The sequence below is a fragment of the Lycorma delicatula genome, chromosome 8 (assembly GCF_047948215.1).
Source record: "Lycorma delicatula isolate Av1 chromosome 8, ASM4794821v1, whole genome shotgun sequence".
NCBI classification, from domain to species: Eukaryota; Metazoa; Arthropoda; class Insecta; order Hemiptera; family Fulgoridae; genus Lycorma; species Lycorma delicatula.
The window spans coordinates 81,034,509-81,106,597 of NC_134462.1; the positions used below are offsets into that span (position 1 = coordinate 81,034,509).

The window sequence follows — 72,089 nt, forward strand, 5'->3', positions numbered from 1 at the left end:
TATCTGTATGCCAATCATTTATTTTTAAGTGTATATTTCGTTTTATTTTATCAATTGTGTTGAGGGTTCAAACACAATAGAGTAATAATTTTCTTAAACTTAACTTCAGTAAGACTATGTTAAAAATTATTTTACACACATATATATATATATATTATTAGTAGTAACACAAAAGCAGCATGAAATGTTAAATACCATCGAAACATGTAAATGCAACGTTTCATCATTAGTTATGATGAAGTTAAATATGATCTAAATTAAAGTAATAATTAATTTTAAGTGTAAATGTTTTTTAAGCATTTTATGCAATTATTTTTTAAGCAATTATGTATAATTATAGTTACGTCTTCTTTCTTTATTTTAAACAAAGTTTAATATAAAATAAAAATTATGATAAACCTTTTCTATAATGTGATAACGGAATATTTACCATTAATATTTTGATGTGATTTATTATCAGAGGACCCGACCGAAGACCGCAGGACGAAGAGGACCCGACCGAAGACCGCAGGACGAAGAGGACCCGACCGAAGACCGCAGGACGAAGAGGACCCGACCGAAGACCGCAGGACGAAGAGGACCCGACCGAAGACCGCAGGACGAAAAGGACCCGACAGAAGACAGCAGGACGAAGAGGACCCATCCTGCACCCACCGAAGCCCGCTGGACGACGAGGACCGGACCGAAGACTGCAGGACGAAGAGGACCCGCCCCGCACCCGACCGAAGACCGCAGGACGAAGAGGACCCGCCCTCACCCACCGAAGACCGAAGATCGCAGGACGAAGAGGACCCGACCGAAGACCGCAGGAAGAAGAGGACCCGTCCCGTACCCGACTAAAGACCGGAGGACGAAAAGGACCCGCCCCGCATCCGACCGAAGACCACTGGACGAAGAGGACCCGACCGAAGATCGCAGGACGAAGAGGACCCGTCCCGCACCCGACCGAAGACCGCAGAACGAAGAGGACCCGACCGAAGACCGCAGAACGAAGAGGACCCGACCGAAGACCGCAAGACGAAGAGGACCCGACCGAAGACCGCAAGACGAAGAGGACCCGACCGAAGACCGCAAGACGAAGAGGACCCGCCCCGCATCCGACCGAAGACCGCAGGAGGAAGAGGACCCCGACCGGAGGACGAAGAGGACGCGACCGAAGACCGCAGGAGGAAGAGGACCCGACCCGCACCCAAAAGGTATAGATAATTAAATTTAAAAAATAGTGTTAATTTACTGGCTATATATATATACGTGAAACGTTGTAGTTATGTTTCGATGGTAGTTTTACAATTGTATATATTCTTTTTTAAATATTGAATTCTTATATTTAATTGTTTTAATATTATAATTTTTATTATGAAATCAAATGAGAAAAGGTGTTTCTTAAACAGGTTTACGAAAATTATTAGTTTACTGTGTAAGAACCTCAACACATTTAATAGAACAAAAAACAAAGGACATACGAAAAAATTATTATTGTTAATCCAAATGTAACAAAATTACGCTTATTCGATCAAATAAAAAATTTCAATTAATGAAAAGTATTTTATTATTTTATTGTAAATTATTCTTCTTTTAGTTTTGCTGAATATCTCAATACAAAAATATTCAAATACGTAGTTTGCATTTTCACTCGTCCTTCGTACGGGTAAAAATGTATTTTGTCCGGTTTTCAACGTTATCCGAAAAACACAAAAATTTTATTAAAATTTTTAATGTAAGTAACCCGAGGCAGTTTCTGCCAGTGACGTCGCCATACAGTAACAGTGGTAGTGGCTGTGGCTAAGTTGGTTGATCCGCCACGCCGTACATCATCGCATTCCTTATTAAATTGAAATACAAAAAAAACCGAAAATGGTTTTTAATTATCTGAAGAGTATTTTCACTTCCAAATAGAGTTAATATCTCGTTTAGTATATTTGGAAATGGGAGAAATTTTCAGCCATTGAACAAAATGTTTTACTTTTCTTCACTCCTCAAGGTTGAATTTTGAAAAATCTATAAAGACTTCACACACAAAAAATCAAGTTGGTATCGACATTTGTTTCCCAGAAATTAAAAAAAAAGAAAAGAAAATAGTATATTTCATTGTTACTTCATTTTAACCCTTTAAACTCGGAATTTAAAAAATCCTTTCAGCACTTACACCATATGAACATGTATACAAGTTTTCATCAATTTATCTTCAGTCATTTTTACTGCGCCTGGCTCACACCCGAGCAAAGATTCCAAGTAAAAGTGAACCAGGCTCACCTCTGAGCGAAGACTCCAGGATGGAGAGGACCCGACCCACACTGAGCTGCATCAAATTTGAGAGGGATCTCAAAATAAACAAGGTTTGTAACTTATATAAAGTACGATTTATATTCCATTAACAATTTCTGATTATCTATTAACATTATATATATCTTTAAATTTCATTTTTTAAAAAGAATTTTAACTTAATATCCGTACTCTGTAACATTATAGATTATATTTTTAAGCTTTTTTAATTTTTACAGACATTTTAATACAAAAAATATCTTATCTCTAAAACATTTCATAGGACGTGATTTTGCGGGTGATGGACAGAAGAAATTAAGAAAATATCGATTTTTCGATTTAAATGTCAGAATAACCAATGCCATGAAAGTATAAAAAGTGTTGTCAACTTTTTTTATTTTCTTTATTTATTTTTTACAATGCTAATTATTTAAGTCCAAATATACAGAGAATTAGATATAAAATTAGATATTGTATTTGCAGTCTTTGGGACGGAAGGTAGCAGTGGCGGCTCGCGTATAGGCACTGTGAAACCGCAGCACCTCCTATTTCCACTTGATATTATCGATAACATTTAATATAATACGTCCTTTTTTCTTTAATTCTTTCTTTATACTTGTACAATATATAATCCTTAAACTTAATATCAATAGTCATCCCCCAGTTTATGAAAAAGATACAAACATCTTTTCACGGAACTGTGAGCTTAATAGTTCCAGCAGCGTGGTATTTGGCTGTTTTGCGCATGCGCACATAGGAAGCTGTACGCAAGGCTGCGACGGAGAGAGAGCAGTGTCGCTCCCGCAGTGACGACCTTGGAGTGCTGGTGAAAGGTAGTTTTTTTTACTCCGCGTGTGTATGGAACGTTTCTTGATCGTTCTCTTTTCCAGTTCAGTCGGTGGAAGGAATATGAAAGCAGTTTAGTTGTTTTTTCAGTAGCGATCAGAAGATGGCGGAAAGCAAGTGCTCTTTGATCGCTAAATCAGCCCAAAAACATCCTGGAAGGATAAAAGAGAAGGTAATTAGTAAAAACTAATTATGTATTTGTTGCTGTGTACATAGAAATTTAAATCAAGCACCGTTTTAAGCGGTCATTCTATTATGTTATTGTCTAATAGTACAAAAAAATGTTACCTGTTTTGATATTTTAACGGTTTTTTATGCCTAAGCGCTTAAAAACCGTGTACCATATTCTTGAATGTGATAGTGTCGAATTAGGTTCGACAATTAGAATAGCTTTTTTTCAGTTCTTTTATTTTACATCAAATTTAACCGTGGCCTCGAAAAGGCCCAGAAAAATATTTTCTGTAGCAGCACCCTCAGTAATTTTAGCTACGAACTGCCACTGGAAGGTAGTTCGTATTAAAATACAGAATCCGACTGAAATAATTCCCCGATTTCCCACCGCTGCTGGTGGAGCGCTAATAGTACAGGGTATAGTGTCAGCACGTCATTTTGTAGCGGATGTCTTGTCATTTCAATTACAATCACGGCACGGAGCGGTTACCATCGCAAATGATGATTCTTTTGTCAACATGCAGCGATTATTTCGTTCACACTTTCGGCTAGGTCGACACGCCACAGTACCCGATAAGAAGAAAATTCAGTACTGGTGTCCAATTTTCGAGCTACCGGCTCAGCTTTGAAGAAGAAATCACCAGGTAGACCACCAAGCGTTCGAATATATGAAAATATTGAAACGGTGAGACGCAGTTACACAATCTCCAGTCGCTCAGTTCTTAAACACGCTGCTGCGTTACAAATATCTGTTCGAACTGTAAGGAGAATTTTACACGTCTTTCATCCTTATAAAATGATGGTCGTACAGCAGGTAAACGAACGCGACTGGATTAACCGTATTGCTTTTTGCCAGGCCATTCGAAAATTTTTTCGGTGAACTCGATTTCAGATGAGGCACCTTGACGAGGTTGTTAATGAACAAAATGTGCGTTTTGGGCTTGGCTCCATCCTTTATGTACTACTCGTTTTATAATGGAAACCCTTTTGCAACCGAGAAACAAAATTATAACGCAGCATGTTTAGATAACGTGTTCACTGTCCAAAAAAGAATGGTCCTATTACCCCACGACTTGAAATTCTTGGAGTATGACGCAACTTTCACGAAACGCATGTGGATTTTCGAAAGCCCCATCCACACGTGCTTCATGAAAAGTCGCATCAGACTCCAAGATCTTACAAAATCTTATTCTCAGATAATCTCAGATAATTCTCAGATAATCTTATCTTATTCCTCAGATTCTTACAAAAGGGTTTCGATTAGAAAACGAGTGGTACATACAGGATGGAGCCAGACCGCATACAGCAGCTAATGTTGTTCTCTCTGCATGAAACGTTTAACGTAAATATCATTTCAAACCGATTTTCTGATCGTTTTGCGCGTGGAAAGAACTGGTCCTTTGAATCCGTATGATTTTCATTGGGAATTTCTGAAGGAAAAGATTTTCCCTAAACATCCTCGTGCAGTGCTGGAACTGCGGAAGAGCCTCTATCTCCAGGACGTTTTCTCATTTGGTCTCCGTTTACTTCCTTGCCTGAGCCCAAATATTAGAAAATTGAAGTCGATCGTTTAGGACGCTGGTAACTAATTCAAAAACTTATTCGGTCTATTTGGAAGCGTTGGTCTAAAGACTATCTGCAATATTTACAGCGACGAAATAAATGACATTTTCCATTGTTATTGGGGATTTAGTTTTAATCACCGACAAAGATTTCACTCCCGTGCGATGGAAGCACTGCATTGTGACCCGGTTTATCCTGGTTCTGACGATCTACTGAGGGTGGCTGATGTAAATACTGCTAAAGGTCTACCAAAAAGACCTATACGTAAACTATATCTACTACCGATCGAAAAGGATTGAATTAAAATAATATATGTTAATAAGTAATAACATATTTTTCAAGGTCGTAATAATGTCTGTAACAATATTTTATTTGATTTATTATTTATGGTTCGTTATTATCGTGTAATTTCATTTGTTTTGTACTCTCATCGTATGTTTGTCGATTGATATTTTCTTAAATATTGTATTAATGTATATTTTAAGATGCGTACTTATATTAATGTAATTGTATTTTCTTTCACTTTCATATCGCTCCCGTACTATTATAAAATATACAGACTGTTATTCGACATACGTACAAGCATACAACATAAACATACATATACACAGAAGATATACAAACAAACATTATCGGCTACATAGGCATTAGGCTATTTAAGTTCCTTTTCGTTGCATTGAGGCACTAAAAAGGTTTGTTAATCGTTTGCTTGAGGGTTATATTCCCGTGCTTTATTTATATTAGTAACGATATAAAGGTTATACATCTTAACGCCTAGGCTTCACGAATATTATCAAATAAATCCTAGATCTATGCGATGCTAGGTGCAATTTCCCATTGTCATCGCTATTGCTCTGGCCAGTGGACGCATCTTGACGCATAATGCTTCACAACATTATCAAAGAAATCCTTGATGTATGCAACGCTAGGTACAATTAATCTAGAGGTTTAGCCTACTCTAGATAATGTACACGTAATCCCCCATCGGCATCATGATTGTCCTGGCCGATGGATACATCTTAACTCATACGGCTCCACAAACAACATTATAAAAGAAATCGTAGATCTATGCGATGCTACGTACATAATAATTAAGATTAAGTTATGTAATAACTTTATCATTAAGTTATGTAATTACAAGTAAATAAGGGTTGTAAACCGATTTATATATTATGAAATTTATGATTCGGTCTAAACATGGATTTAGGCATTTATTCCTATTATGATATTGTGGCAGTATGCATATTGTTATTTTTTGTTATCTTGTTATACAACATTATGATTATACAGAATGAGCAGCATAAAACCGAACCCGTAACGTAACTGTTGCAGAATCGGTAGGTTATGTTGGAATTGAATTTTATGAATGATAACGGATAAATTAAATAAAAAGGACATAAAATGGTCATAATTTAAATGTTGCATTTATTTAACTCATTCTTACAAAAGATGTTAAAAATGACCAACCTGGTCATCGATGCACTTTTGTGCTCGACTGATCATATTTTTTTTTTTTTTTTTTTTTTTTTTTTTATTTGTGGGCGAAAAACGCTTGGGCGTTATCATCGCCCGGTAGTTATTATTAAAAGGGTAATGTAACTCCAAAATAATAAGCTATACAAGGTGTAAACGTAACATTAATCATATAATAAAAATTTACTAAAACAAGCCAAAAAGACAAAATAAAACCCAAAACTAATATCACAGACAAAGTGATAAAAACATGGTGGGAATTGAAGTCTTCCAACTCTCTCTATTAATGATGGAGATGGTATTTGTGCGAGGAGGTCTGAGATATGTGTCAACACATGAAAATCGGATCATGCAGCTGCGCCAGTACTCCAATATCTGCAATGCGGGACCGTACACCCGAACATTCCACTGAATAATGTTCATAAAATTAAAACAAAGTAAAAAATAAAAATATAATAATAATAAATATAATAAATAATATATATACTCAGGAAACCATATAGAATTCAGTTGTAAGTGATTCTATTTTTCTTTTTTGTGTTCACCTTAGATAACTCCGACGCCTTTGGGTCGGGAGGTTCCTCAACCATATCCTCCAGTATATGGGGTGACGGCGGAAGAGATTTATGAGAACGAGATGTCGCTACTGACATCCCAGAGGGGGTGGCCATGCGGGTCACTTTCGTGGGGACCTTGTTATTCGGCTTACCGCCGTCTGTGGTAGCCTCTGCCCATACCGGCAGCACGTTAGGAGCAGGAACTTTTTTATGAACCACACTGTTGGATTCAGTTACTGTGACACAGGACTTTTCACTCACCCTTGTCAGCCCGGAAATAGTGGTTGTCGGCAGCACTTTGGGAGTAGGAACGTTTGTACGGACCACACTGCTGGATTCCGTTATTGAGACGCAGGACTTTTCACTCATCCTCGTCAGCCCGGAAATAGTGGCCGTAAGCGAAGTAAACTGATCATAAAGCATCTGAACGAGCTTCTTAAGTTCCGTGCAGGATTCGCACTGTGGAGCATGAACAGGTGTAGCAGTCTGTTTTGACGCAGCAGCGGCGAAGGACATATCAGGTTGAACGAGATTACGTAAGTTAGTCTATCTTCCTATACTCCCTGCGTGCAGCCGGGAAAGATAGTTTCTGCTCAGTACAGATCTTGAGAATCGCCTTCTCTTCCTTAAAGGTTGGGCAATCCCGGGAGCGAGCCGTATGCGAACCATTGCAGTTCGCACATCTTTCTCTTTCCTCGCAGTTAGTGTCACTGTGGCCTTCGGTAGCACATCGAGCACAGATCTCCGATCTCGAGCAAGATGTTGTAGTGTGACCGTACCTTTGGCACCTGAAACACCACCGTGGGTTGGGAATTAACTGGCGTACCCGAACGGAGAGGTAACCTACTCTAATCCTCTCTGGAGGAACAGGAAGACCGAACGTCAGTATAAGGGACGGCGTCGGTTCTTCTGTTCCGTTCTGCCCTTTCATCATACGTTTCACCTCTACAACACTCTGAGTACTAAGTTCATCAGCAATTTCCCTCAAATTCATTTCTAGAAGGTCACGACAAAAAATCACTCCTCGGCTGGTATTTAGGGTCCTGTGGCATGCCGTACTTACGATTATGCCGCCCATATTGGTCAGACGCAACAAAGACCGACTCTGCTCGTTATATGTCTCCACCAGAATTGTCCCATCACGTAATTTTTTAATGTTCTTCGGAGAACCAATACATCCTGTGATGCATTTACTAATCAAGAAAGGTGAGACCTTTTGAAGGGAGCCACCCTCCTGATTATTCTTAACAACAACAAAGCGGACATTCTTGCACCGAACACCATCTTCATTGGCTGCAGCAAAATTATCCTCATCAGACGAAGCTGACCGAGGCCTTTTCACCAGACTTAAAGTGGTGGTTTTTTCAGATGGACCACCAACCACCATAGAATTGGCTGTAGGAACTGAAATTTTGGTCCCACGAGAACCGGCGATACAATAAACCACTCCAGCAGAGCGCACGCGTACTGGAGCTAGAGCTAAATACAACTGGGTTTGCTCTGGTGCCCAGAGGACATCGTTCGAGACTCACTACGTAGAGCCATTCACCCATCGGCACGATAGTTCCCACCTTGGGTTACGGTTGCATTTCGTACGATGTCGCAACACCATCAAGTGTAAGTGAAAGAGAAAACTGTGTTGGATGTTGTTGTGTAGTCGAGTAAATGTATATGTTGTAATTCATGTAGTGTACCTGGTGTAGCATACGTGTATAGTGAAAAGTATTCTGCAGCTAAGTGTGTAGTGGGAAGAAAAGCTGCAGAGGCTAGGCCCGTGGGGACGCCAACCCCCAAAGTCTTAAAGAATAAGACTCCCCTTCGGGGGACTGATCATATTGAGAGTCGTCAGACGCAAAACGTTGTTGTCAATTACGTTGATTTTTGTTGAATGTTCACCTTCAGTTCATCAATATTGTGGGGATTAGATGCACAAACTCTCTCCTTTAAGTATTATTAAAAGAAAAAATCGCAAGCAGACAACTCTATCTGTCCACCAAGAATGTTTTCGAGAAGTCAGTTCAATAATTAAGTCGTTTCGCTTTGTCTGTCTCCTTCACCTGCTGCACAGTTGTAACGGGGTATGGTTTCAATTTTAATTCGTGAAGAATTTACAAGATGTGTATTTACCACCAGATTGTTGGGAAAACTTGCGTTGTGATTTTTTTTGGACCGGCAATAGTCCTCCTTTCAATATCGTCAATGGACTATAGAGTCCTAACAGAAGGTTGCCTATTTCGTTTTGCATTTGAAACCGAACCTGTTGTACGCAATTTTTTAACTAAATCGCTGGGATACAGGCATTCGGGAATTTTTCTACGACTACTTGACGTGATTCTTCAAACGATCCAGAACGAATATAGGCCTCAACTATAGATAGCTATAGTTATAGGAGAGGATAGCCTATAGTTATAGGATCCTATAGCTATAGGAGAGGATAGCCTCTCCTAGATTGAATAAGGCATTTTACACGATTGCACTTCAACAAAACGTATACTGTACTGACACGTAACCGCCTGACAAACTGCAGTAATAATCAGTAGTAACATATACACCCGCTAATCGCTCTAGTTGTGTGAGTCTTTCATAAATAGTGTTGGGTTTCATTACGGGTTCGGTTTTATTTTGCTCACTCTGTATAAGTTATGTACCGTTAAATGATTTTACTACATTATATTTCTATTGTTAATTTATATACATAATTAATTTTAACTTGTTTGTTATTAAGATACGGTACTGTGTATATTATTTATGTATTACGTCTAACTGTATTATTGTAGTTTTTTAAGTTATTCTTTATTCATTCATTAACACACAGACATGAACAGGACACATTAACCGTCACTAACAGATGAACTATGTATTCAACATTACAGTGTAATAAAGGATAAATTAAACGATTAGTGTTACTAATTGTAAATCGGCGACATATTGTTGAACTGATGTAACAAAATGTTATGTGAATCAACCCAGGTATTAACACCTTTTCAGTTTTTAGGCGTACAGTTTTCATTGATCTCCTATTCAAGTTTGTTGATATTTTCAAAAAGATGACACATTCATTTAATTACAACTATATATATGATACAATCTCAATGTTTACTGACCATTACCGGTAAAGTAACGGTATGCGGTAGGCGTTATACTGAACTGATCGATGTAGATAAATGGATAACAAGATTATAATAGCTACAGTGCATTTACTAAGCTAAGTTCTGTGCTAAGTCCATATGTTCATATTTAACAGCCAATTGAAAGTCAGTTATGGAAAATCTTTGCATTTTATAAGGTAGGTTTGCACATTTAACGAATTAGCAACGATTAATTTTTATAAATGTTTAATAATGCTAATTAATGTTTTTATAGTCATTAAGAAGATTGTTTAAAAAATAATAATAGAATAAAAATAATAAAAATTAAAATTAAAGGAAGAAAATATAATATGAACAGAATTAATTTTTATGTTCTTTGTAAATCTGAGGAATTGGTACACTATATATATATATATATATATATATATATGTTTGTCATACTGATAAATATTATTAAAAAGTCATAATAAAAAAGTACAAATTTCGTTTACGTGATCTTCAATAATTAACATGATTTGAATCTTAATGTCTTTTGAATCTTTCATAAGATCATTCATGGATCTTTATTTGACTGGATTCATCACCATTTTATCTGAAAATATTATTAATTCCTTAGTTTGTAAAGTCTTAAATAATTTTTATCGATTAATTTAATAAAATGTGACGAAAATTCTTCCTCTTAATTAATTGTTTCTGTTAATTATTTCTCAAATTCATATATTCCGGCTGGAGCCTTCAAAAAAATATCTTTAATTTTCTCTGAAGATTCGGCCACCTACAGATTCGAACCGATCAAGACTCCCGTTTGGGAGCGAGTTAATCTCTGCAAAAAAATAAGAGTGAAAAAACACACAAGAAAACAAACATAAAAACTATTTTCTTGCGTAAATAAAAAAATATCAAAAAGAGGAAATGTGGCGAATCCTATCGAATGTGGTGGTTTATAAAGAGATAGAATCGATAATTGACACGATTAAAAAGAAAAGGAGTCCCTTTTTTGGAAGTTTGATGAGAATGCCAGAAGATAGATTGACTAGACAGATAATAGAAAAAAAAACTATGGAAACAGCAAATACCACTCGCTTGGATCGGGAAAGTGAAAGAAGACGTGAAAGAATTGAATGTGACACTAGAGAATTAAGAGAAAAAAGAAACTGAAAAAATGAAGGATAAAAACGTAAAATTTCAGCCAAAGATAAACAAATCAAGATCTAATAGGATGAAAAAGGATTTCGAATCAAGAAAACTTAAAAATCCAAAAGGTTAAGAATGACTAAAGTGGTCCAACCAGGCTGTTAAAGAAAAAAGCTATTCTTACTATTAAATATTCATTAACCGACATGTTTTTAATATTTCTCATCCCGCAAAATGAATACGCCATTTTTATTAATCTCCACAACAAGCCAAGTTACGTTGACTTTATAAAAAAGTAAACTGCCGGCCTTCGTGGAGCGAGTGGTAGCGTCTCGGCCTTTCGTCCGGAGGTCTCAGGTTCGAATTCCGGTCAGACATGACATTTTCATACACGCTAAAAATCATTCATCTCATCCTATGAAACCATACCTAACGGTGGTCTCGGAGGTTAAAAAAAAAAGTAAAATTAGGTTCTGTCTACGTTCTGTCTATATTTAGTCAGATGGCACAGGTTACAGTAAAATGTTTTAATCTTTCCTCAACAAGAAAAATGAAACCTTCATTTTTCCGTGTGTATTCCGTCGGATGGCGCAAGCTATTAGAGTTCAGAAAATACTAGGAAAAGTTATTAGAAAAAAGCTTTTCAGTAAATTATAAATAAAATGTTACATATATATATATATATACATGAATAATTAATACATATATGAATAATTAATGATTAATTAATTATTAACTAAAATAATAATATTGAAAGTGTTTTAATTTTTTGTGTATTATTATGTTGAAGGTAATCACAGTAAAATTACAGGTGAATTATAATCGGCTGGTTTACGATTATGTACTCGTATTTTCTAAATAAAATTCTATATGCGTAATTTTTTATTACTAAAAACAACGTTGCCACTTTTCTTCTGATTGGAAAAAATCTTTGGATCCGAGGTAAAATTTTAATTTACCGTTAACATTTTTTTTTTTATAATTCCAATGAGAAATTTTTTAATTTACAAGCTGGATTTACCGTAAAATACATAGTAAAACACGGGTTTGAGATGCCCCCCAAAATTACAACAAATAATCAACAATCAAATGAAGTTTGAACCTGAGGGTCTCTTTTCACGGGTTTATTCGATACATTAAAGAACGGCTACTCACAATGATGAATGTGTGTTCACGTTAAATTTACATGTTAAAACAGTTGATTTATTGAAAAATTCATAGTAAATATATGTTTAAGGTGTTTTATTCATTGAATAGTTTGATGCTGTCATGAGGATCCCCCCCCGACACAATTAATAATGATTTTTCAACTACAAAGGGAACCGCTGTTTTACTATTATATTCTCGTCGAATCCGATCTTACATCGTGAAATTTAACTGCAATCACCATCATTAAGTGTAAATTTTATTATGATGTTTGGTCATCATTACTTTCAGCGATAGTATAATATATCATTGATTATTTTTTAATGTAAACAATAATCATTATTAAATGACTATAATGTCAGTTTAAACTTAAAAATCATTGTTAGTTCTTTATTAATTATTCATCACCTCGTAAATAAAACAAAGGGCGTATCTCGAAAACGGTGCATCCTAGGCCAATTATAACGCAATTTTGAAAGGGAACTTTGCAATTCCCTGGAACAATAGCCGGTAGTTTCATGCATCTAGGTCCATTATTAGAATCATTACTTTCATAGAAAGCAAAGTGAAGTTTGAACCCGAGGTTTTTGTATTACTTGAAAATTACTAAAAGATTATCGTTAAAATAAATGTAATAATTTTTTATTATAGAAACCACCAAAGTAGAATAAATTACAGTATAATAAATTAAAATGCGCCTCGAATCTATCGGATGCTAAAAATTGATTATTTCTTAAAATATTAAAATAAATATATTCCTACACATACACAACTTTCTTAAAATAAATTACGTATTAAGGACCGGATAATCGAGTGTAACGTAGACATTAATCTCAAAGATACTGCTCCTATTTCGATGTAAATATTGAACTGTTATTTTGGTTAAAATAAGTAAAGTATATTCTTTAACCGAGTTTTTTAATTATAGAGCCTAGAATCGCTGAAGATATTCTGAAAATATTCAATGCAATACAATACAAGGTGCCACGACTCTATCGAATAATCGGATATTATAAATGAAATATGTGAAATAAAAATATTAATATGTACGTAATCGCTTTAAAAAATAAATTAAGTAACAATTACCGGATAATCGACTCTTACGTAGATATTAATTTCAAAATATATACATTTTGATTGAAATATTTAATCGTTATTTTCGTTGATGTAAATTAAACATCTTTTCAGCAAGTAAATTATTGCAACATACACTTTTAATAAAAAGCTTGGAATCACTGAAGAGGAGCTTACTTCAGTGTAATGTACTACAAGATATTACAACTATATCGGATGAAATACGATAAAAATAAATTATTTTCGTTAAATTTGTAATATATATATATATATATATATATATATACAACAATCCTAAATCCAAAATTTAAACGTGCTACGGCTAATCGTTTTTTTAGTTATGCGAGATACGTACGTACAGACGTCAAGCCGAAACTAGCCAATTTTAAATCGTGTGATCTGTCAGGAAATTTGATTAAAATTCTATAAGATAAAAAGTTCATTAAAGTTAAAATAATAATATTGAACAACTTTTTGGAATTAAAAAAAAAATGGTTATTGTCATTTTGTAGACATCCCAACACCGTAGGGGAAGACACCCGCCACACACCACCACCCATTCTTAGCCTTGATGGGCTTTAACGGGAGCATTTTTTGGATAGTATAGTTGTGACGATTTATACAATGAGAATGTCATTTTTAACCCAACCTGATTTACGTGTGGGAAAAAGGGGAAAAAGAAGAAAGGGAAATAGGGAAAAAGTGAAAAGTTACATTTTGTGAAGTTCTGTAACATTCATTTTGTTAATGTTTTATCAAACTTTCAATTGTGTATTTCCTTGAGATGTAACTGTTTTTTCTTTTACAGAATGGATGAGGGTGCGCGCGCAACGCACACGCAGTCATCGCGCACTCTGATTGGTTGACAGAATGGTGGGAATCTTAAAAAAAAATCACAATCGTCGCCTTCCGGTGCAAACGCCACGACGACCACGGTCATCCTCGAGGTACGTCCGCGACGGTCGGTCGATTCTTCAGTCGAACGCTAAACATATCCGTGCCACTCCGTCAACGCACGCACGCGAACACATGCGCACACGCCACCTCCTGGTGCACGAGCCCCGTCGGAGTCCTGGAGTGGCGGGTGGCACCTCCCGTTGCAAACGCCACGACGACCAGAAACATCCTCGAGGTACGTCTAAATTTTTATTCACACACACACACAATGACATTCAAATATATATATAAATATTGTATTGTAGGTGTGCCGTCACATACTAACAGTGGGACTATAATAATTAGAGAAAAAAAAATTTAATTCACACATACACAATCACATATATGTAATTGTAAAACGTCACAAGATGGTCGAAGTATACTAATATATATTTCATTTTTCTCCCGCGCATCTTTATACATTTTTTACGCAATATACCGGAGAGCTGCTGTAGCCGATTGGCCTAAGGCCTTAATCAGTTGCTTTAATCAAATTCGTCATGGCACATAAAGTACATAAAATTTAATAATATTTATTGTAATTTTTTTTACAATCGGAGGTTATTAATTATTAATAAACAATATATTTAAATTAAAATAAAATTCTATGTACTTTTCATTTAAAAAAATGTGTATATGTAATTTAATAGGCGTACAAGGAAGTCATGTGGTGTCCACATCAGATTTTTTAATTAAGTATTTCCAGCCGATTTGTTTCATTTTACAAATATCAGCTGATATTAGCAGAGGAAGTTAATTTTTAATTTGAAAATAATTTCAGTCGATATAATTTGTCGTTTCGTTGTTAATTATTAGTTATTTTATTGTTACCAATAATACAGCTTTGCTATTGTCTGCATTATGAATGGAAAATGCAATAAAATTATTTGTGCATCGCGTTTTATTATTAACACGATTTTTCCGTCGTTCCAAATTTGAATGCTTAAAACTAGATAACGAAGGCGTTAACAGAAAAACGGCGTTCACCACTGTTTTTCTTGTAAAATTTTAAACCGAAATCATGCATCATACGTCAACCTTCCTATTTAAAAGTTAAGTTTGATTCAATATGGCGGAAAAAATTAAAAACCCAACATAATGCAGATTTTTTAACCGGGGGTGAACCTCATTTCTTTCTCCCTCCAAAGATCTTTCAGGTATGCAGTATAAAGCAGTTTCCGTTCTTAAATATTACTCTGTATATAACACTTATAACCGCATTTCAAATGCTTTATCAATCTTGTACAGAAACTGTAATATTGATTTAAAAATGTGTGCGTGCGCGCGAACACGCTTTTTTCGAAGTACACTTTTTTTTAAGAAGGATTCGGTGATTATATATCTTCTTCGCTTCCGTCGCCCCAATTTAGCGAATACACTAGCTGCAGAGGCATGCCTATGGCACACTCTCCGCATCTAGCCCTTTCAAACGGGTTGACCTGGCGGGTGGCGCCTCGAAATTGGATTATTTGGTGTCCAAAACTGATTACCTCTTGTGTAAAAATATTTTTTTGAATGATAAATATTGATATAATGAAAGTTAAATAAGAAATTTAATTCTAGAAATTGATACTAACGAATCGGGATTTTCCCCCAGTGATCGGTACATTCAAGCGCCTTCTTTTTGGTTATAATTATTACTTTATCATTACTTTATGAACAAAAACAATCGCATAAATAAATAAAAAATATCTAAAAAAATGTTTAAAACACCACTCTTAAATTAAACGCACTAATATTAAAAAATAATTTTAGGACGGTATCTCAGAATGGATTTGACAAGCTTTGACGGTTATATGTACCATTATGTGAAAGTCATAGCTTCAAATTAAATATTTGATGTTTTTGCCGATTTTTTCTTATGCGTATTTGAACCCCCACTCTTTAGGCCTTCATCACGCATAAGAAAAAATTGTCAAAAACATCAAATTTTGATTAGGAAGCTATGACTTTCACATAATGGTACATATGACCGTTAAAGCTTGTCAAATCCATTCTGAGATACCGTCCTAAAATTATTTTTTAATGTTAGTTCGTTTAATTTAATTAAACGGTGTTTTAAAATAATTTTATTTTCCACTTTTCAGTCTTGATAAGTATATAGTTTACAGCTTCGCTAGCGCACAGGTTTGAGCGTATTCAGCGAAAGATCGGATCGGTACGTTTTACGTCGGGCGAGTGCAATCAAAACATAGGGCTAAACGAATTAATTTCCGGATAACCAAGATCCGGTCGATCAAGTGTGTACCAGATTCGTTAAACATTTAGCGCTCGACCTACCGATACTTGCGCCGTTTGAATCGTAAAAATCAGACGAACGGTTGCCGAGATATTACGGAGGCACCCCATCGCACCCCCTCCCCAATTTCCGAACGGCGCCACGGGGGCGCTTGCAAATATTAACATCTGATGGGAACCACTGGGAGCGGATGGGGTTATCGTCCAGGGGGGTTGAGAAAATTTTTCAGAGCGCTAGGACCGACCGTTTTCGAGATATTTGAAATTTTCTTCCAAAATTCGGATCCTGTTAAAAAGTACTGAATTTTTCCAAAACTTCGATATATATATATATATATATATATATATATAATATAATTAATATAACAAGTATACACCTGACCACAAAGAGACATGTACTGACGAATCGGGATTTTTCATGAAAAATGAAGTATATATTAGTATACTTTGACCATCTTGTGACGTTTTACAAATATATATATGTGTTTGTGTGTGTGTGAATAAAAATTTAGACGTATCTCGAGGATGTTTCTGGTTGTCGTGGCGTTTGCACCGGGAGGCGACGATAGCGAATTTTTTTTTTAAGATTCCCACCATTCTGTCAACCAATCAGAGTGCGCGATGACTCCGTGTGCATTGCGCGCGCACCCTCATCCATTCTGTAAAATAAAAAAAACCGTTACATTTTACGGGCAAAAACTACCACACCCAAATAAATGCATTTATGTGTTAAACACTCTCCTCACCGTTTGCGAATGTAATTCGACAACAGATGGTGAATCTGACGTCGGATTAGAAATAATGAAGATGGACAACTGAATATAAAAATAGGAAAAGATTATGGAGGTAGAAGAATTCTGTTATTTGGGAAGTAAAATTACTGAAGATGGACGAAGCAGGAGCGATATAAAATGCCGAATAGCACAGGCGAAACGAGCTTTTAGTCAGAAATGACAGTTGAGTCATTTTAGAATCTGTTGTTGTCAGGTCAAAGTGCATCAGAAATGTAAAAGGTCTCAAGTCATTGTCTATGATAGGCAGTGACCTCACTGCCGAATACGGATCAGAGCAGAGAGAAGGGTATGTTTTTATTAGAGGCTTACTAACTTTGTAAATGTGCTTCTTGATTTTTAAGTAAATCAAGACTTTAAGTAAATTGAACTGTAGGACAAAACTGTCGTTGTTGCAGTCAACACTTGTTTTGTTAGCAGGAGGATAGTATTTTTGGCGTTTAGAGACACGATCAAAAATGATTTGAGTACATCGTCTAATTGAAGTTAGATATAGGGAGAATTTTTGTGTGAAACCTTCGGTGTTAGCAAAGACCGGACCTAATATATACCATTTAATAAAAAACATCATGTCTCGAAATTAATTTATAACAAAATTCATTTTATATTTAGCAATTGTCATTGATATTAATTAACAAATTAATACCTTATTCTGTCTTAGAGAACATAATACTACCAAATTTTTTTTCTCAACTGAAAAAGTTAAGAAAAAGTTCAGAAGAAGAAAAAGTTAAGAAAAACAAAAGTTCAGTTCTGTTAATTATTATTGCAAAAAAAATTCTGTTAATTTTCGACTACATCGGCAATTCTGAAGACGTAATTTTTTTTATAAAATAATATTTTAATATGAGTAAAGGCAAAAAAAAAAAAATTGTTTTTAAATTAGTTCCTTCTTTTTATTTTAAATTTATTATATTTTAAAGTGACTATTTATTGAAAATTACTGAGAAGTTATGTCAGGAGGGATTCATTAGAAAGATTAAACAACTGTAATAACATTGACCAATCAGAAACACAGAAATGTAATTAACTTGTTTTTCAATTCTTATGTCTATTGTCTATAGTTGTTTGTTTTAACTGTGTACGGATAAGATACGTCATGAGGGAGCGCTTGAGTAGCGACTACACAACTCCGATATGATTGACCAATCAGAGACACAGAACGGGAATTCAGTTGTTTCTGAACGTCATACGCAGTAAAAGACCGTCGTATACTTTCAGTTGCGTCGTATACGTTGCTGTATGCATGTCGTTCGTGTGGAATGGAACTTTGAACAATCTACTAGAAAAGAAAACCACACAATTTAGGACATTATTTTAAGTGAGGGACATTTATTTTATTGTATGCAACATAGATTTATTATTTTTTTTAATATATCGGTTTTAAATTAAACATTTCTTTCTTAATTTACAGTTTAATGAAAAGGAAAATTTAACGTGGTTGTTTAAAGCACGTTGTTACAGTTTATTTATTGAACTACCATAATTTTGTTTTTTAATGATTTTTTTTAAAATTTAATATCTATTATATATAAATAATAATCGTACATTTTACAAAATTTGTTTATTAAAAAAAAAACAGGGTTGATGTAATCTTTTTTTTTGAAATGGATACATCAACATGGAAAAACTTTTATAAAATTAATTACTGATGAATTGTATGTAGGAACTAAAATTAATTTTATTGAACAAAATGCTATAAAATGTATTAATATTTTCAATAATTTTATAGGAATTGCCTATTTTTATATTGCATCTGGATAGACATGTTTTATCTTGCGCTTCACTACCTTTGTCTACTGAAAATAAGTACAAATACGTTAGTACAATGAATATCTCCCATGAAATATCAAATTTTAAAGTTTGATGTGTCGAATACTTTAATTATAATTGCTGAAACAGGAAATATTTTTTTGAAACTGTATTAAGAGAATAGAAAAAACAATGTGCAGTTATATCATATTTAAAATATAGTTATTCCTTTTTATTTTTTTCAGATCATAATTGTGTTATCCTCCCCACTAGAACAATCAGAATCTTCTTTCATACAAAATCATTGAACTAACTCTTATTGGACATCCACACATTTTCACATCTATGTTGTTTAATTTCTTTTTTCTGTAATTCTCTAGAAAATTCTAGAAATAAAAGCCAATTATCACTTCTACAAATATTTTCCATTATTGAAGATATATTCTTCATTTATTTCTCAAAAGTTTATAATAATAAGAAATTATCTTTTATTTATTAAAGTTAATTTAAAATTTATTTTTGTTTCCTATGTTTCAAAATTTTTCCTGGACGTCAGTTGTAGTTAACTGCATTCATTTCTGGTTCTCTCAATTGTAACCTGATAAAGAAATCTTTTGTAAAGCTGTTGTATTGTGTAATCAACCAATCCTGTTTCAAATTTTTTGCCTAAATTTATTTTAATGTTGTTCAGTTCACTGATAAATACCAACAGAATATTCTAATTCAAATAAAACTTGTTCTAATCCATTTTATATTTTCATTTGATCCATTACCATGTTTAGTGAATTGCCAACCAGCACACAAATTTCTGAATACTGTAATACAATCAAAAAAGTTTAATCATATTTTTTAATTATTTTCAAGCAGGTGCAAAATTTTTTTTCTGATTTTATAGGAGACTAGGTAGAAATAAAAATAAGGGCATAATTTTTTTAATTACTCATTTTTCTTCTAAATGAATTATAGTCTACGCTTTAATATATTTTTTATGTAATTCTTAACTTTGTTAGGTTAGGTACTTTGGTGGTTAGGGTACTGATGTCATATACCTCCCTTGTCGCTACATTCATATAAAAAAGTTAGCCAATTATTTCAAATAATTTCTTCATTGAAATCGTTTACAATTTTTTACTCTGCTTTTACTTTTCAGTTACGATTATTTTACTGAATTTATTTAATTATGTATAGCCGTTTGTAAAACTTCATACAGGAAGAAAAATACAATCCCATTTTATATTCATGCCTTTAAGCAAGTAGTCAAATGACCATATACTGTGAAGGTTCCATATATTTTCATAATAACAAGTAGTACACTGTAATTTTGTTCTTTATATGAATTTTTAATGGTTTTTTAATGTAATTTAAATAATACAATTTTTAATAAAATATTAATAAGCATTATTTTCCTAACCTTTTAATTAAATATTTAACTTTAACCTCTTTGGAGAGAGATAAATGTTTTTACTATGCATATTTCATATACAAATTATGTTAACGTGGTTTTGTTGGCTCATACACAGTTATTTTATGATATACATAAAATAATTAGGTAGTTTGTAATCGCATGTACTTGTTATGTGGCTAGTAATTTCATGCATTTTTATGTAGCTTGTAATTGCATGTTTTTTTTATGTAGCTTAGATACACAACTAACTGTTTTATAATAAAAAATTGTTTTACTAACATTAACTTACTAACATTAATTATACTAATTTAAGATTTGTTGATGGGTATTTTATGTATATCATTCATTCTGCTATATTTGAGTTGAATATCTAAATTTAAATATAATATAAATCGATTTTCAAGTATTAAATTAGAACTGTGTCTTCAAAGAGGTTAAACTATAATTGATTTTAAGAAACCACTTAACAGGCTGTTTATACAATTTCTGCTGTTTTCATTAAATTTATTATTTTTACTACAATTTTTTTTTAAATAAGCAGAATTTTTTGATTTGCTAATTCATAGTAATGGCTTTTTTCAATTGTATTTGATCTGTTTATGTAAAACAGTCTTGCATCTTATTTTCTTTGTGAATTCACTTTTATTTTATAATTACACTAAGTAAATAACCATATTTAACAACAAAATTAATTCTAAAATGTCCCTTTGATTATCTACATATAAACAAATTTATGAATATAACACATCAGATTTTTTAGCTTTCATTTGAAAAGATCTTCTATCTAACCATAACCATCTAATGATACATAAATCTGTTTTTGACACCATCAAACAGTATTTGAAAGTATACTGGTCTTCTGTAGAGAACAATCAAGGAACTATTACAGTATATCCGTCAGGAATCATTTCAGTTGTATTTAAAAGGCCCATCACTATTACCGTTGATAATTTTTACAGGAATGTTAAACCTAAAAATACTCTAAATTAAACCTTTCGTATGAGCAAACTATATATATAAACCCCCTGGTTTTAGTCTTCTACAGTATATGCCATATCTTGCCTGGTGGTTATCCACTGAAATTATTAGTTTATTTCTATAAATGTATATTTTTTATAAACCATTTTCCAAAACCATGTAAAACTGAAATCGAGCACATTCTCTTTTCTTATAAGAGATTAGAATTTGTGATTTAATTGGTACCCGTCACCTGTTATTAATCATTTTGCACCTCCCACTGTTCACGTATAAAATTTGATTGTAATTATATTTCATATAGTTGATGAAAAAAGACTTCCCTATGGATTACTGAATAATAAGATTTAGTTTTTTTCTGTAATTCTACAGATAAAGGGAACTTCAATATTACATTTAGTATATGCATTATTTAATACCGCCTTTTCACTTGGATTGTCATCAATCACAACTTCGATCCATTTGCTATTCATTAGTAACTTTACCTTTTTTTCTGTAATATAAATTATAGACTTTTGTTTTTCTTAATTCCAACTGGGATTGGCCATATTATGCTGTGAAAATGCCTTCTTAAGAGAATCTTAAAAGGGGTAATTAAGAGGTCTGGATGGTAATGCATACATCTGCACAAGTGCAAAGGGAAAAAAAGAAATATGGAAAATAAAGTAAATTCATTATGATTAAAAACTCTCAGAGTAATTTATTTCTTTGAAAAATCTTCTATTTTAATATTGAAAATAATAGAAAAATCCCATAAGTTATATTTCTTCAAATCAATAACATTTTTCTGTTTCGTTTTTAGAAATACAGTTTCAAATTAAGTAATTGTAAAAATACACATATTAGAGTATTATTATACAGATAGCAAATTTGCAGATATACTTTGGCACAGTTCAGGGTATATTATTTTAGATTGTTACTCAACAGCTAGCAAATCTGATATACTCTGACAGTTCAGGGTGTATTATTTTAGTTCTTGCTTCACACTAAGCAAATCTTATATGCTGTGACAGTTCTGGGTATATTATTTCAACTTTTTCCTTAACTGGTAGGAGATTCGATTTGCTCTTGCACAGTTCAGGGTGTTTTATTCACATCATAGCTTATTAGGTACCAAATATGAAACAATTATTTTTAATTATAATTCTTGATTACATATTGACAATGTAAATATCTATGTTGTATGCAATGAATAGTTCTCGTGATTTTTGGGTACATAAAGCATTCGTACCGCGTCGCGACTGTATTTCATCATCCCGATATCGTTCATCGGGTTTCGGTTTGGGGGGTGCTGTGTATATAAATGTGTCTACATATTGGGGGGTGATATATAAATATGCTAATGTTAGAAATAGTTTATTCATATAATATTTATAGTTATTCTATGTTTGTTATGTTTCTTTGTCTTTTCAGCTCATCACTTCACTTCACTACCAGTGGCTGAAGTCCTCCCTATAAATCAATTTACATTTTTTTTTTTTTTAGTATTACATCATGTAAAAATTCCTTTTGTAGTTTAAATTGCTTTATATAATTTTATTTGAAATATTAATGAGTAGGTTTTTAAAATGATCTTTTTTACAAATTTTTTAAATTTTATTCATTTCATTGACAAAATTAATCATTTAAATAAGTATTACTTATTTTTTTAAATTTTTGAACTTAAGTAAAGATGTAGAGGCAATTTCTTAATTAACTGTAGCTTTTAAATCTGGTTCACGTAGGATATAATATATATTTATTTATATATATATATATATATATATATATATATATATATATATATATATATATATATATATTTTATATTTATTATATTACATAAGCTTTTTCTTAAATTTTTTTGGTAGGTGTTAATCAAATTAAGGTTAGAGCATATTTATACCTAATTACAATTTTAAGAATTTTTTATTTTATTTGAAGTATTTTAAATTTTGAATACCCCTTTGCTTTCCCCAATCAGCATTCAGCCAGCCACCTGCTTCAAAGAAGATGCATGCTTGCATGTTAGTTTAATTTTTTCAAACCAGGGTCAGTTGATTTTAGAGGTGCCATAATAAATTATTTCATTTTATTTGCTAATTTTTTTATTAAAAAAATTAACTTGCTTGCAAAATTTACCAATTTTTTGTGGTAAATACTAAGTAGAATGATTATTTGAAAAAAAATCCATCTAGCATAACACAGTAATTCAAATTACTTCAAAATTTAATTATTTTTATATGTAATATATTTGCCTTGCATATTAAAAAGGCATGAACTGATTCTGGTTTTTAGTGTGTAATTATTTTATATTTTAGATATTTTTAAATTGTTGGGGAAATAAGTGATTGGTGTAAATAAAGTGTGAAATTGAAGTGCAATCAAGATCAAAGTGTGAAATTAACGTTATCTTCCTCACTACAAAAATTTACAAACTATAAATAAAAATGAGACTTGAAATAATGCAGATTACCAGGTTATATTCAACATCTCGTCAACTTTTCACTTCCTCCTGCATCCTATATCTTCAGAGTACCAGATCAATCGATTCTTTCAGCTGCTCGATGGATTTGATCCTTGGATTAGCCGTGGTGCTGAATGTAAAGCTGTGTAGCCAAATGGTAAAATATTAAGGTACCACTAATTCTTTACTACATCATATATATTTCACAATAATACTAGTATTTATTAAAAGACTCCATCCATTTATATAATGTTTAGCTTCAGTTAGAGCAACCAAGTAATGGAGCTACTCACTCTGTGGCTTCAACCAGCCACTATCACTTATCTTGTACCATGGGCCAGGGCCAGGGTCAGAGCTTTACCCCACTCGGTCTAGTCTAGTGGTTAACTCATCATTGCAAATCAAATGATATCAAAGTCGAAAGTTCTAAGGTTTATATCCTAGTAAAGACTTTTAAATGGATTTGAATACTAGATTGTGGATATCAGTGTTCTTTCATGGTAGGGTTTCAATTAACCACACATTTCAGGAATGGTCGACCTGAGACTGAACAAAACTACACTTAATTTGCATTCATACATATCATCATCCTCAGAAGTAATACCTTATGCTGGTTCGAGGCTAAACAGAAAAAGAGAGGATCAGGGCAATGTTTTAGACCCCAGTTTATATCATAGATAGGTAACTTTCTCTTTTGATACTGCAGTTACTTTTATTTCAAACTTTTTTAATAATTTTATGTAGATCTGGCATTAAATGTTGTACGAAACACAGAAATTTTGTGTGACAAATTACAATATAAATGCAATAAAGGAAACATAAGTATAATAAAGAGCAGAAACTTTGTATACATATCAACAAATGCCAGTATCTGGTCAATGGCTAATTTGTTTCTGATTTCTGATATATATATTTAATTTGAAATATAAACCACCAAAACACACATTTAGATAAGTTAAACTTGCCATATTAATTTACACTGATTGTTTTTCACAGTACCTTGCATCTTCAGTTTGTATTAAATTCTATTTTTATTACATTAGAACTTATTCTTTTTAATGAGTTCTCTTTTTTAACATAAATTATAATGTTATCTATTGTGACATTTTAAATGATATTATGAACATAAATGTAGTTGTGAAAATATTTGTAATTAAAAAAAAATACAAATCAATTAAAAAGAATAAGTTATAATTTAATACAAACTGAAGGTGCAAGGTACTGACTGCACAAACCGGTTATTGGAAATAAATAAGGTAAGTATAACTAATCTAATTACTGTGTTTAGGTGGTTTATATTTCATATAATGTTAAATTTTATAATATATATATATATATATATATATATATACATACAAATTTTATGAATTTTGTTAGTTACTGCAATGAAACTTCATAAGATTATCTTAATTTGTTGTCTTATATTTCAAGAAGACTGTTATTCATATTTTAAACCTTTCTTATAATATTTTGAGTATTTATCAGTTAACAGTATACAGTAACAGATTTTGAGAGATTTCATCGTGTAAAATGAATGAAATAAGAATCAAACTATTGTCGTGACAGTCATCTTCACTTAGATATCCCCAAACTTTTAATTATATTTGAATTTTATCTACAGTTACAGATCGAGAACGGGTTTTGATAGATGAAACAAAGCGATATCTTCATTTAACATATTATTTTAATAGAAGATATATTGAAAATTTAGAAGTGGTTTCACGAGTTTTTTCTTTTTTGACATGGAAATTCTGTTTAGTCCTTTATTGTTTTGCTTGCTTTGGCAATGAATGACCTGACAGCGGTTTGAAAATTTAATGAAACCATGCTCGCACCTCTTTGTCAAAACTTGTTGTAGAATATACTTACAAAGTAGATGGTATATAAATAAATATTTCATGAATTTTAAATACCAGAGCAATCAAAGCAAGTGGAAACCTATATAAAATTGTAAAAATAATAAGAAAATAAATGATGCAGTTCATTCTACAAAAAAATTAAGTATGATCTAAAAAAAAATATAAAAATTAGTAAAAGGATCAGGTGGTATACCGAACCGACATCCTGTATCGATTTTTGTTACCATTCAACATTATTCCTAGGTGAAAATTTTAGCTCGGCCAAATAGGTCCATATAACACACATTCCTGGATGCGATATAGATCTGTTACCATCTATATCAGTGAACCTTAATTCAGAATAATATTTTGCTTCTATTCTTGGTAAAAGCGCTCTGATCTTGTACGACAGGAATCCCTGCTCCCTTAAAAGAGGCTTAGAATTTCTTTGAGCGAGTTGTCTTGTTTAGCTATCCTTTTGTGGATTACTCCTTTCTAACCTCCACTTTTTCCTTTATTTTCTTCTACTTTGATCTATTAAAATTGTGCTTTTCAATGATTTCTCACTGGATATCTAACGATGTTGGGGATGTAAAAAATTCAGTGTTCTAGGTATCAATCTAGTCTGGAGGAGGGTACAGCTTTTCTTATGTACCTAGCTGGCTAGCGATTCTATTTCTGTAAAAAATCTCTATATAAATAGTTCTACCTCAGGCTAAATATTTATGGAGTAAAAATGGACCTCCTAATCATTGCTAATAAATATTTTTGTTAGAAAAAGGTCAATGCTATCATAAATGAAATGAATTTTAATAACTAAAATAAAACTAATTTCACAACCGCTAATTGAATTTGTCTTATTTTCTTTTGTTTCAGGTAACTCAACGGTTCATTTAATATTCTAAGGGAGAGCTGCCATGTAAGTGGCCCTCCTTACATTGTTGTACTCCCTTTTACTGTAGAATAATTTTCTATTAAAGGTACTTACTTTTGTTATTATTGTTTAATATTATAAATTTGCATGTTAAAAATAAGTTGTTTAGCTTTTAAGTTGATGGTATAATATTCTGATAAAATCGAGGTAGGTCCCAAGTCCCGGTAGGGTCCCCTGATAGGAACTTTCCTGTAGGAATTTTTTATATGTACTTTTGTGTGTTTTTGTTTCAGGTTCAACATAAATTTTACATTTTGTTATTATTGTTTATATTATAAATTTGGATGTTAAAAATAAGTTGTTTAGCTTTTAAGTTGATGGTATAATATTCTGATAAAATCGAGGTAGGTCCCAAGTCCCGGTAGGGTCCCCTGATAGGAACTTTCCTGTAGGAATTTTTTATATGTACTTTTGTGTGTTTTTGTTTCAGGTTCAACATAAATTTTACATTTTGTTATTATTGTTTATATTATAAATTTGCATGTTAAAAATAAGTTGTTTAGCTTTTAAGTTGATGGTATAATATTCTGATAAAATCGAGGTAGGTCCCAAGTCCCGGTAGGGTCCCCTGATAGGAACTTTCCTGTAGGAATTTTTTATATGTACTTTTGTGTGTTTTTGTTTCAGGTTCAACATAAATTTTACATTTTGTTATTATTGTTTATATTATAAATTTGCATTTTAAAAATAAGTTGTTTAGCTTTTAAGTTGATAGTATAATATTCTGATAAAATCGAGGTAGGTCCCAAGTCCCGGTAGGGTCCCCTGATAGGAACTTTCCTGTAGGAATTTTTTATATGTACTTTTGTGTGTTTTTGTTTCAGGTTCAACATAAATTTTACATTTTGTTATTATTGTTTATATTATAAATTTGCATTTTAAAAATAAGTTGTTTAGCTTTTAAGTTGATAGTATAATATTCTGATAAAATCGAGGTAGGTCCCAAGTCCCGGTAGGGTCCCCTGATAGGAACTTTCCTGTAGGCATTTTTTATGTGTACTTTTGTGATGTTTCTGTTTCAGGTTCAACATAAATATTATATTAGAATTACTTGGACAAGTAGTGTAAATTAAGTTTTATGAAAATAGATATAAAATTTTGTATATGCTGTGTATGTTTTTTCAGGTTCAACGTAGATATTACTTTATTATTACTAGGTTAAGTTGTGTCTGCGATCCCAATCCCTAATAGGGTCCCAGTAGGTTTCCCCATTGATAGGATATGATTTTTTCAATGTTTTTGTGTTGCATGGGAACCATGTTCATGCCTTGTGGTTAGGTCCAGTTCCTATGTCATAAAGGGGGAGGTTTTTTAGTCGGTGAGAGCCCGACACTACCTCTGTTGCGGACGCAGAGGGTGGCTGGTAGAGCTTTTTCCTCCTCCTACGCAAAAAAAAAAAAAAAAAAAAAAAAAATTAACAGATCATATTATGTACATTACTAATCTTTTTGCCAAGTGATTTTGAGTTTTAGGTGCTGTACAATGGGAGTATTTTAATTCACGAAAGCTGTGGCAAAAAAAAAAATGGTTACCGATTCTCAAATGTAATATTGAAAGTGGAAATTGATTTTGGAAGATAAAGAAAATTTTAATTAAAGTGACTATCAACCGTAGTTTCAAATATGGATTGAATAAAAAGTAAGTACCGTAAATGTCTAATAGAATTTTTAAAACTCAGCAAAATCTCATTAAAAAAAAATTATGTATATCTAGAATTGTACATGATGATTTTAACAAATTTTAGGTGCTGAATTCAAAACTTATAAAATTTTGTGTAATACATCGAATTTTTAGATACATACGATTTATTTACCAATAAATGCATAATCAGTGTGATAATATTTCAAAAAAGTATTGTCAAATATTAATATTTCAAATATTAATTGCAATAAATCATATCCTCATTTTCCTGTTTAGCCTCTGGGAATCATCTTCAGGTATTACTTCAGCGGATGATGAGAAGTATTAGTGTAAATGAAGTGTAGTCTTGTACAGTCTCAGGTCAACCGTTACTGAGATGTGAGGTTAATTGAAACCCAACCATCAAAGAGCACCGGTATCCACGATCTAGTATTGAAATCCGTGTAAAAATAACTGAAACTCTGGCTTGAACCTCTCAAATTCTAAATCAAAGCTTGCCAAATCCATTCTGATATCGTCAAACATTTCTTTTACATATTTTTTATTTATTTAAGCAATTGTTTTTTTTTCATATAGTAATGAACTATGGATACTACCAGGACTAAGGCGATTAGTCCAGCATATGGTCTTTTCAGAATGTTTTTTCGTAATTGCTTGCTCTTGGGTACACTATTCAGCAGCCGCTAAGAGGTGCGAAATGTGACATGAGGACAATCGGGCTTCCGGCTGCTCGTATCTCACTGCGTACCGTTATCACATTTAAGGCTTGTCTGACAAGGAATTAGATGTCAGAGCTAAGTAGATAGATTGGTTTAGCTTATTCTAATTAGTTAGGGATGCACTGGCGAAGAGGTCGGTTTTATAATCTGAAGAGTCTTATGGGAAAACTCAGGTGAGTTAGAAATGAAGAGGATGTCGGGAGGGGAGTAGAGGATGTAGCATAATTTCAGTAACAATGTGAACAGTTGTAGGAATTCTTGAAGGCAGTCAAAGCGCCTCTCCAGCGGTTCGCAGACGAGTGATATCAAGGCTTAATGAGTTTAGGAAAATGTTCTCTGCTTTGTCGAACGGATTTAAGAAGCTTGCCTCTAAACCAACTGAAGTCAAAGCAAAAACTCAACGCTGCCTGTAAGGCAGCGAGAGGTCAGCTTTGAAGAAATTCAACAAATTTCTTCATAACAAAAAGCATAATGATAAATTTTATAATTTATTTGTGGATTGAATTATGTGTGAACTGTATATCATTAAACAAAAAATTATGCTAATATAACTTGTAGACTTGTTTGTTACTTATTTTTAATAATTTATTACTAACTAAACTGGTTTTCTTTTTCAGCAATGTCAGATGGAGGACTTTTATCCCAGAATTTAATCGTGAATAGAATCTTCATTTTCATCAAATTAGATTGGAAAGGAAACTGTAACCTGTGAGTTTTCAATTTAATTATTACAATATATAAAATGTGCAATACAATAAGTAAAAAATTAATGCAGAAAAGTGGTAACATCAACATACATTTAAAAGTGTCCAGCAGCTCTTAGGAATGGGAAGACATTTGTAACAAAAGATTAGAAGGGATCTAAGTAAAAAAAATTCCATAGATATTTTAAGTTCAGAGAAAACATTTAAAAGGATTAGGAAAACTTGCGACTTTGTTTATAATATTTAAAGGCTTAGCTCTATATTATAGCTTATGAGAAATTAAATTATTCACTAAAAATTTCTTTACCTGCATCTGCATGTAGTTCCGCCTTAATTTAGTTTAAAATTATATTTTAATAAATGATGTAATTTTGTCATAATAAAATTCTTAACAGTTAAGCCAAAAAATGTAATTTTAATAGAACATATGAGATGAAGAGGTAATAATGATTTGAAAATTAACATAATCATCACAGTTTACTTATTAACTAGTAAAGAAAAATTCTATTTTAAACCAAACTTTTGGCATTTTACAATGTTGTTCAGGAGAGGTACAGTGGTGGAAAAGTATCAAACCATAGTTTCTAATAAAAATGAACTCACCTTCCAGCTGCTGTTGATGTAGCCTATCATTGATAAATGTGTCACTTCCAATCAATTCTCGGCAATATCTTATAAAATACACTTTCATGATTTATTATGCCTTCAAATCTAACACTTGTCTCAAAGATCATTCTGTTATTATGTAGCATTAATTTGTTCTTAGTATATTAAATTCTTAATTTTACAAATTTATTATTTTTCATTTTACCTTCAAATAACTTTTGTGAACAAAAAAAAAAACAAAAACACAAAAAAAATGGGGATGTGGTGGTTGTAACTTTTAAAATATTGTTACCATAAGTTTATATGTAAATTACAGTATAATACTATTGCAAACAATAATTCCATTTTAGAATTTAATTTAATCTTCACTGTAGTTATTCTCTCTTTTTAGAGCTTAATTTATTACAAAATTAAGTTTTATTTGTCACACAACTACTAGTATATCAGAAAATGTAATAACTATATCAAATATTATCAAGATACCTCAAAACTTACTGAGAATTAGATTTAAAAAAAAACAAAAATGGGATAGGTAATATAGATAAATACATAGAACTTTTGATGGTAATAAATGAACTTTTATTCTGTTTTTCATATACTGAATCGCTTCTTAAAGTATGTTCTGCATTACCTATCCAAATGCTACTTGATCAGAGTAAGATGTGTATTATTACGTACTTAAAATATCATACTCAAATGCGTGATAACTAAAAGAAAGTTGCCAGCTTAACAGTAAGTGCACCATTATATTGATAAGGTAATCTAATTTTTATATTTCCATTAGCAAACACTTCTAACAAGACGTAGCCATTTCTCAATTAAGGAAAATATTTTAAATTCTTTAAGATAAAGCTAAATTTGTTTTTCAGTTTTCTGCAATATTTATAAAACATTTATTTATACCGATAAAATAATTTAGTAGCTGTGGTATCAGTATCAGAGGAGAAACTTGCTTTTTTAAGTTATACCACACAAATTGTGAAATAATAGAAATTTCATTATTATTTATTAAATACACAAGTAAATTTAGGTCCTCGCTTCAAGATGTGGAATGCGGAATGCCTCAAGGAAAAATTTTTTGTTTCCTTTAAAATCTAGAGCCGTTCATTACAACTCTTTTCACAGATGATACAACTGTATCTATTCCTAAGGATAGTTTTTAAAATGGAATTAAAAATTGCACAATTGCAGCTTTAAAAAATTATTCACTGGGTGGATTGTAACTTAGAATATGTATAAAACAGTCACATTGTGATTCTCGGGTAGACATAGTGTTGCATGGCCAGAATTCCATTACTGATATTGATCGTATTTTTGTTGTCCGCAAAGCAAAACCTCTGGGTTTTTTATTTTATAAATTCTTGTGGGATGATCAAACTGATTTTGTTTGTAACAAAACTGACTGAACCGTTTTACTCTGAACAAGCATCTTTATAAAACACTAACTGTGTAATCGTTATTGAATATTTATTATGCCTAAATATTTTCTCGTATAATGTGTAATGTCCAATTTTTGGGCTTTTTAAAAACATTAGCTTTTAACAGAGAAAAAATGGGCTATCAGATCATTACTGATGGATACTTTATGAAAAGGTAACTGTATAATCAGTTACTCATCAATTTATTTTACAATTAACAGATTTAGTTTTACAGAAACAATATTGTTCTATTGATGAATTAAAAAAAAAGACAATTATATGATTTATCTGCGACCACTTCTACACGTATAGATATTTGTATATGCTCAAAATTTTTTTCAATAGCGATTTATTTACTGTTTTTATTTTGTAGTAATATTTCATAATTAATTTATTTACCTTAATGTCATTAGATGTGTTTGATACACATCTACTTAGTTTTTCAAATTTTATAATTTTTTCCGATCAGAAAAACAAATTATAAAAATAAAGTAGCAAGTTAGGTTAAATAATTTGTTATAAAAATCTACCTTACCAACAGTTTATATTATATCCCAAACGCTTTGGGTCATTTGACCATCCACAGTAGAGAGATTTTTTGTAATTTAAAACATTAAAATTAAAAACGTAAGTAAAAAATGATATATTAACTAAACAGGTCTTCTTGGCAGTACAGAGATAATCAAGTTAGACAACTTGATAATGATTAATTTGAATAGGAAATCATTTTCAAATTTGATATCTTCCTTTATTAATTTATTGTTAAAACAATATATATATAATTTTTTTTTGAGATTCCTGGTTTTACAAAATTTTTGGAAAATCTAATATGTAAATAAAATTATCCAGGCTGTAATTATGTTTATTTTATAAAATGTGTTTAGCATAAATGGATTTATCAAAACATAGCCTTTCTTTATACTGTTAATATGTTGTTCAGCTCTAATAGAAAAAACCGTTGGTCATAATATTATATTGTAGACGGCAGTTTACACGTTTTGAACTATACCCATCTTGTCTAAGATATTTATTTCATTATTTTAGTAAAATTGCTATTGTGTATAAAATTTATATGTTTTTAAAAACTTAACCAGTTTATAATAAATATTCAAAAACAAACCCGCCAGTTTCAAAACATTTCTGGGCTCGCTTCTGTACTGCTTTTGTTGCTGTTTTTAGTTCTTCAGGACTGTCCATAAGTTTCTCTGTAGCATCCATAATGCGAACAGTTAATTCCTCGTGAGAATGTATTTTTGTTTTATATAATATATTTTTCACTTGTACCCAGATGCAAAAATCTAGAAGGTGTTATATCAAGTGTTCTTGGTGCCCAGAAAGGTTGACCTCCATGACTGATCCATTTCTCAGTGAAATGATTGATACATTATCCATTAGGTTTGTTTATTTTATAATCTTTTTTTTTAATGCAAGTATTTGAATGAGTATTTATATATTTTTGCAGATTTCATCACATGTAGGGTCATCAAGACAGAGGAAGTACAACACTTATAATTTAAGATCTCATCATATGATCATCGGGTTCAGAAATTAAGGAGCCAAATCGTCCAATAACATCCATTTAGTTGTTTCATATGGCAGTCATAAACTTCATCAAATTATAATTATTTTATTACCTTTATCGATTTGTAAATATCAAAGGTCTTAATGATTAACTAAAAATCTATTTACACAGTATTTAATGTAAAAACAATTTACAAATTAAAAAAAGATGTATTAATCTAAAAATATAGTAAATTCATGTGTGTCATGTTACAATAATATTATTTATATTTAAATTTTGATTCTTTTGAATACTGTTGATCTATTGAAAATCACTTCTTTAGATTTGATGGATGTTCAAATCCACTGAAATTGATGAGACATACTTAAAGACTTGCTAGAATAGACTACATTCCAAATACTATCAATTAGAGATTTTATAACTGAGATTTACCATTTTCAAAAATATCAAAAGGTTCAAAATTTTCAAAAGGTTCCGTACATTAAGTTAAATGAATTTTTATTCAAGTGACAGGCTGTGCTATTATCTATATGTTTTATGTATTACAGAGATCATGATCATAAACTTTGAACAGAGTTGAACATTTTGAGGTTGTAGTAGAAGAATATACCTTCAAACTGATTTCATAATCGACCATAGTCGTCTATGTAATTCTTTCATCCAAGAGTTAACTGTAATCCAGGTAAAATTCAAATTCTCAATTATGGAAGATTTTGTACAATTGTGCTTAGGAAGTCGGGTTGATTACATTAGAAAGCTAAATTTTATAATGGCTGTGCCATTATATTGATTGATATTACTGTGAAGTCAACTAACAAACTTTAAAAATTAAAAGCATCAAGTACCATAAAACAATAAAAATAAATGAAGTACAGTCAAACTAAAAGGGAATGATGTGAAGTTGAATGATGCCAAATTAAGTAGGAACAAGTTTACAAGTTATTACAAAAGTAGATTCTGTAGAAAGCCAAACAAACAAATTTAAAAGATAGAAATAATAAAGTCAATAGAGCTGATATATTAAAAGGAATGTGGAAGAGAAAGGATGCAGTAAACTGTATCAAGTTTACTGCATCTTCCGGCTAAGGAAGATTAATTGAAAGATACTGAGATAGATATAGGAATGACAATATTAAAGGAAACAGGTGTAACCAAAAGTAAGCGAAAATTTAGAGAAAACAAAGCTGAAATGAAATAGCAAAAGTGCATACGACAGCGTTTAGGGTGGAAGAAACATAGCAACAGAGTGTAAAGTTATAATGCTGGTAGAGGAAATGAACAGATTTTGAAATATCAAAATTTGATTAAGCATCGAGAGACTTGAACAAGCAGCAAGAACTGAAATGTACAGTCACAGTAACTATATTGTGTATGCAAAAGACATGAGACCTGTGTTGACTGTAAGATGAGGCTGATGAAGCACCATAAAGCATTTCAATAAAGTGTTTTTTTTTTTTATATATAAAAGTAAAGAAACTCCTGGTTTCTTGTTCTTTGTACAAGAAACCAGGAGCATCAGGATGTATAACAGTTTTAATGATTAGATATTGTAAATACCTAATTCCTCCTCTATGAATCATGAGACCTTGCCGTTGGTGAGGGGGCTTGAGTGCTCAGGGATACAGAGTAGCTGGACCGAAGGTGCAACCATATCGGAGAGGTATCTGTTGAGAGCCAGACTAAGGAATGATTCCTGAAAGATGGCAGCAGCTCTTTCAGTAGTTGTTAGGGGCGTGAGTCAGGACGACTTAAACGGCCGTATCAACATCACTCAGTCCTCTGAGTACTGCGCAGCTGAAAGCAATGGAAAACTACAGCTGCTTTTTTTCCAAGAAAATGTGGCTCTCTGCATTTTCACATAGCAATAATGGAGGCGCCTTCCTTGGTAAAATATTCCGGAGGTAAAATAGTCCCCCGTTCGGATCTCCGGGTGGGGACTACTAAGGAAGGGGTCACCAGAAAATTAAAAAATAACATTCTACGAGTCGGAGCGTGGAATGTTAGAAGCTTAAAAAAGGTTGGTAGGCTAGAAAATTTAAAAAGGGAAATGGGTAGGACAAATGTGGATATAGTAGGAATTAGTGAGGTTCGGTGGGAAGAGGAAGGCGACTTTTGGTCAGGTGATTTTAGAGTAATTAACTCAGCGTCAAATAATGGGCAGGCAGGAGTAGGTTTCGTGATGAACAAGAAGATAGGGAGGAGAGTGGAGTATTTCAAAACGCATAGCGATAGAATCATTGTAATAAGGATAAAATCAAAACCTAAACCGACAACGATTGTTAACGTCTATATGCCTACAAGCGCCCATGATGATGATGAGGTAGAGTGTGTATACGAAGAGATTGATGAAGCAATTAAACACGTAAAAGGAGATGAAAATTTAATAATAGTTGGAGATTGGAATGCAAGCATTGGAGAAGGCAAGGAAGGAAATATAGTGGGTGAATACGGGCTGGGCAAAAGGAATGAAAGAGGGGACCGACTTAAAGAGTTTTGCACGAAGTATAATTTAGTAATTGCCAACACCCAATTTAAAAATCATAATAGAAGAATATACACTTGGAAAAAGCCAGGCGATACTGCAAGGTATCAGATAGATTATATCATGGTTAAGCAAAGATTTAGAAATCAACTCGTTGACTGCAAAACTTACCCTGGAGCAGACATTGATAGCGACCATAATTTGGTGATAATGAAATGTAGATTGGGGTTTAAAAACCTGAAGAAAAGGTGTCAGATGAATCGGTGGAATTTAGAGAAGCTTGAGGAAGAGGAGGTAAAGAAGATTTTTGAGGAGGACATCGCAACAGGTCTGAGTAAAAAAGATAAGGTAGAAAATGTAGAAGAAGAATGGGAGAATGTTAAAAAGGAAATTCTTAAATCAGCAGAAGCAAACTTAGGCGGAATAAAGAGAACTGGTAGAAAACCTTGGGTTTCAGACGATATATTGCAGCTGATGGATGAACGTAGAAAATATAAGAATGCTAGTGATGAAGAAAGTAAAAGGAACTATCGGCAATTAAGAAATGCTATAAACAGGAAGTGCAAACTGGTGAAAGAAGAGTGGATTAAAGAAAAGTGTTCAGAAGTGGAAAGAGAAATGAACATTGGTAAAATAGACGGAGCATACAGGAAAGTTAAGGAAAACTTTGGGGTACATAAATTAAAATCTAATAATGTGTTAAACAAAGATGGTACACCAATATATAATACGAAAGGTAAAGTCGATAGATGGGTGGAATATATTGAAGAGTTATACGGAGGAAATGAATTAGAGAATGGTGTTATAGAGGAAGAAGAGGAAGTTGAGGAGGATGAAATGGGAGAAACAATACTGAGATCTGAATTTAAGAGAGCATTAAAAGATTTAAATGGCAGAAAGGCTCCTGGAATAGACGGAATACCTGTAGAATTACTGCACAGTGCAGGTGAGGAAGCGATTGATAGATTATACAAACTGGTGTGTAATATTTATGAAAATGGGGAATTTCCATCAGACTTCAAAAAAAGTGTTATAGTTATGATACCAAAGAAAGCAGGGGCAGATAAATGTGAAGAATGTAGAATAATTAGTTTAACTAGTCATGCATCAAAAATCTTAACTAGAATTTTATACAGAAGAATTGAGAGGAGAGTGGAAGAAGTGTTAGGAGAAGACCAATTTGGTTTCAGGAAAAGTATAGGGACAAGGGAAGCAATTTTAGGCCTCAGATTAATTGTAGAAGGAAGATTAAAGAAAAACAAACCAACATACTTGGCGTTTATAGACCTAGAAAAGGCTTTCGATAACGTAGACTGGAATAAAATGTTCAGCATTTAAAAAAAATTAGGGTTCAAATACAGAGATAGAAGAACAATTGCTAACATGTACAGGAACCAAACAGCAACAATAACAATTGAAGAACATAAGAAAGAAGCCATAATAAGAAAGGGAGTCCCTATCTATAACAAGGATGTTCCCTATCTCCGTTACTTTTTAATCTTTACATGGAACTAGCAGTTAATGATGTTAAAGAACAATTTAGATTCGGAGTAACAGTACAAGGTGAAAAGATAAAGATGCTACGATTTGCTGATGATATAGTAATTCTAGCCGAGAGTAAAAAGGATTTAGAAGAAACAATGAACGGCATAGATGAAGTCCTACGCAAGAACTATCGCATGAAAATAAACAAGAACAAAACAAAAGTAATGAAATGTAGTAGAAATAACAAAGATGGACCACTGAATGTGAAAATAGGAGGAGAAAAGATTATGGAGGTAGAAGAATTTTGTTATTTTTTTTTTGGGAAGTAAAATTACTAAAGATGGACGAAGCAGGAGCGAGATAAAATGCCGAATAGCACAAGCTAAACGAGCCTTCAGTAAGAAATATAATTTGTTTACATCAAAAATGAATTTAAATGTCAGGAAAAGATTTTTGAAAGTGTATGTTTGGAGTGTCGCTTTATATGGAAGTGAAACTTGGACAATCGGAGTATCTGAGAAGAAAAGATTAGAACCTTTTGAAATGTGGTGCTATAGGAGAATGTTAAAAATCAGATGGGTGGATAAAGTGACAAATGAAGAGGTATTGCGGCAAATAGATGAAGAAAGTAGCATTTGGAAAAATATAGTTAAAAGAAGAGACAGACTTATAGGCCACATACTAAGGCATCCTGGAATAGTCGCTTTAATATTGGAAGGACAGGTAGAAGGGAAAAATTGTGTAGGCAGGCCACGTTTGGAGTATGTAAAACAAATTGTTGGGGATGTAGGATGTAGAGGGTATACTGAAATGAAACGACTAGCACTAGATAGGGAATCTTGGAGAGCTGCATCAAACCAGTCAATGACTGAAAACAAAAAAAAAAAATACCTAATTAATATATAATTCTTATCATCTGTATTTCTGTTTTTTAACTCTTCTATCTGCTTGAATTTTTATACAGCTTCATTCCTGATGACCTAATATAATTGTATGGAAAATCATCAGGAAATTATTTAAATATAAAATTATTAGTAAATAATTATAAAATGAATACAGAAAATCAATGTTTCAAGTAAAATGAAAAACAATAATATATGATTTTGAATCATGTTTTGTCATTATTAAATGTATTGTAATGTTTTAAATTGTTATTTGGAAATATTGTGGAGAAATTATTCATTAAGGTTATAATACTTAGTTTTATATTATGTAAAATTAATTTTTCTTTCGCCATTGAAAGTAATATTTTTAATTATTATTAAAAGTACAATATTTTTTTATATTTATTTGATTAATCTCTTTTGGATTTTGTTGTATGTTAAATTTATATTAAGAAATATTTTAAAAATATTTTATTACTGAAAAACATTTATTAACTTTTATACTCTTTATTTATGTTGTAAATATGTTAATTGTTATTTCTTCTACAAAAGAAAAACTAGAAATATTTAAAGTGTTAATTACAAATATTTTGAAGAAAAACTTTCACGTTGCCCAACAAATATATTTTAAGGTACTAAAATTTAATTTCTTATATAACAAAACAAGGGTTTGTTATTATTTGTATTTATAATCATAAGTGTGTAAAGAAAATTGTAAATGTTTGATGGTCACTAATGTTGGGCTCCTTCCTGACAAGAATATGTTCAAAAAATATGAGATTTTTCTTTCTTAATTGATTTTATTTCAGAACATAATATAATTGGAACAACTTAAATTATTACTGATTGTAACACGTTTATTTTTTTTGTACAATGAATGTTTTAAAATATTTTTGATGTTCTGACCAAGGTTTTTCCATGGTTTCCCTTGGTTGTAAGGAAAATGCCAGAACAGTTCATTTTGCTTTCATGGTTTGTGATTAAATTTTTTTGTGAGTGCATATTATAATTTAATCAGAATAATAAAAAAATATATGTTTTTTTATAACACAAATTTGTTTAAAAATATTTAATAATAATAATGAACATGTTATAAAACCATACAGTAATAATTTAAGTCTATTTATTCAACTTCACCTTATATACCTTTATTTATTTACAGTTTTTCTACTTGAGTAGGTACTCAAAATACAATATAGCGCAAAAAATTATACTTAGATGTAGTAGATAGGAGATAAGTATAATTTTTTGCGCTATATTGTATTTTGAGTACCTACTCAAGTAAAAAAACTGTAAATAAATAAAGGTATATAAGGTGAAGTTGAATAAATCTCCTATCTACTACATCTAAAAGTAAATGACGGGCAGAGCTTTCATCATTTCAGCACTGTTGTGAGAACACCAAACAACTTTGTTCGACGTTGCCATTGCATGTATAGTACAGTAGCACCACATGAAACATTAATGACTGTGTTTTGATTACTTGAAATGTTACTGATAATAATCAATTTTCTAATCTTTTATCAATAATTACTGTTTATGACACCAGAAGCATGATGTATTAATTATGTTTTAAAATATTCACAACATAATATTTAAATCGCTAGAAAATAAATTTTATTATTTAATTTTGATCACAACTTCTGCAGCAAATATTATGAAAATGGATGTTACAGCTAATAACTGATTTAGATTGTTTATTAACCCTACAATGCATGAATTTTCAAATTTAAAAAAAGAAATGTGCAATTTATCGGAAAAACAATTAAAAATTGTGTTTTTAAATTATTTAGAATTTTTTTTATATGGCTGACAAACGGCTACTTTTTGCATTTCGAACCACCTATTAGGTTCTAAATTATTTATATGTTAAATTTTATTACAAAAATATTTTCTAATGCCAAATCATATAAAAAACTATCATTTTCAGCAATGTAATTAAAAATATGCAATTTTAATAAATTTGAAAAAATAAAAAAACAAAATATAAATATACATTTAAAAATGTTACGATATTTTTAAAAGATGAATCTCAAATTATTTTTATTTTTAATTGTTTTTTAGTTTTTAACAGATTTTCGATGTCAATCAAAGACTTGAAAAAACACTTTTTTACAAATTAATACTCTATTTTTGATAAGCTACAAGCCAATTTTTTAACATTATAATACTATCCATTAGCCAACACAATAATTATTCTCTAATCACTTTACATTATCTTCACAAATAAACAGTCAAATTATGTTCATCAGAATTATGTTCATTTCATAAAACATTATTTTTGTTATTGAAACACAAATAAAGTAAATAATTAATTAAGCTATCTCCAGTCTGAAAGCAAATGATGACAGAAATTCTACTTTTTAATAGTAAAAAATTCAATATTTTGTTTACTACTGGTATCTTTATTTTCTAAAACTCTCCTGTAAAATAAAATATTTACAACAGTTATGTCGATTGTATGATACAACAAACTATAGTACCATTTTCTTGTTCTCTTCACAATTCATCCTTGCCCATTTGAACTGTTCATTAAGTCCACTGCACCCACGTGCTTATGTCACAATCACGTTTGGACAAGATCCTATTCATGGGACTTTGTTTTTCTATTATAACACAACATTCTTCAAGGTTAGGTTCCAACAAATGATTAAAACATTGTGAAAACTTTTTTATCTCACCAATCTAAATTGGAGACTTCAGTTCCATCAACGCACCAACAAATTCAACAATAGTTCCCAATAGTTCCCACGGCTGTTTTTTCAGCTCTTCATCTGAAAGAAGAATGCAATTTATTACCAGGTTACGATGCACCGTGCCGAAGGACAGAATATGCCAAAATTTTTTAATTGAATTGTAGGGATTCTAAATAAAACATGATTATACATTGAATTTTTTACTATTAAAAAGTAGAATTTCTGAAAAATATAAAATACTTTGACGATCTGAAATAATAAATTTTAATTAATTGTAGGCTTTAACTGGAGAAGTCTCTTTACGTGTTTCACATTAATGAAATTTTCAAAAATGTTGGGAGACAGAAAGAGTCTTGAGTTCATATTCGTTTTCAGCATCAGAAAACAGATGAAAATCATGTATCGCATGTTAGGAAACAAAAATTATGTTTATCAGTGTGTATATATATATATATATATATATATATATACAGATGAAAATCATGTATCGCATGTTAGGAAACAAAAATTATGTTTATCAGTGTATTTAATATTAATACGTATACTCATATTTAAATGAATACTATTTATTCTAATATGATAAATGTGCTATACATTAATGAGTGGTAAACATATATATATATGATTTATTTATGAACAAATTATTTAACGAATTTGAAATCCTTAAAATATAGATGAACCTTCTATTATGATTTTTATGCTACTTATATATATACTATCTTTTGAACCGATAGTGTAAAAGAATTCTAATTTTTCTTTTAAATGAATTTTTATAAATGCAGTAATTTTAGTGTATGGGTATTCCTTGCATTTTATTTCTGGATAAAATTGAATGAAATGTTTTTTAAAACTTTTACGTTTGTTTTTTACCGTAACTTTTAGTAAGAAACTTACCCAAACGTCCCTACTATTGTGTACATATTGGTTTCAGCAAACTCAGTGTAGTGAATATAGCTGGTCAATTAAAAGCAACCGACTTGCATATGTGCAACCAAGACTGAAGTAAAAAATTCTGATATGAATAGACTGTGTAGTCTTCAGACATTGAACTATATAAAAATTACTACTTATTATTATTAGTCATCTTGAGCAAATTTTACCGACAATTCGGAGAAAAGTACTGTGTTACTTTCGATCGGTTGGTGAGTGTAAGGGATGAAAATTAATTTTCTTTACAGGTTAATGAGACAATTTGAATTTCGGTATGAAAAGTTTTGCCTTATGAGAAGAACAGGTATGGAAGGTACAAAAATATCATTTAATTAAATTGGGGTTTCCTTATATGTACGAGGTCTGTAAATAAAATAATGAGACTGGTTCAGAGAAACTTTTTATTTACAATCCACTTATACATGGACTCTTATCACCTTCTAAATAGTTCCGCTGGGAAGCCAGGCAACGCTTCAAACGGGTTTCCCACATTCAAAGCGGTGTTGGAACGCAAAAATCGGAATATCCTTCAAACGGTCGGTTAAATTGTTTATGTTTTCTACTCTTCCAAAAGGGTTTGAGGCGTTTTTTAAAGTCGAGAACAGGAAAAATTTACAGTAGGGCCTCAATAAGATAAGATAAGGTGAATAAGATGGTTGAGGAAATACAGAAACTCAATAATTGAGAGTGCAATGTGACAAGGAGCATTGTCATGATGCAGCATCTGGTTGTGAGACTCATAAGAAATTCTCGGTAAACATATTGATTTACAGTCTGTCCTGTAGACAAGTCCTTATGGACAATGCTATTACTATCGAAGAAACAAATTAGCGTGGGTTTGATTTCTGATATGCTATTTTTTTATTTTTTAAGACGTGGTGATTTTCAAGCGTGCCACTCCTTGCTCTGGCGTTTTGTTTCTGGGTCGTACTCAAATATAAAAGATTCATTACCAGCAATACCTTTTTTAGAAAATCAGGATCGGTTTCGATTCGCCTTAGAAGATCGCGTCACACTTCCACCCTATTTTCCTTTTTTTGTTCAACAGTGAGGTTTTTTGGGACCAATTTTCCACAAACATTTTTCATGTCCGATTCGTTTGACAAAATTTGATGGACCCTGGTACGGTTCAAATTCAATTGTTCTGCAACATTCTTACAGTTAATCGCCGATCGTACCGTGTCATGTCTGTGATTCGCTCAACATTGTCGTTACTTTTTGACGTTACCGGTTTTCCAGAGCGTGAATCGTCCGCAACTGATTTGCGGCCATCTGAAAATGCTTTAAACCACCCAACAATTAGGGCTCGTGACAGAGCGTCATCTCCATACGTCCTTTTCAATTTTGAAAAAGTTTCAGTAGCATTCTCACCGATTTTAACACAAAAATTGATCGCACAACGTTGCTTATAATTAGTAACACTCGGTTTTGTAACGCACAACAAAAACTCGTTATGTAATTTTTTAATATCATTAACAAAAAATCCGGTAGTTGGTACCCCTGCAAGTATTGTATATTTATTATATTTTATTTATTATTCAATTTACTAATGAATCGTCTTTTTTCATTTTATAATTGTAGTGTTTTTAACATATATTTCTCATATGGCATCCATTTCTACATCAAATTATTTCCTGCAAGGAAATTTGTTAAAGTGCCTGTTTGATAATGATTGTGCCTGTTTAAAGAATTACTCTAGTTATAGATAAATTGAGAAATTTCTCCTTCGGGTTTAATCTTATTTGTTATTGTAAGTCCTTTAATTAAAATCTTAAAATAACAGAAAATTAATCGAGTCCTTTTACACTTTGCTGTTTTCTGAGCTAAAGTAAGAAATCTTTTCTGTTTTCTAGCTCAGAAAACAGCAAAGTGTAAAAGGACTCGATTAAAAATATAATATATATATTTCTTTTTATTTTAACGACTCTGTGATGCACAAAAAAAAAGCTGCATAATGTTGGTGTTTCATCTGTACTCGTAGTGTTGTAGTTACTCCCATAGGGTTTCAAATGTGTGCAGTAAGTTTCCTTAGTGTTATGAGAATGATTATTTGTATAAATATTTCTTAAACGGTTCTCTTTCAAAATTAAAATCGAGGCTATTTTCTAAACTTAAATGACGTTAATAGAAAGTAGTTTGTAAAGTATCAACCCACCGGGTTGGTCTAGTGGTGAACGCGTCTTCCCAAATCAGCTGATTTGGAAGCCGAGAGTTACAGCGTTCAAGTCCTAGTAAAGCCAGTTATTTTTACACGGATTTGAATACTAGATCATGGATACCGGTGTTCTTTGGTGGTTGGGTTTCAAATAACAACAAATGCCAAGCAAACGGATTATTAATTCAAATCTGTAGACTGTGTCAATTTCAGGGTCTTTTATTGTACTTATCGTTGTGAGTGTGAAATGGAAATAAATTTCCATAAATGGAAATAAATAAATGGAAATAAATTTCCATTTTATTTCCCAATCTTACGATAAAAATTACGCTATGGTTCCTTGCTTTATTGATTCCTTTCAATAGTTATTGCTTCCTTGTACGAAGTAGGGAAAGTACTGTGATCGCGAAAAATTTCGTTTTTACAGATTTGAACGGAAATATCAATTTTGACCATCCCTGAATCAATTTTGACTAGTTTATACGAATCTCGCATAACTCAACAACGATTAGCCGTAGGATGTTGAAATTTTTTTAATTAGGAAAGTTTTTTTTTTTTTTTAGTTGCACCTCCCATTTTGATTGCAATCAACTGGACCAAACTTGTCCAAAAAAAATCTCTCATCGAGAGCTTTTCAACTATTTAAGTGGTACTTATTTCTTATTTTCATTGGTTCCAGAGTTATAGCCAAATAAAAATTTAATTAATGAATTATTTGATCTTACAAGAGGAAGGCACATAGGTTCAAATCCGACTTCATCTCTTTTTTTAATATTTTCTTAATTTAAATATATTGGTATATTCTAATTGGCTTATAGAAATACTTAAATTCTTTCAAACAACCACTATCTTCTCCTGGTGAGGGCACATGAGACTGCAATTTCATTTAAATACAGCTGAGTTACACATATTCATTATATCTGACTTCGATATAACAAATCGTATTATGTTCACTCAAAATGTAAGATTGTTTAAATGTATTCTGAATTTACATTTTATTAATAAACAATTCTATTTAAATACGTTGTATTTCTTTCCTATCATTTACCTTAAAATAGTAATTGTAAATTTTAACCCATTTCCTACCCGCTTTCTGTTGGAGAGGTGAAGGGGTAATAAAAAAAACAAACACGCAGTATTAACACAAATACATTTATAAAATTACATTTAATTTATAATATTCTCTATATTAAACTACAAAACAGAATATTAAATATCGATCGATCTCTTCCCTCTAAACTCTGTTGGAGATAGTACTTGGAAACAAAATGTTCAAGTATTGAAAAAATAAAACATCTCATTGTTGATTTAACATCCCATAGCTTCCTCTACGTCTGCAACAGGTTGGATATGAGGTCCGTCCTGGCCGTCGCTAAAATGCATTCGTTTATCTCATACTCGTAGTACTCGTTATGATATAGTATTCCCGATGTACGTGCTCACGACCTTAAAGTGTTGAGCGATGTTGAAGTGGGAACACGCGTTCTTCGAAAAACCTTCGGTCAACTGTTGTCTGTGGTGTTCAAATACGTACAATCTTTTGCCCCCAAATATTACGGTGTCTCCGTCGGGCAGCTGGCACAGCGCGTCCGTTTCCCCGAACGAGCCGTCGAGATACTAACCGGTCAGTGATCTGTTGTACTTTTGGTGACGTAATTTTCGTCGACTTGTAGACCACGTAGTCTATCAGTATTCATGTAGCCATCTTGTAGACCACGTAGTCTATCAGTATTCATGTAGCCAGTTTTTGTATCAAACAGTCGGTATCTCTACCTATGTATACGTTTTTATTCCAAGCCAGCATCCTCTGATTGTACAGCATACAGAACATATTTCGGTGAAAGTCAACAAATCGATGAAAATTTGTTGGTTGATAAATCTTATTAGGTTACCAAAACTATAAAATATAGTGCAAAAAAATTCAAATACAAAGACAAAATTGCAATGATAAAAAATAATTTTAGCCGGTGAAAACTGTTAACTTTTTTTTACAGGACGATTCGTCCTGTCTTAAGACTGGATAATCCATTTTGATCTATGAGCTTTCAGTCCTAATCCTCATTTCAGTGAAATGAGCTTTCAGTCCTAACTGAAACCTTGGACTGAAAGCTCATTTCTTAGGATAACTTAGGACTGAAAGCTCATTTCACCTGTGCTATTCGGTATTTATATCGCTCCTGCTTTGTCTGTTTTTAGTAATTCTACTTCCCAAATAACAAAATGTTACCTCCATAGTATTCTCTTCCTATTTTTATATTCAGTGGTCCATCTACTTTATTTCTACTATATTTCATTACTTTTATTTCGTTCTTGTGTTTTTTTTTTCATGGAGCAGTTCTTGCAAAGGACTTCATCCATGCCATTCATTGTTTCTTCGAAATCTTTTCTGTCTCGGCTAGAATTAATATATCACCAGCAAATTGTTACTTTATCATCAGCAAATCTTAGCATTTTTATCTTTTCATCTTGCACTGTTACTGTGGATCTAAATTGTTCTTTAACATCATTAACAGCTAGTTTCATGTAAAAATTAAAGTAGCGGAGATAGGGAACATCTTTGTCAGACTCCCTTTTTTATTATTGCTTTTTTCTTATGCTCTTTGATTATTACTGTTACACTTGTTCCTGTAAATGTTAGCATTTGTTCTATCGCTATAAATGCTAACATTTTATTCCAGTCTACACTATCAAATGCCTTTTCTAAGTCTATACGTGCCATGCATGTCGGTTTGTTTTTCTTTAATCTTCTTTCTACTATTAATCTGAGCGCTAAAATTGCTTCCTTGTCCCTATACTTTTCCTGAAACCAAATTGGTCTTCTCCTAACACCTCTTCCACTCTCCTCTCAATCTTCTGTACAGAATTCTAGTTAAGATTTTTTATGGGTGACTAGTTAAAGTAATTATTCTACATTCTTCACATTTATCTGCTCCTTCTTTCTTTGGTATAATGACAATAACACTCTTTTTTAAGTCTGATGAACTGCCCCTTTTTTGTAAATATTACACACCAGTTTGTATGAGTATAATATATTTATCGCTTCCTCACCTACACTGCGCATAATTCTGCAGTAACCGGTTTACTCAAGGAGCCTTTATTCCATTCAAATGTTTTAATGCTCTATTAAATTCCGATCTCAGTATTGTAACTCCCTTTTCATCCTCTTCACCTTCCTCTTCTTGCTCTATAACACCATTTTCTAATTCATTTCCTCCGTCTAACTCTTCATTATATTCCGTCCACCTATCAACCTTTTGTTTCGTATTATAAATCGATCTTTATTTAACACATTAGATTTTAACTTATGTACCACAAAATTCTCCTTAATTTCTTACCAATGATCATTTCTCTTTCCACATCTGAACACTTTTCTTCATTCCACGTTTCTTTCGCTAATTTGCACTTCCTGTTTATAATATATTTTTTTACCAATGATCATTTCTCTTGAACACTTTTCTTCATTCCACTTTTCTTTCGCTAATTTGCACTTCCTATAATATTTCTTAACTGTCGATAATTCCTTCCATCATCACTAGCATTTTTATACTTTCTACGTTCATCCATCAGCTGCAATATATCCTCTGATATCCAAGATTTTCTACCAGTTCTCTTTGTGCCGCCTAGGTTAGCTTTTGCTGATTTAAGAATTTCCTTTTTACATTCTCCCATTCTTCTATATTTTCTCATCTTTTTTACTCAGACCTCTTTTGATGTCCTCAAAAATCTTCTTTATCTCCTCTTCCTCAAGCTTCTCTAAATTTCACCGATTCATCTGACACATTTTCGTTAGAATTTTAAATCCCAATCTACATTTCATTATCACTAAATTATGGTCGCTATCAATGTCTGCTCCTGGATTGCTTTGGTCAAGGGGTTTTTTCTAAGTTTTTGCTTAACCATGATATAATCTACCTGTTTCCTTTTAGTATCGCCCGGATTTTTCCAAGATTGGTTATTCTTCTATTATGTTTTTTAAACTGGGTGTTGAAAATTAGTAAATTATACTTTGTACAAAACCGAATGAGTCGATCCCCTCCTGTATTCCTTTTGTCCATCCCGTATTCATCCACAATATTTTCATTCCTTGCCTTTTCCAATTGCTTGCATTCAAATCTCCAACTATTATTAAATTTTCATTTTCTTTTATGTATTTAATTGCTTCGTCAATTTCTTTATGAGCACTTGCAGGCATGTAGATGTTAATAATCGTTGTCGGCTTAGGTTTTGATGTTATCCTGATTACAATGATTCTATTGTTAAACATTTTGAAATACTCTGCTCTCTTACCTATCATCTTGTTCATTACAAAACCTACTCTTACCTGCCCTTTATTTGACGCTGAGTTAATTATTCTAAAATAACCTGACCAAAAGTCGTTTCCTCTGCTCACCGAAACTCGCTAATATATATATATATATATATATATATATATATATATATATATAAAAGTTGATGTAGATATATTACATCTATGTCAATAAAAATTTGAATACAGATATATTTATAAAAGTTGTAAAGGGAAAATATTAAAGCAAAACACTACTGACATATAACAATTGTTTGTTAGCATTTGAATACTCAAACCTGATATCAAAGTTTTGATATTTCATAAAAAATATAATTGAAAACTATTACAATTAAATCAATTTTTAATAACAGGAATATTTTTTAACGTTATATTGTAATACGGTAATTATTTTTTTACATGTTCAAATTGGATTCGTTAAGTATAATTACGAGTCAAATTTTAATAATTTTTTTTACAATATTTTTCTTTTTTTAAGGCTATAATTAAAAACTAAGTGTAAAATATATTTTACGTATCGAAATTTTCAGCAAAACTAAAATTGAAAGAAATTTGATTAAATTAGGTTCTTTTTCTATCTGCACTCCAACAATATTTTTTAATGTCCATATTTTGTTTTGTTTTATTAAATGTGTCGAGGGTTCATACATATATAATTAAATAATATGCGCTATATATTATAATATATAATGTTAAAATACCATCGAAACTTAACTGCAACGTTTCTTTTATATTTCATTTTGTTCAATAAACTAAATACCATGAACTAGATATGATGATACTGAATATGATATAGAAGTAATTTTTCACACCCGATGTGAAATTATTATTTACATATATAGATAGAGATACATAACGATATCTAAAATGGAAACGGCAAACCTTAAACATTTAACTTTCATTAAAATTTTTCCTTTTGTAATATGTTCATGAAAAATAGTACATTAGTATCATTAATTTTTTCAAAATCACTTGTTTTAGTTTTTCAGGCACTAAAGATATTCTGTGTGAAGCATAAATTAATGGTTGATATTTAAAAAAACAATTCAGTTTTAACTGAAGAAAATAAAAAAATATGCCAAATATTTATTTATTATTTTTTGTAAAGTAGCTTATGACAGACAATCCACTTACCAATGATTATTATTATTCTACATTACAGCATACTGCTTTTTATAGGTAATTAGGCCTTGCCCATCATTTCCAAATTCACACATATAGACTACCATTAGTACCTGACAAAAACTAAAGCAAGTGATTTTGGTAAAATTAGGGCATCAGCATGATGTTGCTAGGTTTTGAAGTTGTACCCAACATATTACATAGAAATATTTTTTGAAGAGATGATTGAAAAATATATTCAATATTAAAGATACAGAAAGTCAAGATGTAATATATATATTGCAAATACATATACATGTAATGTATACATTACATAATAGATGTAATACATAATATACGTTGCAAATAAGTGTTACGTACATTGAATTTTGAGATCCTCGTAGGCTGAGTATGGTGACCTTGAATGGACAGTTTCGCCTCCAATCTAGTCCAGACCAATACCCTACCTAACGCGATCCTACCGATGCCACACCCAACTCCACCCAGCAGCCCTCCTGGCGTCCGTCGAATGTGTACATCCCTCATCCCAACGAAGCTCTATCCCATTCGGCAGCGTTCCCCCGCACATCTAGCATACTTTGGATGAGCTACTTCCCCACCCAACGCGTCCCGACCGATACCCCACCTAACACGCCCCGACTAATACCACACCGAACGCCCATCCACCCAACGCCATTCCACCCAGCGGCCCTCCTGGCGCCCGTCGGATGTATAAATCCCTTATCCCAACGAAACTCTATCCCGTTCGGCAGGGTTCCCCTCTACCTACCGCACATCTAGCACACTTTGGATGAGCTACTTCCCCACCCAACGCGTCCCGACCGATACCCCACCTAAGACGCCCCGACTAATACCACACCCAACGCCCATCCACCAAACGCCCTTCCACCCAGCGGCCCTCCTGGCGCCCGTCGGATGTGTAAATCCCTTATCCCAACGAAACTATCCTGTTCGGCAGCGTTTCCCTCTACCTACCGCACATCTAGCACACTTTGGATGAGCCACTTCCCCCACCCAACGCGTCCCAGCCGATATCCCACCTAACACGCCCGGAGTAATACCACACCTAACGCCCTTCCTCCCAGCGGCCCTTCTGGCGCCCGTCGGATGTGTAAATCCCTTATCCCAACGAAACTCTATCCCGTTCGGCAGCGTTCCCCCCTACCTACCGCACATCTAGCACACTTTGGATGAGCTACTTCCCCACCCAACGCGTCCCGACCGATACCCCACCTAAGACGCCCCGACTAATACCACACCCAACGCCCATCCACCCAACGCCCTTCCACCCAGCGGCCCTCCTGGCGCCCGTCGGATGTGTAAATCCCTTATCCCAACGAAACTATCCTGTTCGGCAGCGTTTCCCTCTACCTACCGCACATCTAGCACACTTTGGATGAGCCACTTCCCCCACCCAACGCGTCCCAGCCGATATCCCACCTAACACGCCCGGAGTAATACCACACCTAACGCCCTTCCTCCCAGCGGCCCTTCTGGCGCCCGTCGGATGTGTAAATCCCTTATCCCAACGAAACTCTATCCCGTTCGGCAGCGTTCCCCCCTACCTACCGCACATCTAGCACACTTTGGATGAGCTACTTCCCCACCCAACGCGTCCCGACCGAAACTCCACCTAACACGCCCCGACTAATACCACACCCAACTCCCTTCCTCCCAGCGGCCCTCCAAGCGCCCGTCGGTTGTGTAAATCCCTTATCCCAACGAAACTCTATCCCGTTCGGCAGGGTTCCCCTCTACCTACCGCACATCTAGCACACTTTGGATGAGCTACTTCCCCACCCAACGCGTCCCGACCGATACCCCACCTAAGACGCCCCGACTAATACCACACCCAACGCCCATCCACCCAACGCCCTTCCACCCAGCGGCCCTCCTGGCGCCCGTCGGATGTGTAAATCCCTTATCCCAACGAAACTATCCTGTTCGGCAGCGTTTCCCTCTACCTACCGCACATCTAGCACACTTTGGATGAGCCACTTCCCCCACCCAACGCGTCCCAGCCGATATCCCACCTAACACGCCCGGAGTAATACCACACCTAACGCCCTTCCTCCCAGCGGCCCTTCTGGCGCCCGTCGGATGTGTAAATCCCTTATCCCAACGAAACTCTATCCCGTTCGGCAGCGTTCCCCCCTACCTACCGCACATCTAGCACACTTTGGATGAGCTACTTCCCCACCCAACGCGTCCCGACCGATACCCCACCTAAGACGCCCCGACTAATACCACACCCAACGCCCATCCACCCAACGCCCTTCCACCCAGCGGCCCTCCTGGCGCCCGTCGGATGTGTAAATCCCTTATCCCAACGAAACTATCCTGTTCGGCAGCGTTTCCCTCTACCTACCGCACATCTAGCACACTTTGGATGAGCCACTTCCCCCACCCAACGCGTCCCAGCCGATATCCCACCTAACACGCCCGGAGTAATACCACACCTAACGCCCTTCCTCCCAGCGGCCCTTCTGGCGCCCGTCGGTTGTGTAAATCCCTTATCCCAACGAAACTATCCCGTTCAGCAGCGTTCGCCTCTAACTACCGCACATCTAGCACACTTTGGATGAACTACTTCCCCACCCAACGCGTCCCGACCGATACCCCACCTAACACGCCCCGACTAATACCACACCCAACGCCCTTCCACCCAGCGGCCCTCCTGGCGCCCGTCGGATGTGTAAATCCCTTATCCCAACGAAACTATCCCGTTCGGCAGCGTTCCCCTCTACCTACCGCACATCTAGCACACTTTGGATGAGCCACTTCCCCCACCCAACGCGTCCCAGCCGATATCCCACGTAACACGCCCGGACTAATACCATACCTAACGCCCTTCCTCCCTGCGGCCCTCCAAGCGCCCGTCGGTTGTGTACATCCCTTATCCCAACGAAACTATCCCGTTCGGCAGCGTTCGCCTCTAACTACCGCACATCTAGCACACTTTGGATGAGCAATTTCCCCACTCAACGCGTCCCGACCAATATTCCACCTAACACGCCCGGACTAATACCACACCTAACGCCCTTCCACCCAGCGGCCCTCCAAGCGCCCGTCGGATGTGTACATTCCTTATCCCAACGAAACTTTATCCCGTTCGGCAACGATCCCCTCTACCTACCGCACACTTTGGATGAACCGCTTCCCACACTCAACGCGCCCCGTCCGATACCCCACTCAACGCGCCATACCGGTATTCCATTCAAAGCCTCCCACACAGTGACCCTCCTGGCGCCCGTTGGATGTGTAGTATCTCCATGCCGACAACTCCACACCGTTCCGAGAAGTTTCATCTCCGATTACAGAACATGAGAACATTACAGGGATGTGTAGTATCTCCACTCCCTTCTGCGGCGTCCTTTCTGTTAACAACTCCTGAAAATAAACCATAAAAATACATGAAAGCTTAATTATTCCGTTATCATAGGTACAAAAATTTTATCATATATTTTATTTCAATTTTATCTTATTTTAGGATATAAAAGATTCGATTGTATTTTATAATTTCATCTGTATCTTAATTATATTTTATTACACATACGTATAATTAGGGCATCAGCATGATGTTGCCAGGTTTTAAAGTTGTACCAACATATTAGATAGAAATATTTTTTAAGAGATAAAATTGAAAGATATATTCAATAGTAAAGATAATTTGAATGTCTAGATCTAATATAAATACAAATATATACATTGCAAATAAATGTTACGTACGCTGAAATTTGAAATCCTCGTATGCTGAGTATGGTAACCTTGACTGGACAGTTTCGCCTCCAATCTGCGTCCAGACGGATACCCCATCTAACGCTCTCGATCGATACCATATCCAACGCCCTTCCACCTAGCGGCGGTGGAGCAGCGACTGTGCTACCGGTTGTGTGTGACCATTCAGCCGTGGCGTAGCGTCATTTCGTCGAGGGCATTTTGAACGACCAAATAACTGTCGGCGGGATGGCTCCCGTTAAAGCTCATCAGGGCTATGAACGCAAGGCGGGTGTCTTCCCCTACGGGGTTGGGAGGTCGGCGGGATTGCGACTGCGCTATCGGGGGCTTGGATTTCATGCGACCGTAAATATGGCGACATCTCGATAGAATTAAAAGAAGTAAATGTCACGGGACTCTGCGATGGAGCTGAGTGGGAGTAGGCGGTCTGTCCACCTCTCCCTTGTAGACCAGACCGGAGTCTACCTATTCCTAAGTCTAGCGTACGAACTAAAAATGAGTTCACTAAGAAAGCTAGGAGTAAATTCCGTTGTTGCGAGCAACATTGCCGGTGGTATGTTAATACTATTGCCTCGATCTAAGCGACATTTACAAATTGGCTCTAAAATGTAGAACTAGGCGCGGGGTTCGTGCTTCCGCGAACTCGGTTAGCTAGTTTAGAGGGCAAGGATGTAGGACATTCAAGATGTCCGTATGATGCCTGCAGCGAAGGCAAAAGCCGAGTTAAAAAATCACGGATGTAAATGTATACCGAGGCATTTACATCGGTGGCACCCCAACCGAGGCCTGGCTTATTACTGCGAGGTATAATGAGTTGGTCTATAAGACAACTCCTGCGTTAAAGCCCATCAGGGTTTGGAACGGAAGAGGGGGGGGGCAACCGCAATCGTCACAAGGTCTTCCCCTACGGGGGTTGGGATGATAGAACTCGCTGAATTCCGGCGTTTCCTCTCTGTTGATACAACTCCCTGAAAATAAACCATAAAAATACATGAAAGTTTAATATTCCGTTATCATAGGTACAAATATTTTATCATATTTTATTTAAATTTTATCTTACGTTTAGGATATAAAAGATTCGAAGGTTTTTAAATTTTCATCTTAATTAGATTTTATTACACATACCGTATATAATTATCGTTTGAAAAAAAATTACGAAAATTAGGTTTAAGAAAATGATTAATTTATAATATAAAATAAAAATAAATATTCCTGTTAATTATTAAAAATTGATTTAATTTATTATTGTTTTTAAAAATATATTGTGAATATCAATTAATTTATTACACTTAAAAATTAAATATGTAAATAATATAATTCGTTTATTTAACTTTTCAATATATCACGAGATATCAAGTTTTAAGAATTCAAATGCTAACAACCAATTGTTATATGACAAGGATGTGGTGTAATATTTTACCATTTCAACTATTATTTATATATATATATATATATATATATATATATATATATATATATATATATATATATATATATATATAATGAAAATATATATTAATAAATGATAAATGATAATAAATAATATCGATTTACAAATATAACATGACCAATGAAGTCAAACTAAATGAATTTTACGGCGTTGTATAAGGGTAAACTTGATTTAGTTTTTATGTTTTTTATCTGAAAAAATCGAATAAACCACCAGGTCCAAGAACTGTATTAGTGTAGTTTTTACACGAATACTGGTGGTTCACACGAATACTATACGAACGCTGGTTTTCATCCAGCGTAAAACGAACATTGGATGACGAAAGACCCTTTTTTTAAGTTTAAGTGCAGCTTTGTTAAGTAATTAAATAATAAAAAGTAATAAATCAGTTTGTCACCAAAACTTGTAGAGAATTCAATTCTGAGAAAACTGATGTAATAAAACCTGTGGAAAACAAAAAAAGTCAACTTTTATTAATAAAAACAAAACTAAGAAGAAAAATTTTAGCAAATGTCTAACAAATTCTTAACATGCTTAAAAAATGTTAGCAGAAAAATGAATCTAAAAATTAAAAACAGTCAGTTTTTGTACAATAAATTTAGACCTTCAATATATTAAAATACTTTTAATCTACTGTTCTTTTAAAAAATACACATTGTGTTTTATACTGCATTAATTTACATACAATAAATGTTCGAATATTCCACCATTGACATCAATGCACTTTTCAACGCGTTTCCTTGCATCCTCTAATATTTACAACTAAACCGCTAAGTTTAATATTAAGTAATCATAATTTATAACAATGAATAATTTTCAAATTAATTTCAAAGCATACAGTTATGTATAAAGTATATTTTTGAGCACATAAAACACACACACACACACACACACTACGTTAGAAGATATTATTTTGCAAATGCAAACATTATTACTGGTATGCACTCCTGGATTAGTAGTAATTCTAAGAAATATTATGTTGAAGTCATTGTTATGTACATTATTTTATTCAGTTACTTAAAACGTACTATGATAGCTGTACACCTAACATAGTTCATTAGAGTTTTGTATTTGGAAGGTATATCCAGTATAATATAGAAAGAATATCTGTATGTGAAATAATTATTTTATATGTATAATAAAACAGTTTTTTTTTAAATATTCATCGCTAAGAAGTAACTTAACTGACGCAGTCGGTAGGACGTCTTCAAGGAGTTTATGGACAATTTTTCATCGCTTTCCATAGTTCGAGAAAACGAACAAACAATGAAAATAAAATCTTATTATTCTAAGGAGTGTAATAAGTGAATATTATTCAAAATAATTTTATTTTTTTGTATGTGTTATATTTTTTATAAAGTAAATTTATTAAAAGATGAAAAGAAAAAATTAAATCGGTGTGAATCAGTAAAAATTAAAGTAGTAAAAAAATAGTGCACAATCGCAAAATAATTTTATGGTAATTAGAAAAATATTAATATAAAATTTAAATTCTATTATTAGTCGCTTTTAATTTGTGTAAATTTTGTCCGAAAGAAATCTTATTCAGACAAAATGACGAGAACAGTGTCGAGAAAGCAAATATTTTGACGTGATCCCTGAATTCTAAGGTGATCCGACTTTTTATTGCTATTTTGCTACAGATCTGTAACAAGATTTTATGTAAACGGTAACCCAGATTTTCAGAATGAACAATCACCTGTTTTAAAATTAGTTGAAATAGTTAGAGACCTAAGTGATATTGAATGTTTATTTAGGTAAACGTGATTGTTTCAGATTAAATTTAGAAATGGCAAAATTACAACAAGAAACGAGCAAAACACCTTTTAATTTTTATGAAAAGATCTAAAAATGATTAAATTTTCAAACAGAGAACCTCTAATAGCAAATGTTTTATGGCAATATGTTAAGAAAATTAGCTTCAAGAGTCTTTATTAAGAGGTTTGCAGATCCGGTAGGTTCACTTATACGTATTAAAAATCGCAGTTCACTTAAAGATACTTTAAGCATGTTAACGAATGTTTTTCAGTTTAAAATAAGTAAATGTGAATTTAATAGTAATAATAATTTGAAAGAAAACGTACTCCAATCAAAAATCGAAATAAATTTAGATTTAACCGATACCGAATCCCGCAACAATATATAATTCAAATCAAATTACATTTCAAAAAATTCAATACCCAGAAATTACCTTATAGAAATACCAATTTCCTTTGTAAGATCGCAGTTAAAAATTACAATATTTCAACCCGAACCACAGACCTCAGTTTAAAAGGACTCAAGAAATACACACGAGTATTACAAATAACCTAAATTATATCAAATGCCAGGAAATAATATTAGTAACGCACGAGCGACGAATCTACATTAAACAGCGGAACAATATGCTGACCTTTCCCGAGAAATAGATAATTTCAATGTACAAAATAAAATTAGTTTAAAAAACAATAAAATAGTAGAAGAATTTGAAACCGTTTTTCAATTATGAATTTACATTCGGAAATTAATACGTCATATAACATCGGTGCTCGAACTAGATATAGGACATTAATCGATACTGGAAGTATCAGATCTTTTGAAAGAAATTTATTGGCTTCAGAGCGTCTAGGTAAAGACCCTTTCGAAGTAATCACGGCCATGATTTGTCGAAAGAAGAATTTTTTACTCTAATATCATTAAGAAGTAACTGATAAATGTAAATTGATAAGTAATTAATAAATACTATTTTTATTTGATTTGCTATTAGGACTAGATAATTTGAAGGAAATTAAAATCAGTTTAGATTTTGTAAATAATAAATTAACTTGTAGAAAGATAGTAATGCCTATATATTATTTTAATATAATTGAAGAAATGCAGAGCACATCTGTTAAAAAAATAAGTTCCAAAGTGCAGGTACGCACGATGCAAAATATTAGGTTTCATGTCGGAAACGTAAAAAAACAGTACAGTCGTATTGTCTTATAGAAATATAAAAGGATTTGAAATACCACAACGTATAATTACGATCAAGGACAACGTAGCCTACTTTACAGTAATAAATTCCACGTTAGTAAAAAAAAATTAATATATTAAACCGATTTTAGCAGAACCATTAAGTTACAATTGTGTATCAATGATAAATAAAAATTATAAATATTAGGCTAATAATAAAGAGTAGTAATTTTAATAAGATTAGTCGCGGAACGAAAAAATTAATTTTATCGACGTTTGAATTCTGAAGAGAAAGAAGCAATATTAATTTATAAAAAAATTTGCGGATGTATTTCACGTTGAAGGAAACAATTTAACGTTTACGAGCCAAATAAAACAAAATTCGTATATCAGATGAAATATACGAATTTTGCGCGAATTTTCGCGTGTAAATTTCCAGTTTACACGCGAAATTACCGCTATCCCAAAAAATATAGAAATGAAGCCGGAAACCAAATTCAAGATATATCAAAAAATTATTCGATCCTCATATTCGCCAAGGAACTCTCCAGTTTGGATAGTACTGAAAAAACAAACAGTCTTGTGAAAACAAAAATTTAGATTAGCGATTGATTTTTTAGAATTAAATTCATAAACAATAGATGATAAATTTCCGCTTCCGAATATAACAAACATTTTAGACGAGCTGGGTAGGAAAACCCCAATATTTTAGTACGTTGGAACTCGCCACAGCATTTCATCAGGTAGAGGTGGATCAGTAGCATAGAGAAAACAGCGTTCTCCACAAAAACAGGACACTATGAATTTTTAAGGATGCCATTTGAATTAAAAAATAGCTCACCAACCTTCCAACTAATTATGACTAATGTACTACGCGGAATTAAAAATGAAATTTGTCTTGTTTATCTTGAAGGTATTATTTATTCGACTAGTTCAAAGGAACAAAAAAAGTTTTTGTCAGATTTCGATATGCAAATTTCAAAATTCAATTAGATAAAACAGAATTTTTACGAAAAGTAGTGCCTATTTAGGACATCTTGTGACAGCAGATGGTGTTAAATAAAATCCGAATTAGGTCAATGTAATTAAACGTTATCCGATACCAAGGACCGCTAAAGATATTAAAAAGGATTTTTAGGTTTATTAGGATATTATAAAAAATTTATAAAAAATCCTGCTAATATAACAAAATCACTAACTAAATGTTTAAAAAAGAACGTGAAATGTACATTGAGAACCCAAATTATATAAAATGAGTCGATACTCCAATGTATTTTATTAACCTCACCACAGATTCCAACAATTTTGCTATCGGAACTGTTAATTAAGCCATAAAGACGGCACAGATCTACCCATCGCATATGCAAGTCGGACCCTCAGTGATACTGAAATAAATTATTCCACAATAGAAAAGGAATTCTGTAGTTTGGACGACCAAATATTTTCCTCCATTTCTTTAAAATTTTAAGTATTAACCGATCATAAATAGCAACGGCTATTTTCTATTAAGGAACCAACTCCAAACTTTTAAGATGACGATTAAAATTAGAAGAATTTGATCAAAAAATAGTTTAAAAAAGGAAAGAAAAATCAAAATGCCAATTTATCAAGAATGCAATTAAATATAAATGAAAAAACATAAAAATGTTGAAACCGTGCAGACACAGATGAACTGTTAGTTTATATTTTCCAAAACTATGAGTAGATGACCGGTCGATGATTGTAAATGTAGATGACGGCGAAAATCACGGAGAAATTCAACCGATTGAAAATAGTCAGAAGAATAAGGTCAAGTCGAGGAAGATACTGACCAGACAATGCGTTCAAATTACGAAGGTAACACGTGTGAAAATACCAATAATTAATTGATGAACCACTCAGTTTTGTAAAAAATCAAGTAACATTAAAAATAATACAAAATATCCCTCGTAAAATTAAAATACAAAAATCGTTTGATAATAATAAAACTAGGTTAACAGTGGAAATATCCGAAAATAAATTTGTTGGCGATGTTAATTTTATAGAAGAATATTTGGTTCCTAGCATAAAATATAGTTTGCATTTTTAAAATGATTTTTACGAATGATTTGCACGGGTTTTCATAGAATATTTTAAGTTTCCAATATTACAATTAATAAGATGTAAAAATAAACGTTTGATATCAGTAATGAAGAAGAATTATAAGAATTAAATAATTATGTATGTAAAACTAATCGCAGGCGAATACAAGAAACCTATCGACAAATTAAACGAAAATATTTTACCTCGAATTTAAAGTACATATCCAAAATTATACAAATGTGAAATTCATTTAAAACCAAAATATGAAAGAATCCCTTTAAATTTAGAGATTAAATTTACTCCTACAGCATCTAAACTACTGCAAATAGTTCATATCGCAGTGACTTTTTTGAAAATTTGTGTCATTGTAGATAGTTTTTCTAGATATGCACAAGTATATCCGATACAGGATCGTAAGCGATCGAAGTAGCCGATAAATTATTAAATTAATTTACATATCACAGATTCCTTGAAACAATAACTTTTAATAACTTACCCAATTTAATAATAGTATAATTAAAGAATTAATGCAGACATACAAAATTAAAATACATTTTACAAGCATACAACATCCACCGTCTAATGAAATATGTAAGAGATTTCATTCTACACAAGTAGAACATATTAGACTTTTTAATAACCAACCAGAACTTAAAAATGCTATTAACATATGCAGTAACATACAACAGCAACATGCTGTTAACAGCAACATACAACAGCAGCATTCATTCCGTTATCAAAAATTAACACCGTTTGAATTTTTTTTATGGACATAATCTAAATTCATTATTTTAAGCACATATGTAGTAGTAGGTAATAAACGATTACGTTAACAATAAAGAAAAAGGTGAATAAATTGCACGAACATGTAAAGGAAACTAAAGAAAAATCAAAATTAAAAATTCAAGAAAAAATAAATTAGATTTACTGGAAATACCACCAGATGTTTATATCAAGACTGTCCATAAACAAAGTAAAACAAAAAATAAATTCGATAAAAAAGTCAGTTCAGTAAATAAACAATGAAAACAGCAGAAATAGAAGGTAGACGAAGTACAAAAAGTAAAATACATTTGTTAAAAATTAAATGACCTTGAAAGATTAAACAGATATAAAAGAAAAATCTTCCTCCGTTACAGAAAATAATCCTTATTTAAATTTTGTTGCCGGCAATCCTCCCTGTTCCTAAAAGGAATTCATCCCGGAGCAGCTAAAACAAATAATTTAATTAATTTAATTTGGAAATAGTCCCGACAGAATTAGTTTCTGCCAAACTGGAAGCCTCTTACCATACATTTATTCATTATTATAGTTTAAAGTATTTACTCGTTTATAAAATTTTAATAATATTTATAAATATGTATTAAATCGTTTTAATAATTATAATTATACGATCGTATAATGTTAGTAAAAATGAAGATTTGGTGACATAATAGTTATTACTCTAGAGATGGAAGTAATTATTTTAAATTTATTAATCAAACGAAAACGTTAATAAACGAAAAGTTAGAAAAAATAGTCTTGTTAAGTAATAAGGTAAAAAATAAAAGTGGAATTGTTAATGGTCTCGGTTCAGTTCTTAAATTCTTTACTAGTAATTTAGATGCACATGATGGAGAGAAATAGGAAACATTGTTAGAACAAAATAAAATATAAACAAGAAGTATTGTAAATCAGATTAACGAACAGTATTCATAAGTACAAATAAGTAAGTACAAATATTATAAATTAGTTTCATAAAACAGTTAATATAAATGAAGAAAATTTTAAGAAATTACGCAGGAAGTTGATAATAAATAAAAGTGTTAAAGATTTTTTTTAAATTAGAAAAATTAAGAGATTTATTTAACGAGTTAAATGTTTTTTATAATATTTTAAGTTTAGTTCAAGATATTGATAATTCTATGACTTTTGTAAATTACGAATGCTGCACCACAGCGTTATTAGAAAGTTATTTAATGAAATAGAAAAGGTTTCCGCATTACGTTAACCGACTGTCATCGGAAACAAGATTAGAAAATATAAGAGAATTCGAAAATTTATTAAAAGTTAGTTGTAACATTAATTCTAAGGATATAGTGTATTTTCTTAAGGTGCCGATTGTAGAACAATTAGATTGTAATTTATATAAAATGATTTCTGTTCCGCTAAAAAACAATCACAATAATGACAATTACACCAAAAGTAGAAATTTGTTACGACAAAAATTAGAATTGGAAAAATAAAAAAAATATAGGTTTAAATGCGGCGATAAAATGTACTCTAAATATTTATGTTCGTTTGAAATAACGCATCAAGAAATAAATTGTGAAAACTTATTGTTCAATCTAGTAATGCAAATAATTGTAAATATTCTTTAGAAGTTAATGAAAATTTTAAGTAAATGAATACCAGAGATGCAATATTTTTCGGATACCGCAGCAAAAGGAAAAAAGTAAAATTTTAAATTATAAGGAAACAATAACGAAAACACTTCGAGGAATGCATCTTATTAATCTTATAAATAGCAAAATTATATATAGAAATAACCCTCTACAGTACGCAAGTGAAAGTTGCAGGCATCCAAAATTTTTGGATAATAATGAATTAAATTTTGATGAGGCTCAACACAGAATTTTCTGTAAACAAAAACATTAGATTTAGATAAAAGTAATTTGAATAATTTGTCGTCTGTCAGAAAACAAACAATTGTTACGATCAAATATCTCTCTGAATTTTATTATCGTTTTTAATTTTAGTAATTATTATTGTTTATGTAATGTATTGTATAACATTTAAACAAAGACAATCTGAGCCTGCTAATCTGCAGCCCCCGGAAGTTTTATTTGGGGAAGGAGGAGTTAGAATGTATTAGTTAGTGTATGTAAACATTATTACTGGTATGTATTCCTGGAATAGCAGTTATTCAAAGAAATATTTTGTTGAAGCCTTTGTTTTTTATTTAATTTTTCTTTAGTCTTGGACTCGCTTCGTTAGAATGTAAATCTAACATTGTATTAAAGTTTTTAACTCGCTGTTAAAACGCACATTTAACATTACTTACAATAAAGTCTTGAATTTGTCGGTTGGATTCAAGTACTCATTTTATTATATAAAGAATATCTATATGTAAAATAATATATAAATAATATTTAAAATTTTTAATTTTAACACCAGATATCAGTATTCTTTGGTTGTAGGGTTTCAATTAACCACAAACCTTAGGAACGGTCGGTCTGAGGTTGTTCAAGACTATACATTTACTGGCTCAGTTACACTGAATTGTTGATGGGACTATAAATAAGATATTAAAAAAAAATCTATTTAACATGAAAATATTATCTGAAAAAAAAACAACTTAAAATATCTAAAGAAAAATTTAAAAACTGAAATTAAGGGAATTTTAATAAAATTTTAATATATATCTATTTAAATATTATATTTAATAAATTTAAATTAAAAAATACAGGCAAACATGTCAAAGATAAAATTTTTTTATAAATTTGTAAAGACAACTATATTTTCAAATTTACCTTATTTTACGTCCACTATCCAAAATATAAAATAATTATATACCTCTTTCCACTGTTAACTAACTGTGTTTATTTTCAATATTTCTCCAAATTATGTCCTCATGTCTTCTACTTTCAAAATTGTATAATGAATATGAATGTTTATTTTTTATCGTACTTTTTGAACGGTTGCTATGAAACAGAAATCGTTGTAAATGGTTTTAATGTTACTTTAATTTTTAACTTCGTACACTTCTTTAATTACTTGCTTTTATAATCGCTAATGATGTACTTTTTCCAAATATTGAAAACTTTGGACTAGATCAGTATCCAAAAAAGGTTTTTAAATAACCATTTAAAAATGATTATTTTTTATATAAAAAATTTTAAATGTCGATTTGGATACATTTTTCTACATAAAGTACATCATACAAAATATCAAATTACCCTATCATTATAGAAGAGTAGATGACTAATCGATTATCTCTTATCTTTGATACCGAAAAAGATTTTTTTTTAAATCTATCCGAAATGATACCTATTTTAAACAAATGCACTTATATATTTGGTTATACAATTAATGAATATACTATTAGATTTTTTTGGCTAAAGTACATTAAATTCTGCTATATTAACTTTTACTAAAAAATCTTAAAATTAAGTATTTAATTTTTTGATCCATATTTAATTTAATGCATATTGAATTGGATTTATTTTCCCAAAAGTAGAGAAGAAATAAACGAAGCACAAGAAAAGTGATTAATTCGTTTTAAAATCCCTACCGTTATAAGGAGAATGTGAGTTCATAAAAATTTATAAAATTTGTTGAATGATCTGTTAGCACGCTGGCTTGTAAATCAACCAGTCTTAGGATTAGTTCCTGGCCAGGGTCTGATATTTTTTCACCTATAATTTCATACACAGCATATATTTTTCTTCTTAAAATATATGCGTTGCTTATCTTAAATCATAAAAAAAAATTAAAAATTAAAGTGCAATAAATAACCGTTGAGGATTATTACTTAAATAGCCAAATATATTACTATCTATGTAACTTTCCCTTTTAAAATTTAAAAAAAATATTAATGTGCTTTCTATAAAATATATGCTTGTCAGATAACTTATTAGCTAGCCTCAGCCTTAGTTTTTTTAGAAATCCATTTATTGTCAGCTTTTTCCCCCTCAAAACCCTCTGTCATATCAATTAGGTAGGAAGGTTTCTTCTTTTTTATTATTTTTGATTATATTCTTTTACTTCACGTGTAATTGGTTTATGTCTTCTACTCATTGACATTACAGTTCTTCTTTTTCATATTTTATCCTCCATTATTTTTATGGATTTCTGTAATAGCTGTATTTCTGAACGTTCGGCTTTATGTAGCAGGCATTTCAGCAATTAGCTATATTGTGATATCGCTAAATATTACAGTTAACTTTACTTTTATTTACCTAAGTTTATGACATTTTGTTCTTTGGGTGAAATTCTTTTTCACTAAAAAATTAAAAAAAAAAAAACATTTGCTTTTTCACCAAAAAAAATTTTCATTGTAAAAGTGTTAGTGAATGAATCTTCTTATCAACCCCCCAAAAAAAATTTAGTTGAACGTTGAAAATAGGCCCAAAAACCAATTGCTTGTCCTCACTTACAGTGTGGAAGTATCCCGAAAAAACAATCGTTTGCCCTTTTTTTTCTTGAGGGGTTTCATTAGAGATGTACCGCCTTTGCCTGCTAACCTTGTTGAGCTAAGACTTCGAATTAAAGCCACAGTTGCAGAGGTAACGCCCGACTTCCGGGCCACAGTCTGGAATGAAATCGACTTCAGGTGGGATGTATATTCCATTACAAATGTAAGCCGTATCAAATCAAAGTGAATATTGGGTGACAAACTTGATACGTATTTCTATGAAACGAGACCTCAACCGAATCTGTAAGTTATCTCAATAAACTTTTATATGCTTTTAAAGTTGTGAATCGCCCGATATTTTCAACGACTCTTTTGTCGCGGCATAAATGTAATTAAATGTGTGCTTGTCACGGTCTTAGCTATTGTTTAAAATATAGCGATGCTTGTCTTAGCATTGTTCATATATTGTTTAAAATTTATTTCAGAATTTTTTACTTTTAATACTGACCAAATTTAGAAAATGAGCTTATGGAAAATATAATGATTTAAATTAACAGCGGTCTCCGTGGTGGAGTGGTAGCGTTTCGGCTTTTCACCTGGAGGTTCCAGTTTTGAATACCGGTCAGGAATGACGTTTTTCATACGCCACAAAATTTCTATTTCATGTACCTATGCTTCGAGTTTATGAGATACTCATGTGATTAATCCCACAAAAAATAAATACTAAAATCTACAGTTAAATGCATATTCCTATTACAAAACAATCGTTTTAAGTTGTTAATAATCAAGACGACTTCTTTAAACATACAATTATTAAAAAAAAAAACATTAAACCGACTTCAAAATGCGCTAAGACGTAAGAAATATATATATAATTAATTAAACACTTTTTTGAATCGGCACCTGCTTCTACAAACTAATTTCTAGATATAATATAAATTTATTCTATAATACTATACACGTATATTTCATAAAAACCAACACCAATATTAGATCAATCGAATTCATATTTATATGCTTTGATTCCTTTTTCGTTTTCGATTGTTGTCTTTTTACAAACTTCAGGTCCATTCAAATACCAGTTAAGTATATTTTGATATCGGTTTCGTTTTTTAAAACAATCATTTATTTCATAATTTTCTGTGTATTATTATACACATATATAACGGTAAGTCTAATAACAATAAGTTAATAACGATAAGTTATTCGGCGGAGTTAATGTGCTCCTTTCTGGTGATGTAATGCAGCTGCCTCCAGTCAAAAGTCATTGGTGTTTTGTATATGTCGATTTTTGATGATTTTATTAACTGTGCTTCATATCATATGCAGAAACTCACATTACCTGCTCTAAAGAAGAGCATATAACATCATCTAACGTGACGCATACATACAGAATTTCAGGATTCCCACTGTCCCTACCTACCCGCAGGAAAACGAAAAAATGTTTTTATCAATTTCCACACCGATTTACTGAGTTTAAAAAAATTATTCAATATCATAGGATCACCGCGAAAAGCAGCTTCAACGAGCGCAACAAGATTTATTTCAGTCAGATTAATTGAAAAAATGTAATAAACTCTTTTTTGAAGACGGTTAATAAAATAGAAAAACGATTTCATAACTTTCCCCACTGCCTTTTAAAGATTTTTATTTCAAATAAGCAATAGGGAATTTAAATTTTAACGACTTAATTATGAAATATTTAAAGTCGGCTGCAGTTGTGAAAAAGATCAAAATGTAAAATAAAGCCTCAGAATTGTTTCATACTAACAATTATTTACACGCTTAATAACACATTTCAGCGCTTTCTGTGTTGCTTGCATGTACTGCCTGTATTTTATGTAACAAATGTTACATTGCATCGAATATTATATTCAGCATTCCTGATGCTGAGTATATACACAAAATTTTACTAAAACTTTATTGATTGACCAAAAACCACATTTTTGAAAAAAATCTTTAGATTCAGCACAAGTGAATTTTCAAAACATACGTTTTCAGTTTTTTTCTTAATTTAATGAATATTACTAATACTGATTGTAAATGCCATAATCTTTCATAAGATATCGATCATTGACATTTCCAATATTAATATTCATACATTATTTTATTTCTCTAAGATAATTATATTATATTTATATTTCTCTAATATATATATATATATATATATATATAAAAAAAAAAGTATATATATACACACACACACACACACACACACACACACACACACACACACACACACACACACACACACACACATTACAACAACATTCATAATATTTGATGTAACATTGTACAGCAAATATGATTATGCATTTATATTATGATTAAATTCCATAAAGGCATAATGTTGTAGACCTGAGATCAATCACAGGTTACTTCTAAAAATGGTAGAGTCATCCTCAAGAATAACAAGCATTCCGTGCCAGATTTACTAAGAAATGTGAAGACTGAAATGTTTCCTATCGCCTTCTTCATCAAGTCAAACATATCAGCATGCCGAGTACGCAGAAAAAAACAACTAATATTTAGCTGACAATGGACTTTCCACTATGTACAGGGGCTGGCTTTATAGTAAACATCACTGCTCTCAGAGAAGGCTGCTCTAACTGGGTCTTGCGCCTTGTTATCTCTACATGCATTACAGTTGTAAAAAAATAGTGCAACACTACGTGTAAATGTGTCCCTTTTATTTTGAAGCAATTCATTATAAACTGCTTTAACTCAGTAGGAAATATTCATGCGCTCACATATTTCATAATATTAGCGTTTTCACTTACCCGTCCGCAGACGGGTAAGTGAAAACAGACGGGTAAGTGAAAATAGCACTACGCATAGTGCTATAGCAGAACTGTAGCTCTACAAGGGGAAGTATTGTAATCGGTCCGATTTGACATACGTGGTTTTCACCCGATCTTCAAGTTTTGACATCTAAGGAACCCAAAAAACCAAAAAGCGGATGTAAATTTTCAGGATGTTCGTACGTACGTACGTGTGTGTGTGTGTGTGTGTTCAATGTTGGCCATTGAAGTATTTCACATAAAGTACATAAAATTTTGTTTCTTTTTTTTATTGTTATTATTGAATTTACTATTTATTGTAATTTTTTTTTACAATCGGAGGTTATTAATTATTAATAAACAATATATTTAAATTAAAATAAAATTCGATGTACTTTTCATTTTAAAAAATGTGTATATGTAATTTAATAGGCGTACAAGGAAGTCATGTGGTGTCCACATCAGATTTTTTAATTAAGTATTTCCAGCCGATTTGTTTCATTTTACAAATATAAGCTGATATTAGCAGAGGAAGTTAATTTTTAATTTGAAAATAATTTCAGTCGATATAATTTGTCGTTTCGTTGTTAATTATTAGTTATTTTATTGTTACCAATAATACAGCTTTGCTATTGTCTGCATTATGAATGGAAAATGCAATAAAATTATTTGTGCATCGCGTTTTATTATTAACACGATTTTTCCGTCGTTCCAAATTTGAATGCTTAAAACTAGATAACGAAGGCGTTAACAGAAAAACGGCGTTCACCACTGTTTTTCTTGTAAAATTTTAAACCGAAATCATGCATCATACGTCAACCATCCTATTTAAAAGTTAAGTTTGATTCAATATGGCGGAAAAAATTAAAAACCCAACATAATGCAGATTTTTTAACCGGGGGTGAACCTCATTTCTTTCTCCCTCCAAAGATCTTTCAGGTATGCAGTATAAAGCAGTTTCCATTCTTAAATATTACTCTGTATATAACACTTATAACCGCATTTCAAATGCTTTATCAATCTTGTACAAAAACTGTAATATTGATTTAAAAATGTGTGCGTGCGCGCGAACACGCTTTTTTCGAAGTACACTTTTTTTTAAGAAGGATTCGGTGATTATATATCTTCTTCGCTTCCGTCGCCCCAATTTAGCGAATACACTAGCTGCAGAGGCATGCCTATGGCACACTCTCCGCATCTAGCCCTTTCAAACGGGTTGCCCTGGCGGGTGGCGCCTCGAAATTGGATTATTTGGTGTCCAAAACTGATTACCTCTTGTGTAAAAATATTTTTTTGAATGATAAATATTGATATAATGAAAGTTAAATAAGAAATTTAATTCTAGAAATTGATACTAACGAATCGGGATTTTCCCCCAGTGATCGGTACATTCAAGCGCCTTCTTTTTGGTTATAATTATTACTTTATCATTACTTTATGAACAAAAACAATCGCATAAATAAATAAAAAATATCTAAAAAAAATGTTTAAAACACCACTCTTAAATTAAACGCACTAACATTAAAAAATAATTTTAGGACGGTATCTCAGAATGGATTTGACAAGCTTTGACGGTTATATGTACCATTATGTGAAAGTCATAGCTTCAAATTAAATATTTGATGTTTTTGCCGATTTTTTCTTATGCGTATTTGAACCCCCACTCTTTAGGCCATTCATCACGCATAAGAAAAAATTGTCAAAAACATCAAATTTTGATTAGGAAGCTATGACTTTCACATAATGGTACATATGACCGTTAAAGCTTGTCAAATCCATTCTGAGATACCGTCCTAAAATTATTTTTTAATGTTAGTTCGTTTAATTTAATTAAACGTTGTTTTAAAATAATTTTATTTTCCACTTTTCAGTCTTGATAAGTATATAGTTTACAGCTTCGCTAGCGCACAGGTTTGAGCGTATTCAGCGAAAGATCGGATCGGTACGTTTTACGTCGGGCGAGTGCAATCAAAACATAGGGCTAAACGAATTAATTTCCGGATAACCAAGATCCGGTCGATCAAGTGTGTACCAGATTCGTTAAACATTTAGCGCTCGACCTACCGATACTTGCGCCGTTTGAATCGTAAAAATCAGACGAACGGTTGCCGAGATATTACGGAGGCACCCCATCGCACCCCCTCCCCAATTTCCGAACGGCGCCACGGGGGCGCTTGCAAATATTAACATCTGATGGGAACCACTGGGAGCGGATGGGGTTATCGTCCAGGGGGGTTGAGAAAATTTTTCAGAGCGCTAGGACCGACCGTTTTCGAGATATTTGAAATTTTCTTCCAAAAATTTGGATCCTGTTAAAAAGTACTGAATTTTTCCAAAACTTCGATATATATATATATAATATAATTAATATAACAAGTATACACCTGACCACAAAGAGACATGTACTGACGAATCGGGATTTTTCATGAAAAATGAAGTATATATTAGTATACTTTGACCATCTTGTGACGTTTTACAAATATATATATATGTGTTTGTGTGTGTGTGAATAAAAATTTAGACGTATCTCGAGGATGTTTCTGGTTGTCGTGGCGTTTGCACCGGGAGGCGACGATAGCGAATTTTTTTTTAAGATTCCCACCATTCTGTCAACCAATCAGAGTGCGCGATGACTCCGTGTGCATTGCGCGCGCACCCTCATCCATTCTGTAAAATAAAAAAAACCGTTACATTTTACGGGCAAAAACTACCACACCCAAATAAATGCATTTATGTGTTAAACACTCTCCTCACCGTTTGCGAATGTAATTCGACAACAGATGGTGAATCTGACGTCGGATTAGAAATAATGAAGATGGACAACTGAATATAAAAATAGGAAAAGATTATGGAGGTAGAAGAATTCTGTTATTTGGGAAGTAAAATTACTGAAGATGGACGAAGCAGGAGCGATATAAAATGCCGAATAGCACAGGCGAAACGAGCTTTTAGTCAGAAATGACAGTTGAGTCATTTTAGAATCTGTTGTTGTCAGGTCAAAGTGCATCAGAAATGTAAAAGGTCTCAAGTCATTGTCTATGATAGGCAGTGACCTCACTGCCGAATACGGATCAGAGCAGAGAGAAGGGTATGTTTTTATTAGAGGCTTACTAACTTTGTAAATGTGCTTCTTGATTTTTAAGTAAATCAAGACTTTAAGTAAATTGAACTGTAGGACAAAACTGTCGTTGTTGCAGTCAACACTTGTTTTGTTAGCAGGAGGATAGTATTTTTGGCGTTTAGAGACACGATCAAAAATGATTTGAGTACATCGTCTAATTGAAGTTAGATATAGGGAGAATTTTTGTGTGAAACCTTCGGTGTTAGCAAAGACCGGACCTAATATATACCATTTAATAAAAAACATCATGTCTCGAAATTAATTTATAACAAAATTCATTTTATATTTAGCAATTGTCATTGATATTAATTAACAAATTAATACCTTATTCTGTCTTAGAGAACATAATACTACCAAATTTTTTTTCTCAACTGAAAAAGTTAAGAAAAAGTTCAGAAGAAGAAAAAGTTAAGAAAAACAAAAGTTCAGTTCTGTTAATTATTATTGCAAAAAAATTCTGTTAATTTTCGACTACATCGGCAATTCTGAAGACGTAATTTTTTTTATAAAATAATATTTTAATATGGGTAAAGGCAAAAAAAAAAAAAAAAAAAATTGTTTTTAAATTAGTTCCTTCTTTTTATTTTAAATTTATTATATTTTAAAGTAACTATTTATTGAAAATTACTGAGAAGTTATGTCAGGAGGGATTCATTAGAAAGATTAAACAACTGTAATAACATTGACCAATCAGAAACACAGAAACGTAATTAACTTGTTTTTCAATTCTTATGTCTATTGTCTATAGTTGTTTGTTTTAACTGTGTACGGATAAGATACGTCATGAGGGAGCGCTTGAGTCTAGCGACTACACAACTCCGATATGATTGACCAATCAGAGACACAGAACGGGAATTTAGTTGTTTCTGAACGTCATACGCAGTAAAAGACCGTCGTATCCTTTCAGTTACGTCGTATACGTTGCTGTGTGCATGTCGTTCGTGTGGAATGGAACTTTGAACAATCTACTAGAAAAGAAAACCACACAATTTAGGACATTATTTTAAGTGAGGGACATTTATTTTATTGTATGCAACATAGATTTATTATTTTTTTTTAATATATCGGTTTTAAATTAAACATTTCTTTCTTAATTTACAGTTTAATGAAAAGGAAAATTTAACGTGGTTGTTTAAAGCACGTTGTTACAGTTTATTTATTGAACTACCATAATTTTGTTTTTTAATGATTTTTTTTTAAATTTAATATCTATTATATATAAATAATAATCGTACATTTTACAAAATTTGTTTAATTAAAAAAAAAACAGGGGTGATGTAATCTTTTTTTTTGAAATGGATACATCAACATGGAAAAACTTTTATAAAATTAATTACTGATGAATTGTATGTAGGAACTAAAATTAATTTTATTGAACAAAATGCTATAAAATGTATTAATATTTTCAATAATTTTATAGGAATTGCCTATTTTTATATTGCATCTGGATACATTATCTGTATAAATAGTAAATTTAGTTTATCTGAATTGAATAGACATGTTTTATCTTGCGCTTCACTACCTTTGTCTACTGAAAATAAGTACAAATACGTTAGTACAATGAATATCTCCCAGGAAATATCAAATTT

General features: G+C 32.2%; 1 long non-coding RNA gene across 1 annotated transcript; it reads right to left on the reverse strand.

Annotated features, from left to right (window-relative positions):
• Window positions 1-2,553: 2,553 nt before the first annotated feature.
• LOC142329024 (uncharacterized) lies at window positions 2,554-32,389 on the reverse strand. Its single transcript, XR_012757403.1, has 3 exons — window positions 32,254-32,389; window positions 23,868-24,000; window positions 2,554-3,260 (listed from the first exon to the last, which is right to left on the reverse strand). It is a non-coding gene; the product is annotated as an uncharacterized LOC142329024 (long non-coding RNA).
• Window positions 32,390-72,089: the final 39,700 nt, after the last annotated feature.